Source organism: Cajanus cajan, chromosome 7 (genome assembly GCF_000230855.2).
Source record: "Cajanus cajan strain Asha chromosome 7, NIPB_CcT2T_4, whole genome shotgun sequence".
In the NCBI taxonomy this organism is placed as follows: domain Eukaryota; kingdom Viridiplantae; phylum Streptophyta; class Magnoliopsida; order Fabales; family Fabaceae; genus Cajanus; species Cajanus cajan.
Genome location: NC_138523.1, coordinates 17,936,922 through 18,009,010, shown reverse-complemented (window position 1 = coordinate 18,009,010; position 72,089 = coordinate 17,936,922). Strand labels below are relative to the sequence as shown.

General features: G+C 30.8%; 6 protein-coding genes across 11 annotated transcripts; 3 read left to right on the top strand and 3 right to left on the bottom strand.

Annotated features, from left to right (window-relative positions):
• Positions 1–5,624: 5,624 nt before the first annotated feature.
• LOC109793949 (APO protein 3, mitochondrial) lies at positions 5,625–9,313 on the top strand. Of its 3 annotated transcripts, none has more exons than XR_002239396.3 (5): positions 5,625–5,772; positions 6,497–6,899; positions 7,221–7,642; positions 7,742–8,724; positions 8,859–9,313. XR_002239396.3 is itself a non-coding variant. In XM_020353424.3 (4 exons), exons 2-4 carry the CDS (start codon positions 6,526–6,528, stop codon positions 8,149–8,151), a joined length of 1,206 nt encoding a protein of 401 aa, XP_020209013.1. In that variant the 5' UTR covers positions 5,625–5,772; positions 6,497–6,525; the 3' UTR covers positions 8,152–9,313. The 3 variants fall into 3 exon arrangements, 1 of the variants encoding a protein (XP_020209013.1); XR_014427663.1 differs by having other exon boundaries at positions 5,651–5,772; positions 6,502–6,899; XM_020353424.3 differs by having other exon boundaries at positions 7,742–9,313.
• Positions 9,314–12,964: 3,651 nt separating this feature from the next.
• LOC145949875 (uncharacterized) lies at positions 12,965–14,096 on the top strand. The gene is made up of 3 exons (XM_083060777.1): positions 12,965–13,452; positions 13,574–13,715; positions 13,806–14,096. Exons 1-3 carry the CDS (start codon positions 12,965–12,967, stop codon positions 14,094–14,096), a joined length of 921 nt encoding a protein of 306 aa, XP_082916903.1.
• An 11,167-nt stretch (positions 14,097–25,263) lies between these two features.
• Positions 25,264–27,449, bottom strand: LOC145949460 (serine/threonine-protein phosphatase 7 long form homolog). Its single transcript, XM_083059390.1, has 2 exons — positions 26,324–27,449; positions 25,264–26,238 (listed from the first exon to the last, which is right to left on the bottom strand). The coding sequence occupies exons 1-2, from the start codon at positions 27,092–27,094 to the stop codon at positions 25,447–25,449; spliced, it is 1,563 nt and encodes a 520-aa protein (XP_082915516.1). The 5' UTR covers positions 27,095–27,449; the 3' UTR covers positions 25,264–25,446.
• A 7,975-nt stretch (positions 27,450–35,424) lies between these two features.
• Positions 35,425–46,531, top strand: LOC109813363 (ABC transporter G family member 22). 3 transcript variants are annotated; one of them, XM_020377538.3, is made up of 11 exons: positions 35,425–35,557; positions 36,149–36,536; positions 40,996–41,063; positions 41,547–41,782; positions 42,254–42,409; positions 42,575–42,758; positions 43,191–43,499; positions 43,836–44,123; positions 44,687–44,971; positions 45,301–45,408; positions 45,872–46,531. In XM_020377538.3, the coding sequence occupies exons 2-11, from the start codon at positions 36,158–36,160 to the stop codon at positions 46,091–46,093; spliced, it is 2,235 nt and encodes a 744-aa protein (XP_020233127.1). In that variant the 5' UTR covers positions 35,425–35,557; positions 36,149–36,157; the 3' UTR covers positions 46,094–46,531. The 3 variants fall into 3 exon arrangements, with proteins under 3 accessions (XP_020233127.1, XP_020233129.1, XP_020233128.1); XM_020377540.3 differs by lacking the exon at positions 35,425–35,557 and adding an exon at positions 41,214–41,275 and having other exon boundaries at positions 36,488–36,536; XM_020377539.3 differs by lacking the exon at positions 35,425–35,557 and adding an exon at positions 41,214–41,311 and having other exon boundaries at positions 36,488–36,536.
• Positions 46,532–47,632: 1,101 nt separating this feature from the next.
• Positions 47,633–49,099, bottom strand: LOC145949874 (uncharacterized). The gene is made up of 4 exons (XM_083060776.1): positions 48,938–49,099; positions 48,570–48,804; positions 48,340–48,479; positions 47,633–47,740 (listed from the first exon to the last, which is right to left on the bottom strand). Exons 1-4 carry the CDS (start codon positions 49,097–49,099, stop codon positions 47,633–47,635), a joined length of 645 nt encoding a protein of 214 aa, XP_082916902.1.
• Positions 49,100–53,377: 4,278 nt separating this feature from the next.
• On the bottom strand, positions 53,378–60,163 carry CRTISO (carotenoid isomerase). 2 transcript variants are annotated; one of them, XM_020377544.3, is made up of 13 exons: positions 59,518–60,163; positions 58,606–58,812; positions 58,413–58,512; positions 57,713–57,795; positions 57,364–57,420; positions 57,084–57,236; positions 56,920–56,998; positions 56,667–56,815; positions 56,438–56,572; positions 56,251–56,364; positions 54,791–54,901; positions 54,575–54,683; positions 53,378–53,781 (listed from the first exon to the last, which is right to left on the bottom strand). In XM_020377544.3, exons 1-13 carry the CDS (start codon positions 60,013–60,015, stop codon positions 53,708–53,710), a joined length of 1,869 nt encoding a protein of 622 aa, XP_020233133.1. In that variant the 5' UTR covers positions 60,016–60,163; the 3' UTR covers positions 53,378–53,707. The 2 variants fall into 2 exon arrangements, with proteins under 2 accessions (XP_020233133.1, XP_020233134.1); XM_020377545.3 differs by having other exon boundaries at positions 59,514–59,570.
• Positions 60,164–72,089: the final 11,926 nt, after the last annotated feature.

Sequence of the window (72,089 nt, the reverse complement as noted above, 5' to 3'; positions counted from 1 at the left end):
GATTATTGATGTAATATTTTAAATATTAATATTGATTATTGATGTGACATATAAATAATGACAAGACATAATATGTCATGTTGATAATCTATATATTATATCAATAATCAATATGTCATGTTAATAATCAATTAACAATATTAAATGACTAATTAATAAGGTGACAAATATGTTAAATTTTGAATATCAAGTAAAAAAATCTGTAATTTTGAAAGTTAGACGACAAAAATCATAAAATTGTTAAACATGAATGGCAAAACGTGCAATAAATAAACACATTTTGATTTTGGTCCTTCTAAATTTTTTTATATAATTTCCATCCTTAAAGATATGAAAAAATTATTTTTAACGTTGTTGTTATGTGATTCTTATTATTTGTTTGTATGTTTTTAACGAAATATTATCATCCCAACCCAAGTGATACTCACGTCCATAATATCATAGTGACATGTAATATTTCTAAAAAGAATGTTTCGATACTTAAAAAAAATGTTATTTACACTTTTAAATGAATGTTAGAAATAAAAGAAATAGTGATTTTAGGACTTGAAAGCAATGTTTTAAAAATTGGATCGGATTGGCCAGTTAGACCGATTAAACCGGAAACCGGTGGTCCAGCCGATCCGAATCTTAAGTTGGATCGATTATGCATTCAACCCGTTTCAAATCGAATTGAATCGGTCAATTTTTCAGTTCGACCAGTGAGCCGGTGGGTCAAACCGGTTCGACCACAATTTTTTTTTAATTTTTTTAAGGGACCACAAACCACAAAAATAACAATAAGAATTGAATCTATTAATGAAAGAGTAAAAAGTTTTATTAAACATAAGAATGACTACTTGTTCTAATGTATTTGTTTGTAATATATACAACTTAAATAACTTTTATAGTATATTATTAATTTTAAATTATATATTTAATAATATAATATCTATATAGATATTACATATATTTTTTTTTTGATATCAATAGCAAGCATATTATATATGTACAAATTATTTATATTTTTTAATTTGTATTAACATACAGTTTAACATGTAATTTTTTTTATGTATTTCTTTATACAAAATAAAAATAAAGATAATTTTAAATAAGATGGAAATTGAAATTGAAAATAGAATATGAAATTATTGAAATTTATAAGTATAAAATATATTTAACATGAATATTTTTTTAAAAAAATAATAAAAATCGTATGAGTTCAATTAGTAACCCACCGATTCAACCTTTGACCCACTAACTCAGTACCTTAACCGGTTTGATAGCTGGTCCGATTTTTAAAACTATACTTGAAAGGTGAAATCAAAGAATATTTTTTTTATAAAGATTAATACCAAAACTCACTAATTTTATAAGAATTAAGAAAATGTGATTTCAAATTTTAGATAAGTAAAAAAAATAAATCAATTAATTTAAAGGAATCAAAATTAAAATTTATTTATTTTATAATTTAAAATATACTTAAGTCTTTTTTTAATAAAATATATTTAAATCTAACAATAAAAAAAATAACATAAATAATATAAGAATATTAACAATGTAAAATATTATTTTATTATCATCTAATTACATGAAAAAATTGATCAATCTTACAAAAGTTATCTAAAAAAATTGTATCAACAATATTTTTAATTAGTTTATAATATAAAGGTTTTTATCCTGACAATAAGTAAAAATTAAACTTATAATAACAATAGTTAAAAATACCAATACTTATACCATAAAGGGTTTTTATATTGTCTAACAATCAATAACTTTTAACTTAACTATTATAGAAATAAATAAAATTATCACACAATAATTTTATTTGTTGACATGGAAAAAATAAAGTGTATGTACTATTTTTTTATTGACTTAAAATTTAATATAGTATCAATATAAAAAAATTTACATTGATTTTTGTACAGCATGTTTTATACTATTAAGTAATAAAATAAACATAATTTTTGAAGTAATTATTATAAAATTAACAAATTTAATTACTATCTTCTTTAACAAAAAATAATTAAATTACACTTTAAGTTTTTATTTAATTTTTAATATGCAGATTTTATTTTTAATTACATAATTTTAATCCCTTAAAAAGCTACAAGTTTAGTCTTTGTTAAATAAAAGTTAATATTAAAAAAAATTATGAAGATCCCAAAACACTAAAGATCATCTCCATCTCGCACAACCAATGATCTGCCACATCAAGATCTGAATCCCCCTTGAATTGAGGAGGCTGATATCTCCTGAACTCTACCAAATCTCTCCCATCCCAAGAGATCACTAGTCTAGCTACCTCAGTCGCAGCTCTACCCGCCTCCATCTGAGCAAAGTGAGCACTCTACTGCTACATTGACATGGCTATCATCTCCATGGCCTAAGCAATCTGGTCATACTGAGGCCTCACCATACTACAAGAATTCAAACATTCTTTTAGTAACATTATACCACCCCAATTCAACAAAAACCAATCACATATCAAAGATATGACACAACAGAAACCTAGAAGGATCACTCCCCACAGAGTATCCAAAAGACTCGACCGGCTCTGATACCATAAAAGTGTAACGACCCGCCGTGGTCCCTACACTCAGTGGAATCGCACTAAAATACTAGTGGACTAAGAAAAGATATTAAAACTAGATAACACATACATACAGGTATATATAAAAATAATATTAACTATGTTTCTATGTACGAAATATAACACTATATATGTAATGTCATCCAAAATAATATCACCCTAGTGTCGGTCAAGCACAAACAAACAGTTACCCAAGATGGTAACTCTGATACTAGGACACAACTCCACATCTCGCATCAACGGTCACCACAACTCCAATCTAGCCCTGATCTACTCTCATACAAAGTATGATCATCATAGTCCATCCACATGGAAACAGAAGGGTAAGCTAGAGTTCAAAAATCAACCATGTAAGCATACAGATAAAGGTCTATGCTACACCATTATCAAGTTACTAATCATACTCATAGAGCCACACCATACACTCTATCTAATACTACTCATGCATAAAAATGCAACTCAACATTCATGAAGTCAAACACCATACACTTCATCATAATAGAAATCATGCAATTAAGCAACACATGAGAGATATCAATGCATATCTATCATCTAATGCGTTGTCGTGCATTCACCTAGGAGATCTCCCTAACAGTAGAGTAATATAAGTGACATCCCAATCCTACCGAAACCACCCCAACCGTTTTCACGCCCAATGCGCCCGCTCGGTCATAGCTAATCAGGATATAAATCCTCACTCGGGTTTACTCGGATGATGTCACTTACACACTTGGAAGTGCGGTTCCACCGTCAGGTATAGCACAGCTAGGTACAGGCTTACCACGATCTTAGCATGCATTACCAAGTCACTTGTGGAGTTCGCCCACCGATTATCCGCAAGGAACCATATACCTTCCCCAGTACTTGGTTAAGAGAATAACCCTTGGCCTCATTCCCCGCTCCAACACTAGCTAAGGATTTAGAGGAGAATCACCCAAACTAGTGCCCTATCCAAGCACCACTCTCACCCAAAACTAGTGGCCTATCTAAGCACCACTCTCATATAAATCAGTGGCCTATCCAAGCACCACTCTCAAGAGACTCTATGTGAGCTCTTCCAGTTCGAAAACATTTTCCCTTTCCTCAAGTCTTAGGCTAGACACATGTCATAAGGCATCACATGCAATAATGCATCATACATCATACATGGTCAATCCACCATCATGATCAATACCATCCTCATATGAACATATACACATGTCATATCATATTCAAACATTCATATATATCATTACCAGGCATACATATGAATCATACATCACTATACATCATATATCATAGATACATGATCCAACTTCAACCTCAAACATGCGAAAGCATCATTTTCAGTCAAAATCATTAAGCATATTCACGCCCGACGCAGTTAGTTTGTGCCCCGCCTAAATCCAACCTAAGAGCTCTAAGATCTTCCGCGCATGGCGCATTCAGCTCGCGCCCGGCGTCATTCAAACAGAGACTCACAGGAGTCTCCACGCATGACGCGTCAACCCTGCGCCCGGCGCCGTCTAGACAAAGACCTCCAGAGTTCTCCACGCCCGACGCACCTACCCTGCATTCGGTGCCATATCAATAACCTGCTAGACAAGGTCACTATCTGACATCGCACCTGGCGTGGTTCTCCTCACGCCCGACGTGAATTCATCTAGAGACTCCCATTTACAATCGTGTCCGGCGCGACTAACCTCGCGCCCGACGTGATTAATAAATGATTGCCCTGATGAATGCACGCTCGACTCCAAGAACATGCGCCTGGCGCAAATTCATACAGCAACCCCCAAAACCCAAAAAATTCCATCCAAAACCTAAAAAACAGGAAATCCAGCCACATGCAATCCATGAAACACAATACATATGCTTCACACAATTCAAAAATAACCTCAGATACAACAAGCATCTAACAGACGCATCAAAATCACCAAAAACCCCATTTTTCCCAAATCCCCGAAAAATGAGAAGTTCTTCAATTCAACCATTGATTCTCAAAATTCATGCACCAATTGAGTTCCTAAACTCACATGAAACCAATCAATCTACATTCTAGCTTCCCTCACCTGAAGATTGGCTCCGAACAGCCAAGGAAATAAGAAGAAGAAGAATCTCCCTCAAAGTTCGTCCCGTGAACTTCAGTCCTCCAAAAACAAGCTTCCTAGCCTGAATTCAAAGAAAAGACGATAGGGATTAGTGATCTAGAGAAGAAGAAGAATCAAATAGAAAATTTTGGTAGAAAAAGGAGCTCACAAACCTAGAGTCCTTCTCTCTAAAACTTCTCTTTAGTTTTTCTTTGATAATGAGCTTATGAGACTCCCTTATCAGAGAAAACATTAAATACTCTTCTCTCTAGCATCCACTAAACTCTAAAACTCACTTACTACTTTACAGATATAATAGCTCACAAATTGAAGAGACAAAATATAATAATTTTTATATATATTAGTATAAAAAAAATTATGCAACTATAAGAACTAAAATAAAAAAGAATGTATATGAATTAAAAGAAAATATTTTTAATTACAAAATCTAAAAGATAAAATTGAAGAAATTATAAAAATTAAAAAGACAATTAAATCTATTTTTTATATTCCTATACACCTTAACAACTATATTATATTATTATTCTGTTATTATCTATGTATATTAATGATATAGTAATCTAGGTATAAGAATATATAAGATACTTTGTAAATCTTAAAATTTCATCTAGTATAAATAAATTTATAATCTCATCAACTAAATCATAAATGGATATGACTATTCTAAAGTGAAGAATGTATTTTAAATGATAAAGTACACATACAATCAACTATTAAGATTTGTGATAGAATCAAATTTTTACAAAATTTAAATTTAAAATTAATTATAATATTAATTATTGATTTTTTTTATTCTACCATTATTATTGCATTTTGTTATTTAAATTGCAATTACCTCATTGTAGAGAAGCTAGATTCATTATAAATATATAAGAAAAAATTGAAAGAAGTAATTACAAATTTTGTAGTTAAGAATTTAATGGAAAATCACAAAGTTGATGAACAAATAATCTCTTAAACCGTATTTTAAAATAAAAATGGGTTTGCACTTGCAAAGTTGCAAACTACAGAAGCAGAGCACTGAAGAGAGTTCTCCCGCGCCGCCGTAGAGCCCTAGCCTGAGCCACCGCAGCGGTCGACCCTGGCAGCCTCACGCCGTCGCAGTCGCAGGTGCTTTTTCTCCACTCCTTCCCTATTTTCTGTTATCTGTTTCCTGAGTTTACATTCTGAGATTGTGGAGAAAGTAATGAACATTCAAAATACTATTCTATTTTGATTGTCGCTGTGGCTCAATCTGAATCTTAAGCCTATAAATTCAAGTTTATTCTATTCAATTTGCTAGTTCCAAAGTGTTATTGGATTTGGAATTGTCAGCAACTAGTTTAGTTTTTCTTTTTCTTTTTTCTTTGTATTTGGTTTCTGCTTGCTGTTTTTTTTTTTTTTTTTTTTGTAGAATTATGGCATGAAATTATAGTATGTTTGGTTTACAGTTCCACTTGACAAAAATCCCTTTCAATGCCAAAGCAACAAAATGTTGCTTCTTCATTTTCTGCTTGGGAATGTGTGAAATCCCGTTTTTAATGAGGCAAACAGGTTCCCAAACATGCACTTATTAGTATGCTTCCTTAAGTAGGTTATATGTTTCTATGATGTTTGTTTCCTGGCAGTAGTCACGATTCTGTTCTATGTATAACTTCAGCTGTACATATTAGATTTGAGAACCTTCTGTTTTCTTGGAAAGCCGACACAGAAAGTAAAACTTTAAATCCTTATGGGTTTCTTTTTTTTCAACATATAGAATGGGATATTACTTATGAGAACAGAAAATAAATAATTAACAAAGAAATTTAGTTTCGGTATACTGTACATGAATTTGTCCATGAATATCTTTCAGTGTAGGTATCCCTCTTCTAATGAGCAAAGATGCTGCGAAGACATGTTCAAACTGTTGGTAATCTCCTTGAGAGAGTTGTACAAGATCATGTTGTGCAGCTCAGAGGTAAAAATCCACATATCTGTCTTTGGTACTCTACTGTGTCTACTTGCAATGAGCTGCCGAGAAAGCTCAACAAGTCTGAGAGAAAACCACCAGTGACAAGTTTTAATGAACTTAAGCGCGAAGCTAGACTGAAGAAAAAGGAGAGACAAAAGGTGCATGAGGTTATACTACAACCTCCTGAAAATGGCTTGTTGGTTGAGCATTTAGTTCCGGTTGCTCATGAAGTTTATGCTGCCAGATGTGAACTATTATCTAGTGTTTCAAGACTTGTCAACTACACTGCTATTTATACATGCAGGTCACACCATAACTCTGCTATACTTCATTATGGTTGTTTAAGCTTTTAGCGTGTTGCCTGTAGAACTTCTATATTCAACTATGATATCTGAGTTCCAATCACAAGTCTATTTTCAGTTCTTTTTATTTGGTAATTTTTGGAATTGAATTGTACTTTTAACTTGTCAACTAAGTGATATAATGTGATTTTTCAATGCATTCTGCGTTTTAGAGGATTTCTTAATGTGAATAGGATCTATTATAAATGAATAATGTAAACATGTCTAATTGCCTGGCTTTTTTTAATATGCATTATTGTTTAAGCATTTTGACTGTTTTGCAGCTTATGTGGAGAAGTTCATGTTGGTCATCCTCCGCATAAAATTAAAACATGTGATGTTAGAGGAAGCCCATCAAGCAAGGAACATACTTGGGTCAAAGGTGGTGTCGACCATGTTCTTCCACTGGTAGAGTCATTTCATCTGTATGATAGAATAGGAAGGGCTGTTTCACATAATGAAATGCTTGAAGTGGACCGAATTCCAGCAATTGTTGAATTGTGCATCCAAGCAGGTTTTGACATACCTGAGTATCCTACCAGGAGAAGGTCCTTCCCTGTTTACTGTGTTGCTGGTAGGATTATTGATTTTGAGAAACGATTTCCAAAAGAAATTTCTCTTGGTGAAGATATAGAGGCACATGGGTTTTGGTATAAGAAGAAAAGATCAGATGATTCTGTGGCAATGCAATCTGATGATGTCCAAGGTTTATCTTCAAGACAAATACTTTTTTCTTCTCTCTAAGACACACTTACACATTATGTCCTATGTTAACTATGCTGACTATGTGCATTCTTCTGTGCAGCTATTGCTGTTCAAGGGATGAAAGCCTGGGAAAAAATGCGCACAGGAGCTTCAAAACTTATGGAGAAATATGCTGTCCAAACTTGTGGATATTGTCCAGAGGTACAAGTGGGACCCAAAGGTCATAGAGTACGAAATTGTCAAGCTTTCAAACACCAGATGAGGGATGGGCAGCATGCATGGCAAGAGGCAACAATTGATGATTTGGCACCTCCGGTATATGTCTATCACATTCGAGATCGGCAACCTTGGAAGCCTTTGGTAAATGAGTTGAAAAGGTACTATGGTATGCTTCCTGCAGTGGTTGAGCTATTTTCCCAGGCTGGGGCACCAGTTGAAAAGGGTTATGCATGTATGATGAGGGAAGATATTGTAGTCCCTGAATTGGATGAGGAAAAGTGGGTTGTTTAAAGCCATGAGTTCGTATGCATGAAGGAATCATTTGGTCACTGGAAGAGTCTGAATATGAAAACTTAAGCTTTAATTCCTTTCAAACTTGTCTAATGTGGATAATTAGGGAAGTAATAGGATGAAAATAAGAACATTGGACTAAACTATATTGTGCTCCGCTGGCAAATCAAGGTTGCAGTCTGGATCATATGGACCATATATGCTTTTGGCACCCACTGCAGGTCAAGAAACTTGGATTTCTTGATTGGATTCCTTCGCAAACAGCTCTTCATCCTGTCACCAATCTCTTTCTTCCCTTTAGTCAGTTTATAGCCCACTCTGTTTTTATGCAATATTTTGCAATATAATTTTCTGCTACTTAAATCAAAGAAAATCTTAATCCACAGGATTAGTTTAGCATTTTTGTGGTATACAAAAGACAGAGATAGTTGACAGTGTACTGGATAAGGAGGAAAAGTTGTCTTTCTTGCCAAATATATTATGAAGAGGAAGAAAACATGAGGGGAACTTCAAAGATGGGAAATAACCGTAAATTAATTCCAGAGCTCCAGAGCCATAAGATTTGCAGAAAAGGTATATCCTCTATATTTTTTTTGAAAATTTTTCTTGTTTGCTGGAAATGTCTTGGTTGTGTGGAGTGGATGATTGTTATACATTTTGTTTCTGAATTATTTCCCTGAAATTGCTATCACACCAATATCAAACAGGACATATCCATCAAGAAAGGAACTCTACTAAGAAATACTCAACCCAAACAGAACCTCACCATTGAGCCATCTTCAAATCCCCTGTTCCATTGAACCATAACAGTCACATGGCTTTCATGCCTCTGTTTCACTATCATATTGGGTTTACCTAAACAGTGAGTGTATACTGCTTTCTTCATATTATTTTTATTCAATATTTTGTGTTCAACTATAGTTTAATTTGGGGTCTTTTCACTTTAAGGTTCCTATCTTTCTATTCATTGATGTTTTGCCTTTTCTTTGAACTGTATGATGTATCTGTTTGCACAAGATCTGGGGAGGATGAGAATCCTCAAAAAGATAGCAAGTGTTGGCAATTTGTACTGGTGATTTTTACCATATATCAAACTTCCTTGTCTAGTAAAAGACATGATATCTAGCCTTGTTTATGCAACTTCTGTAAACAAACGTGTGTTTTTTATTTTGCAACATTGACCCCCACTAGCTTGCGGTGGAGCCAAAATTATGTTTTCAATTTAAATATATGAAATTTACCAAAAAGCCTGAAGGTTCCTTGTTTCCTTTCGGGTGTCTTGTTTAAGCTAATTTGTTTCAGAGAACAGTTGAGTGACTTTGAACGAGCTAGATTGCTGGTGCTTAGTTAAAACCTGTATCGTCTACATATAGCTTACAGCTTGTAATAAGATATAATCAATATATTTTGTAGTTAGTCTTGTGTAATACACTACCGACGAAAGTTAGCAATACTCTCTTTTTAACACTTTCTTTGTCAAAATTTATTAAAAATCACAAATTTTATGGGTCTCACATTATATTTAACAAGTCTTTCTCTTGATTTAATAGTAAGACCCACTAAAATTTGTGGTTTTCAATTATTAAGAGAAAATATTAACAAAAGTGCTAGAGAGTGTCATTATCATTTCTTATGCACTAATGTATGCTGTCTCAAGAAGTCAAGTTTTGTTTTCAGATTTTTTTTTTCCAATTAGGGGGTGTTAGTTACACAGAAAATTTTTATTTTCTTGGAAATTTGACATTGAAAATGTTAGTTTTCAGCGTTTGGTTTATTATTTAAAAATTAATATTTTTAAGAAATATTGTTTTTTGAGAATGATATTTGTATGTTTCTCACATAATTATTTTCATGGGAGGAGGTAGGAAACTACCTTTCCAGAAATAAAAACAAATTTTCAATGCGGTAAAAATGTTAAATTACTTTTATTTATTTATTTAATGCAATAAAAAATTTTGATTCTCAAATAATATTTATAAACATTTTCAAAAACATTTATGATCAACCAAATAAGTTTTCATGATTTTTAAAAATCATGATTGACAAATTTATGATTTTTATGAATAATTATAATTCTCAAATATGAAAAAATTTGCTATATACCAAATATGCCTTAAGATCAATTATTGCATTACAGAAGGATTATGCTTTAGCAGAAAAACATGGTCATTTTAATGGAAAATGAATATAGTGTTTTTTTTCCTCCAATGTATATTGCTCTTGTCCCAGTTTGGAAATAGATTCCCTAACTTTATGGAGGGAAAGTTAGGGTAACTTAACACATTTAAACCGTTGGATTTGTAATAATAGATCAGATTGTGACACGTGTACATTTAAGTCAAAATATATTTTGTACACGTGTCACAATCTGATTTATTTTTATAAATCTAATGGTTGAAATGAATTAAGTTACCATAACTTTTATATCTCAAAGTCAGAGGATCCGGATCCGGTTTCTGCTACTAGTAAATCTAACCTGATTGCTTGCTTGTGTTCTCTCTTAAAGTTTGCTCTACAGTTTCAAGATTATTTTTGCTTGTTTTGCTGTTCAGTACGTACAGTTTATGGTGTATATGCTAGCTTTTATGATTAGGCATCGTATGTTATGATTTCAGAAACTAAGGTGCATATATATTATAATTTTCACTAATTATTTTTTTTTAAGATATTACATATATGATATTGCCCAAGTGCATTTTTTTTTCTCTCTTTTTCCTGTGATAAGCCAATATCATATTCATCGATAGATAGGCCGTGTTGCCTATTAGGTCTTTATCTCCAACTCTTGTGTATATGTCTATATGATCTCAATCTACAAATTTTAAATATTTTAAAGAAGTATATTTTATAACAAAATAGAAAAGAAAAAACTACAGGTCGTTTTCGTATATAATAAATGAGTCAAGTATAATCAATAACATGAATTTAAACAGTATTCTTATTGAGAGGGACATGCTGCTGGTTTGAGTCAACATCTCGAAATATTATCTTTTCATTATTAAAAAAGTTATGTACGTGTGTCACAAAATTTATTAAGCGAGCACACACAAGGTGTCATAGGCCATAGCCAAACCACACAATAGAACGGGTCTTACTCATCAAACATCCAACATTCAATTGGGTTTTAATTGGACGGTATTTTTGAATTTGTGGAGTGTTATAACACACTCCTCTTAATACACTCCGTCATAATTTATTGAAAATACACGGAAAGAGAGTCATTAAAAAGATATGAAATTCACCGACTCATACTTTAATAAATGTTAATTAATCAATAAGAGTGTGTGCAAAAGAAGAGTGTTTATAGTATTTTTTTAATATTTTTTAGTAGGGGTAAATACCAATCCGAGACTTCACCTAAAATTGAAAAAATAGAAATAAAAAAGGCAAAATGGGTGGGTTCGAATGGATTACCGATTTAGGTGAGTTCAAAAGCGGCTTAAAATAATTAATTTTGGTTGGGTTTGGTTTGAGTTTTTGGACCAATCGAAACCTAAACTTAACTGTCCAAACAAAATAAAAGTTAGAGTAATTATCATTCAGACCTAAAAGTTAAGCTTATTTTGGCTCATCTTTAATCTTTATTGTTGATGCACAAAAAATTTTAGTTCATAGTGTAGTTTATAACTTCTTTTTTTGTATCATGTACCTAAAAAAATTATGATAATATTTAAATTATTTGAAATTTGAATAATTTTATTTATTTTGAGTCTAAACAAAGTAAATAATATTTGAATGGTTGAATGTGTAAAAAGAGATACAAGAATTGAAAAGAAAGATAATAAATTAAATAAAAAAATTATTTGGGCCAATTAAATTATTTAAAGCCCAATACATCTTTGCTCAGAGAAAATCGTCCATTAAAATCAAGACCCATTTAAATTGAAACCTACCTAAATCGATAAGTCACTTGATCAAATTCAGATTTAAATAATGCAACTCATAAATTATATCAATTTAAACTATATCGTTCTGAAACCATTGATTTAAACTATTTCGTTCCAAAATCAACCATACTTCACCTTTGATCACCCCTATTTCTAATTAAATGATGTGTTGACATTCCTTCTGTAAGAGTTGAGATCAGAGTTGGTGATAGGATCCTTCCCTTTTTGGTAAATATTGTTATTTTGTAGACACGTTTAAGGCTTAAGTCAAATAAGAAGTTAAAAACTCTAATAAAGTAATAATAGAATCCAAATAAAAACTACAATTATTACTCTAATAGGCCATAATGATAAATACTGTAGTGCTCAAGCCAACAAGGACTCTAAAGAGCATCAAGAATTTAGATGTCAGTCATAGTGTTGAGAACATTATGGAAGCAAGTAGGTCCAATCAACAAGTCTATGGTTTAATTAATAATAGATATCTGGTCCCCCTTCTACCATTTGGGCCTGAATGAGTACTAAACCATTCTCTTTGTGGCTCTCTAGAGGGAAGAATCTTCACCTTTATTTTTCTAATGGGAGAGGTGCACATTAAATTCTAAAGTATATTATAATAACTAATAAAAATTGACGATTATAATTATACTTAAATATATGATTTAATTTGAATATATTTTATAATGTTATTTAATCATGAATTGTAATGCATAATAAGATAATTGACTTTGTGGAATATAGGTGATACTCTCTTAAAACTATTTATTATTGACTAAAACTTAAAAATCACAAATTTTGCTGTTTCATGTGGCTCAGCAACCTGGGAGTTGACGGTTGTTTACGCTAACCCTCATCCACAATTTCGTATAGGTCTCTGGCGAGAGCTTAGTAGGATGGCAAAAAATATTCAAAAACCATGGTGCATTATGGGTGACTTCAATGTTGTGTTGAAAGATTCTGAACGCAAGGGAGTTTCATCATCAGCTTGCCTCCGGGGTGATAATGCCTTTAAAGAATTTGTCCTTGAGTGTCACCTGTTGGATATGGGTTATCAGGGAGCCCCTTTTACTTGGAAAAGAAGATCCCTTTTTGAGAGACTAGATCGTGTTCTGGTTAGTTTGGCATGGCAATTGGCCCACCCAAATGCAAATGTCCTTCATTTGAACCCTCTAAAGTCATACCACTGTCCCATTTTATTGAAATTCTCATCCGCACTAGTTAATAAAATTCGTAAACCTTTTCGCTTTGAAGCCGCATGGTTAACTCACCCTGATTTCCCTTCTTTAGTTAGGGAGAGCTGGAATGAGCAAATGGATTGGTCAAGCAAGGTAAATAACACACAACGATGTTTGCTTGATTGGAATAAAACGACCTTTGGCAATATCTTTTCTGCTAAATGTCGACTGGTTAGGAGGTTAAATGGAATTGCAGCTAGACTTCTTTAAGAGGATAACCCATTCCTTATAAATCTTCAAAGAGAATTGTGGAGCCAATATGAACTGCTTCTTATAAGGGAAGAGTTATTTTGATTTCAGAAATCCCGGTGCAAATGGTTGGAATTTGGAGATCGAAATACTAGTTACTTTCATGTACCTTCGACGAAGGAAAAACAGGGTTGTGAAACTACAAAATGAAGAGGGTGTTTGGATAGAGAACAAACGAGATGTAGAACACTTGGTGACTGACTTCTACAAAAACCTATTTCATGATTCTGGAGAGTATATGCCCTACTGTCTCACTTCCGCATTCCCTACTCTCACAGCTTAGGGATTGGAGGATATTGCTCAACCTTTCTCAGATATGGAGATTCATGGTGAGGTAAAAAGCATGGGTGGACTTAAAGCCCCTGGCCCAGATGGGTTTCAAGCTATATTCTACCAATCCCAGTGGAATATTGTGGGTATGTCTCTTTGCTGTTTTATACATGCTTGTGAACAAGAGCTAAGGAAGATATATGAAATTAATGCTACCTTGATTACTCTCATACCAAAAGTTGATAATGTAGTTTCACTAAAGAAATGTGGCCTATTAGTCTATACAACGTCTACTATAAAGTGATTACTAAAGTTCTTGCTTCTCGACTTAGGAAAGTTATGGAAGGATTAGTAAGCCCGAACCAGTGTAGCTTCGTTCCTCATCGTCAAACAACTGATAACATTATCATCACTCAAGAGGTGATTCATTCCATGAAAAATAGATCAAGAAAGAAAGGTTGGATGGCTATCAAAATAGACCTCGAGAAAGCCTATGATCGCCTCAAATGGAAATTTATCAAAGACACTTTGGAGGATATTGGTCTTCCCCAACAGTTCGTGGAGATGGTGTGGGCTTGCATCTCTACTCCTTCTATGAGCATGCTTTGGAATGGGGAGAAGCTGGAAGATTTCACCCCATCCAAAGGCATAAGACAAGAGGACCCCTTGTCACCTTACCTCTTTGTCCTATGTATGGAGCGTGTGTTTCACCTTATAGAAATTGTCGTGATTCACAAGCTTTGGAAGCCTATTAAGCTATCTAAGGGAGGGCCGCCTCTATCTTGCCTCGCCTTCCCTGATGATCTGATCCTTTTCTTTGAGGCCTCTATGGATCAGGTTGAAATAATTCAACAATGCCTAGATATCTTTTGTGGAAGTTTAGGTCAGAAGGTTAGCCTTGAAAAGACTCGCATCTTTTTCTCAAAGAATGTGGGTTGGGCGGTTAAGAATGAGATCAGCAATGCCTTTGGATTCCAGCGTACCGATAACCTCGGTAAGTATCTAGGAGTAAGTATCCATCATGATAGAGTTAATCGTCGTCTGCTAAGGTCAGTAAAGGAGAAGGTGAATCAAAGGCTTAATTCGTGGAAGGCAAGGAATTTATCCTTTACTGGTCGTTTGATACTCACAAAGTCCGTCCTGGCGGCAATCCCATGCTACACTATGCAAACTATGTTTTTCCCCCGACAGCTTTGTGATGAAATTGACAGGTCTTGTAGATCTTTCATTTGGGGTCATACTAGTGATTAGAGGAAAGTTCATGTTAAAGCTTGGCAAAAAATTTACAAGCCAAAAGATGAAAGAGGTCTTGGAATGAGAGAGATGAGACTTGTTAATAAATGTTTTATGATGAAGAATTGTTGGACAATATGCTCGCAACCTTCTAAACTCTGGGTCCAAGTCTTGAGAGATAAATATAAATGTGGGAATGCTTCTATTCCAAATATCGAGAAGAAATCAAGGGCATCAAATGCTTGGAAAGGTATTTGTGATGCTCGGTCATCTGTTCAACCTTTTATCGCATGGAATGTTGGAGATGGCACACAAGTGCAGTTTTGGAAGGATCGTTGGCTTCCTTCCCGAACTTGTCTATTAGAGGTGGCCTTAGAACCAGTCCTAGAGCATGAAAGAGGTAAATTTGTATCTGAATATATCACCGAGGAAGGTTTATGGAATCTAAACAATATTCGTTTTCTTCTTCCCATGTCAGCCTGGTTTGAGGTGATAGGATCTGCTCCACCCTCTATAGAGGTTGACCCCAATGTTATGGTTTGGGGTGGGTCCCCAACAGGAGCTTTTTCTATAAAATCAACTTATAATACAATTCGAACTACTTCCAATGGATCCTGTAGTTTGTTTAAATTAATTTGGAAGTGGCGCGGCCCAGAAGGGTGAAGTGTTTACTTTGGCGAGTGGCTCATGATAGCCTGGTTACAAATGATTGGCGTAGTAGGAAGGGCCTAACAAATGAACCTTATTGCCCTATTTGTAAAAGAGAAAGGGAAACGATTCTGCATGTGTTACGTGATTGTCTTTTTGCCAAATCTATTTGGCTATCCTTATACCGTGGGGCCCTTGGAATAGATTTCTTCTCAAATGCTACCCTTGATTGGTTGGAGAGTAATTTATCAAAAGAAGACAAAGTCTGGTCTATCATATTTGCACTATCTATAGACTCTATTTGGAAGGCTCGCAACTCCTTTTTTTTTTCAACAGCTTAATACTACTCTGGTGCTGGGAGAGATCCATGGGAGAAGTCGTGAGATAACTCATTACATTTGTCATGAAGCTACTCGTAGAGAGCTTCGCCCTCCATCAACCTCGAATATTGGGTGGAAAGCTCTTCCTTAAGGACTTCTAAAGCTGAACTGTGACGGGGTTGTTGCAACATCATCCTTTGCTTCCTGTGGTGGGGTGCTTCTTGATAATTGGGGTAACTTTATTTTAGGATTTTCTTGTCTGATTAGGCATTGTTCTATTATACATGCTGAATTATGGGCCATGTTCTATGGTTTGAAAATTCTTAGAGACAGAAACTTTTGTGATCAGATCATTATTGAGTCTGACTCAATAATTGCAATTCAGTTCTTAAATGAAGGGTGTCCTAGAACTCACTCTTGCTATGGCTAGTCAATCAAGTTGTTAAGGTGGCTGGTGATTTCAATAATATTGAATGTAATCACACCTTAAGGGAGGCAAATCAAATAACAAGATTGTTTTGCCAAAAAAGGGCTTTCTTTGTCAGCAGGTGTTCATGTTCTTTATTCTCCTCCAGATTGGTCTATTTCCTTTTTATTAGCAGATGAGTCTACTGTTCTCGTAGATTCTAATTTTCTATTTTCTTTGAGTTGTTAGCCCCTTCATGAATAAAAAAAAAAAGTTAATGAGTCTCACTTGATTTTTGGTGAGATTTATTAAAACTTGTGAATTTTAATAAATTTTAGTCATAGTGTTGGATAAAAAGCATTAAAATAACTGTTACTAGTAAAAATCATATCATAATAAATCTTAAACCCTAAACTCTTTATAGTAATCGTTTTTAAAATCATAACAGTGATAATTTTACTTGATTGATACTCTAAAATTCTTGGCACTATTAACACTTGAAAATCAAACTCAAAATACATATACAAGAAGAATGATCTATAAAGTTGGGGTTAAATATAATTTTTATTTATATAACATTTTAAATTTATAATTTTAATCAATATAATTTTTTTCCCATTTTCACTCTCGTTTATTTTTATTATCAATATTAGTCCTTGGAAGAAATAAAAATGGATGACAAAAGGAAAAAAAATCCAAATGGACAAATATTAATGAATAAAATTAAATAAGGGACTAAAAATAGAAGAAAAAAATTTATAGGATCTAAAATCTGAATTTTTCTAAGGAGAAAAACTTATTTAACCTATTAAGTCATTGTCATTTCAACAACTTTTTAGTTAGTAATCGATTATAACTAAATTATATATATTATCTTAAATGTACTGTTCCACTTTCAATCTAATCTTCATTTAATATATCGTTTTGAAGTCCTATAGCCTAATCATGTTATAACTCAAAATCAAACGATTCACACCAGAAGGTATAAAAAAAAATTTCATATAAACAAAAAAAAAAATTATAATAGAAAGTTGAAAAACATATTAGAACACAAGCTTTTATACACCCAGTCCTCCCAACATAATTCGAATATATTGCTATGTACCTTAGAGCTTTACAAATATGAATGCTCCATTACATAATAAAGTGCTACATGATCTGATGTATAGTTTAGACATTGGAATATGTTGAACATTTTTCTCATTTTTATTTTCAGGTTTAATAAATAGTTTTTGGAATGGAAGCCTAATAATAAACAAACATCCCTTTCGCGACAAAGGGTGAAGCCATCATCATGGTCCTTCATGATTCAAGAATTATAGACTGAAGAATTATGATCACTTCATTTATTTTCTTTCATGATAAGAGTGTAATAAATACAAGTCCAACCTAATGGAAAAATTTCTAGCAAAAGTCATGCATATTTAGTCAAATACATTGATTTTATGAAGGGTGTGTTGCCTTTTCCCCCAACTTTTTTCTATTGTTGTTGGGATTAGTTTAAACTTGTGCAAATCCTCTTGTCATGTTATGGACTTGTGGGGCAAGGGAAGCAAAGGGTGAACCAAAAAAAGGTGATATTATTAAAAGGGGTTACACGTGTAAGCCAAAAAATGAAAAAAAAAAACAAAATTTGTGGCCATGTGTCAAAGCATTTGAGGTGATGTTGGCTTTTGCTTTGCATGCTTTTAATGACGATATGAATTGTCCACACATTTTGGTCTTTGGTGGCACACGTGGCTAAACCATCACGCTTCATCCCTAATACTTATAATTTTTGTTTTTTTTTTTTTACCAAACTTTTATCTTTGAACCCAAAAAAGAAAAAACTAACATTTTTATCTTTTATTTTAGACAACTATGTATAGACCTTTTTTTATTTATTTATCCTTTATGTATGTTTTTATCGTGTGTGATTTATTTTTGATAAATTGTATTAATAAGATTAGTTTTTGACTCGATAAAAAAATCGTGGGAAAAAAAAATCAAACAGATATAGTTATATTTTTCTCCCTTGTTTATTTTATTTTCCTTTAGTGTTAAATATAAATTATGAGGTTGGTTGAATAGAAGTATTTTAGTTTCTTTTAACATGATGAAACAAATAAAGTTTGAATTCTCATTAAAAGAGGTCCTTGCATCTCTTACTCAAATGTCTCAAACAAGATTGTTTTTAGAAGATACATGTGAAATTTTTTTTTGATATATACAATAATAATAAAGAATAATTTGGTATATGAATGAGTGGACAAAAATGGATTTGAAGTGTAGTGAGCAGTTCTTTATGAGTGAGAGGGCACTTTTTTGGGAGTCAACATCATGTCGTTCTTTGGCGACTTTCCCTCCCACTTAGGGCACCGCCCCCTTCTGCCCACTGCATGCCAAGAGAGAGAAAACACTATCAAATTATTCCTCTATATTATTTTATTATTTTCTATATGCTACAATCTTTCTTGGCATGACAAATAAGACAATTGAGATAATGGAAACTGTTTCACTTTTTTTTAGAAAAATAAAAATAAAAGTTATAACTATGGGTGTACTTGGTAGAGAGAAAAAATGGATGAGAGATAAGTGAAGAGAAATGAAAAAGAAATAAATATACAAGTGGAAATAGATAATAAAAAAATTGAGTGAAAATTTAGTTATTTAATTAAAAAAAATATATGAGAAATAATATTATGGAATTGTTAGATTTCAGTGGAGTGATGAAAGAGAAATTATAATATAAGAAATTGAGATAAATAATTTTTTCTTATTTAATCATGGGAATTACTTCATTTTAAAAAAAAATAAAAATAAATTATAGTTATATTAATGCCTTATTTGGAGAAGGGAAAGAATTGAGGGGAATGTGAGAAAAAGGTAAGAAATAATTTGATAGAAAATAAAGTGAAATTCTTAATTATTCGCTAGAGTAAAATGAGGTAAAAAATAAAGAAAAGTTGATATTTTAAATTATATTTTATAATTAAAATTTGGTTTAAATATATAATAAAATCTATAATGTGACTTATTTTAATTTTTAGTTCTTATAATTTAAAATATTTTTTTAATTTTTATATTGATATTTTTTAAATCATTTTTAATTCATATATCGTTAATTTCTTTGTAACATGGTTTTCATGTGAATAACATGAGCTTATTAAATCTACTTAATGTATTTTGTTTTCTGGACAACAATGTGTCATTTAATGATTTACTATACAATCATCAACAATTTGACTACTCATTTAGATCACATTCAATAATAGTAAATATTAATTGTCAACAACCATCTCGGCTTTTTTATTTTTTTTCCTCTAAACCATTAAGTGACACATCATAAGTCCACGAAACCAAATATATTATTATCATGTGAATTTAACAAGCTTACATTACTCACATAAAAATTACGTTATACATAAATTTATAATAAAAACTAAAAGAGATTAAGTATAAAGATTGAAAGGTAAAATAAGTGAAATTATAGAGACTAAAAAAACATTTTAACCTTAAAATTTTATGAAAAAATGAATAATTTAAAGAATTATCATTATACCCCTTTATTTTTTTTATTTGGTGTTTAAGTTTTAATTTTTTTAATATTATTTACTTATTTAGTAGCATGGTCATCAGCTGATTATGCTACATTGTTTTGATACAAGCATTCGAATATCACAGGCATTATTCAACTATCACATATGACATATTCAACTATCACATATGACATATTTGACTATCACATATTATTAAACTATAATATTGTTGAAAAAAAGACTCACCTTGAAGTGAGAGTTTGGGGAAAAGATTCAAAAAGAGAGGGGGTGTTTTCGTCATTTAAAATTCAAGATTATAATTTTCTTACAAATTCTTATTCATTAAAGAGTATAAAATCTTGTGTCAAACTTATCTTTTAAAGCATCTAAATTCTCAACAAATTACCTTCATCAACAAATTTTTTTTCTTCTTTAAATTTTTATTAAAAATCTCACATCAGTAAGATATGAGATCATAATAATTATTTAATAATTTTTTTATTAGATTTATCAGATTATTTATTATTGGTCATTATTAGATTATTTATAAATATTCAGTTCAACAAATTTCAAATTTAAAATATCTAATTTTTTATTAAAAATCTCACATTAAGATAATAATAATATATAAATAAAAATAATTATAAATCAATTTTATAAAATTTTATAAAATTAAATTAAATTAAATCTAACCATATTCCATCCCTCCTCCCATATCTATGCTACTAACATTACACCAAAATTAGTTTTTTGTGGCAATTAATTTATTATTTAGCGGCTATATAAATGGTCATTATATTTTTTTACCAGCATTTAACTAATGACTGGTGTATCTAGTGTCGATAATACTATTACCGACATTTATATAAAATGCCGGTAAAGATCTACTAAATTGTCGGAAAAACTTATTATTTTTAGTGGCAATTCAAGTAGCCATTTTAAATGTTATTAAAAGTTATTTTTTTTCAATTGTCTCCTTTATTTTAAATAATTTATTCCTATAATTTTATTTTCTAAATTCATAACTTATATACTTTTTTATCTCTACTCGATGTGAGATTTGTAAAATGAGAGTTGTCTTTTATTTATATATTTTTAATTTATTTTTTTAATTGTCTTGTCTTTTAAGAGATGTGAGATTTATAAGGTGAAAGTTACTCTCTAATTGTTTTATAGCACTATTGAACTTGGTAACAATGAGTGATTTGATACCAATTTAGAATAATGAATTAAGAGTTAATCCTATAAAATGAACTTGTAAGGTGATAGTTATTACTCACTTATATACTATTTTATCTCTAATCGATGTAGGACTTAAGTTTTTTTTAATAAATAATTGCCGCTAATAGTAAATTTTAGTGTAATATAAATACATTTTTAGTGACTATTATATATTAGCCATTAATATTTTTATATATAGTGATAATTAAATTATTACCATTAAATAATTGTCACTAATAATAAATTTTGTTGGAGTGCAAACACCATGCAAATAATTTGTGGTTTCCTCTTCCGTATATTAGATCAGAAAGTACTTGTTGATGATAAACAGTATTATGATAAACTAACATATTTCTCTTATTGGCGTTTATTTCAACAATTATCAAAGCAACTTTTTAGAGTACTCGAAAATAGAATAAGAAACTGTAAGAAGAGAATGAAAAAAAAGGGAGGAAATATCTTCTCGTTTCTTATAATTTAATAAAATACCATTTTATTTATTTAAGTTACACATGCATACTCTCGAATTTTTTACCTAAATATTATTTTTTTAAAAAACAAATACCCAAATAACCACTGTGCAGGTTTATTTACACAGATAGAACTATTCACTGTTCAAGCTCAGAATTCGGTTCCCGGGGAACCGAATTCTGAGCACCAAAATGTATTTTTTTTTTTATTTTTCAACTCAGAATTCGGTTCCCGGGGAACCGAATTCTGAGTTGCTTTTATATTTTTTTTTTTTCGTATTTGCAGGGGAGACGTGGGCTGACGTTGGAAGCGGAACGGCCCGTTCCGAAATCAGAACGGGCCGTTCTGCTTAAAGAAACAGAGTGGCATTTGTTAACGTGAAACGGGACAAGAACGGGCCGTTCCGACGTTAAGAATTAACGTTGAAATAGATGTTGGAAGCGGCCCGTTTTAAACAAATTGTTGTGGCCATTTTTTTAACGTGGAACGGGCCGTTTTTGTTTTAGAACAGCCCGTTCCAAGATAGAAATTTACACATTTTTTTTACTCCTGGAACGGCTTAGGAACGGCCCGTTCCAGGATCTGTTTTTACAAAGGTTTTTTGATTTGGAACGGGCCGTTCTGGTTTTGGAACGGCCCGTTCTAGGTAAACAGTAAAAACTTGCGTTTTTCTATAAATAGACCCTCTCCCCTTCATTTTTTTCACACGATTTCAGATTAGCTTATCTCCTTTATTCCTTCCGTGTACCCCTTTTGAATCAGTTTCTTAGAATCACGTTAATTTCCTTTAAACCTTTCATAAAATGGCTTCTTCAATGTACGTTATTGTTCATTCTGATGGTTCCATTAACCAATGTCCGAATGAAGGAATCACCTTCTCTTCTCCATCTGCAAAATTAGTTCGTATCAACAGAGGAATTACTCTAGAAAGGCTTCAAAGAGTCATCCACAGAAAGCTACATCGACAAGATTCTGAGAGGGTGGCTAGCATACATTTTCGGTACCCTATTAGACTTGGCCCAGGGGTTAGTAACTATACCTGTGTTGAGTTGACGGATGATGAAGACGTTGAGGCAGTTTTCAATGTTCACGATTCTAATCAACTTCAATCAGGTATTGAATTATATGCTACATTTACTACAGTTGAATCACATGCACCACAAGTTTCACCTTCACGTTCACCTTACGAAGTTTATCAAAGTTACCAGTACACTAACCCATCTGGCCCTTCTTATGATATCCCCTCCAACTACAACATTGAGTCATACACACAGCTTTTAAGTGGTCCAATCATGGACCTTAATCAAATACCTTCTCAGCCATTTGAGCAAGCTAGACCTTCTGCTTCTCAACCCAATGTTGAAACCAACATTGAAGATGATGTTGTTGTTGGTCTCCCAACAGAAAATGTCTTTGATCCTTTTAGCGAGGACGAAGACGAAATTCTCTCTGCACATGAACATGATGATGAAGAAACCCTCCCAATTCCAAATAATCCACCACTACAACCACAACCAGTAGCCATATACAACCCACCTCCACACTTTTTAGAGTTTCCCAATGAAATCCAACAAGACAGTGAGTATAGCCATTTGTTGGAGCGTGATATGGTTGTGTATCCACCTGGAACACTATTTGTTGGCCAACGCTTCCAAACAAAAGAACAAATGCAGGATGCCATAAATAGATTTCACATTGTCAACCATTGCAGTTACAAGGTTAAAAATTCAAGCAGTAGTAGGCTTGTTATGGAATGCGTTCACCACAACTGTGCCTGGAGATGTCGTGGTATATTGCGAACCAGGGAACAACATTGGGAAATCATGATCCTTGAGGGCCCCCACACATGTGTTTCCCCACTTATCTCCCAAGATCATAATAAATTGGGATCACAAATGATTGCTCAAAGCATTGGTGAAATTATTGAGGTTGATCCATCGGCATCCATTTCAACCATCATAGCCCACATCAAGTCCACCATGGGTTATACAATTAGTTACAGAAAGGGATGGTTAGCCAAGCAACATGCCATTGAGAATATCTTTGGAAACTGGGAGGAGTCGTACAACAAATTACCAGGTATGTTGCAAGCAATGCAAATGTATGTTCCAGGTTTTATTTGGAAATTAAATACGCAACCGGCTTACCAAGGTGAATTATTGGACGAGGGGAGTGTTATCTTCAAAAGGTTATTTTGGACCTTTAAACCATGCATTGATGGTTTTGCCTTCTGCAAACCAATTGTACAAGTGGATGGTACATTTTTATATGGGAGATATAAAGGTACACTATTGGTCGCAGTTGCGCAAGATGGTCGCAACAACATAATTCCTATTGCATTTGCTGTTGTTGAAGGTGAAACTAGTGATGCATGGTTTTTTTTTCTGAAGAACTTGAGGCGGTATGTAACACCGCAAGATGGGTTGTGCCTTATTTCTGATCGTCATGAAGCTATTCGAAGTGCATACTCAAGAAATGGAAGTGGCTGGACGGAAAATAATTCTGTTCATGTCTATTGTATTCGACATATTGCACAAAATTTCATGCAACGGTTCAAAAATGCAGCACTAAAGAAGGATGTCGTCAATATGGGTAAGTTTATCATTACTTTTTTTAAAGCATTTGATTATTACTTTTAATTATTTAATAATTTCATTATTTTGCAGCCTACGGGATGACTGAACCTAGATTCTTTTACTATTACAACATAGTAAGAGATACTAATGTTGAAGCAGCTCAATGGTTAGACAACATTCCTAGGGAAAAATGGACACTAGCATGGGACAATGGGCGACGTTGGGGACACATGACAACAAACCTAGCTGAGTCAATTAATTCCGTATTGAAGAAAACACGAAATTTGCCAATTTGTTCCATGGTAATGGCCACATACACTCGTTGCAACAAGTTTTTCGTTCAAAGAGGTACGGAAGTGGGCGCAATGATTAATGCAGGACATGTCTACTCGGAAATTGCAAATAAAACTATTCAAGATGCACAGTCTAAGGCAAATACTCATAGAGTTATCAGCTTTGACAGATCAAGCAGTAGATTTCTAGTGGAAGAAACGCAACATTCGAGAGAAGTTCGACCAGCTGGGAGATTTGCGGGAAGGCTTGATGAATTGTGGTGTGATTGTGGCAAGTTCCAAAAAGTTCATATCCCTTGCTCACATGTGCTTGCTTCATGCTTACATGCACATCATGACTATGAAAGGTACATATCTCCCATATATACCTTACAACAAGTTGCAAAGGTATACGAAGGACAGTTTGGAGAGCTTCGACATGAAGATTATTGGCCTACTTACACTGGTCCAACTTTGTGGCCAAATCCAGAACTGAAGAGAACTTCGAAGGGTCGACCAAAGTCCACCAGGATTAGAACAGAGATGGATATTAGAGAACAACATACTCATGTCAAAAATTGTTCTTATTGTCACACTCCTGGTCACACTAGGAAGACATGTCCGAATATTAGTCATGGATGTAGTTCCCGCCACCAATGATCAATATTGTTGTAATCAGTTGTAATAAATTTATTTAGTTATGTAATATTAAAGTTAATTACTTTGTGTTAGTATCGGATAGTACGTTGTGTTTGTGTTAAAATCGTATATTGTGTTAAAATCGTATATTGTGTTGAAATCGTATATTGTGTTGAAATCGTATATTATGTTCGCAACAATACTTATAATTATAATAGTTTATAACCTTCTTAGTCTAGATCGCATGTAAAAATGCATAATATTAAAATTCATATTACATTGATAAAGACACATAGTACATTAGAATAAAAAAACAATAACATTAACATAGAGTGATTTATATACATTTTTCAATCTCCGTAATGGTGTCCAGTTCCACAACGAGGGCGACGTCTATTACGGCCTGGATTACGCCGTGGAGGTTGTTGCTCAGAAGGATTTGTTTCATCATTAACCACCGGATGTTGAAATGGTGCTAAAGAACTTCCAGGTTCATTACCGAATTGTGGACGGTAAAGAGATTGCATGTATGATTGTGCTGAAGATGGAGTTCTAAAATCTACTCCAAATAAATTTGTAAAAAAATCCTCTGAAGTTGTTGCAAATGAATGTCGTCTGTCAATTATGTTTTGTTCAGGAGTGACGTACTGAGGATTTGATACATGTTGACCAGTCTCTTCATGCGATCGCATGGAAGTTCGACCAGTCTCAAATGTTGTGGAAGTCCTTCGTTGTTGATGGGTCCTTGGATCTTGTAGTAGTCGTGGCACAGATAAAAAATAGATGGAATTGGCCATGTACCATTCCATGTATTCTCGTGTGTGAAACAGTGGGCCTTGCATTGGATGACCCATCAATGTGTGCTCACGTCTATTGTTCCATATGTCGATCCACTGAGCATGTCTTGTAACCCAATTTTCATCTTGTCTTCCCCTCATGTCAATGTTGTGCAGGTTATCCAAATTATTCGGTGGAGAAGGGACATCCTGGAAGAGACGAAATTGCAATTTCACTCTATCAGATTGGTGCCATTCAACAATTGCAAAACAAATAATGGAGGTGCATGATGTCCATAGCAGAGCATCTCTATATGCTTGCATCGGTATTGCTGTTTGCAATACTCCATATGGCGCCCATAAAAACTACAAAAAAAATTAAACTTCTTTAGTTAACATATTATGCTAAACAAAAGAAAAAATAAATAAAACTTTGATTTTAAAGAGTTACCTGATCATTCTGAATGTGATCAAACCTTGATCTATATCCAACAACATCATTATGAGGTACATTTTGAAAGTTTAAAACTCTGCCCCCGCTCCATTTACAGACTAGAGGGAATGATGCTGGTAACCTGGAAATAGGCGCAATATATGGCATGCGATGCCATGCCCAAGATTGTAACAGAGATGCACAACCACCCATTGTTTTGCTACTAACATTTGTAGCTCTACACATTTCCCTATATAACATAGCTAAACAAGCCGACCCCCAACTATATCGTCTTGTTCTTCTAAGATTTATTAATAAAGATAAATACATAAGATGTACCTTATTGCCTGTTTTGTCAGGCATCAAAACACCTCCTATTAACCCTAATATATATGATCTACAATGTGCATCAAGTTGTTCTTGAGATGGCTCCTCTGGTAATTCTAACATATTATCTCTTAACCACTTTAACTTAATCATAGAGCCAATTAGTGACTCACCTTTAACTGGCATGATTCCGAGATAGGTGGAGCACATTTCCTCCCAGTCATATAATGTTGGGCCAATGACTGGTAAACCATCAACTCTTAAGCCAAGTTGAAGTGCAACATCCTCCAGTGTTATGGTGCACTCTCCAGTTGGAAAATGGAATGTATGAGTCTCAGGTCTCCATCTTTCAACCAAAGCTGTGATTAATGCGTGATCCACTTTTAGATGTCTGAGCTTTGCAACCCCAGAAAAACCCACTTCCTCTAGTATAGGAACAATTAGAGGGTGAGGTTCTGGCATTGAATGACAGTAAGAACAAATAATATTCTCAGTCTCCTGCAATAATAATTACCAAAATTAGTACTAATTTGTTACAAGTTAATTGAAATTTAAAGTATATAACGAAAGTGCTGAACTTACAGTTCTACCAATGAAAGCAGACCTATGCTCATTTTGCTTCCACAACAACATTTTTGATATAGTTAATAAAAATTGAAGAAAAAAAAATTTCTTACTATCAAGGTGAATCAGAAGCAGTACAAATCGCATCAAAAAATGAAGGGGAGGGGGACTATTTATAGAAAAACGCAAGTTTTTACTGTTTACCTAGAACGGGCCGTTCCAAAACCAGAACGGCCCGTTCCAAATCAAAAAACCTTTGTAAAAACAGCTCCTGGAACGGGCCGTTCCTAAGCCGTTCCAGGAGTTAAAAAAATGTGTAAATATCTATCTTGGAACGGGCTGTTCTAAAACAAAAACGGCCCGTTCCACGTTAAAAAAATGGCCACAACAATTTGTTTAAAACGGGCCGCTTCCAACATCTATTTCAACGTTAATTCTTAACGTCGGAACGGCCCGTTCTTGTCCCGTTTCACGTTAACAAATGCCACTCTGTTTCTTTAAGCAGAACGGCCCGTTCTGATTTCGGAACGGGCCGTTCCGCTTCCAACGTCAGCCCACATCTCCCCTGCAAATACGAAAAAAAAAATATATATATAAAAGCAACTCAGAATTCGGTTCCCCGGGAACCGAATTCTGAGTTGAAAAATAAAAAAAAAAAAATACATTTTGGTGCTCAGAATTCGGTTCCCCGGGAACCGAATTCTGAGCTTGAACAGTGAATAGTTCTATCTGTGTAAATAAACCTGCACAGTAGTTATTTGGGTATTTTTTTTTTTAAAAAAATAATATTTAAGTAAAAAATTCGCATACTCTCATATAGGGATTAAATAATAAGAACACAATTAAATGTGAGAAAATAATATATATATATATACTCGTTATAAGCTCAAATGCTGCTTTAATTAGCATATATAAACCACTATAAGATGATGAAGGAAAAGATATTGTATGCTAGTGAGATAAAGGTCGTTATCAAACATTTTTTTTTACTTTGGTCAAAGAAGTTTATTCGACGTAAGTTATCCCCGTAAGCAAACAATTTAATAAACTTGTCAAATACAATCATGTTTTAGTGTAAAGAAACTTAATCTCTTCAAGATTTATTTATTTATTTATTATTATTTAATCCTAAGATATAAGTGATCGCATTTCGAAAATTAACTTCTTACCTAAAAAGATATTATTATTCAAAAAAAAAAAAAAAAAAAAAGAAAGAGCATGATAGTGCTCCTCACTTGATAAAGTGACTTTTTAGTTAATGTCACTTACAATTAAGTGACTTTTTAATTAGTGTCACTTGTAATTAAGAGAAGACCGCCCACGATAATTTTAACTTACTAAATACTCTAACACTTAGGTAAATATAAATTCTAATAGATCAGAGTTATAGTATAGAAATAGAGAAAATATACATAATTGTTAATTTTATAAGATTTTTTTTAAAAAAAAGGTTAAAAAAAAGCATTATTATTATTATTATGAGAGTCAATAAGTACAAGATGTATATATTGAACTCAACAACAAAGTTTATCCTATATATACATACAAAATTCAAACCATATTCTAAAGAAATAGTTATGATTTACATGAGAATCATAACAAAAGTATTTTCACAAATTAAGATATTTATAGAGAAATAGTTTATGATGATGTGTTCAAATAGACAATTGAATCATATCGTGTTAGTTTTTATTATTATTATTATTTATTGTTTACGCATTATCTTTTGTACATAAAGAGATATTGTCATCATATGTGTCAAGAAGAAATTTCATAATTTATAAAGTAAAATTCACTAAAATAAATATTAGTTTTAACTTTGAATATTAAAGTTGATGTTTGGCTTATCTATGCTAATAAAGGAGATATATTCTCCATTAACTATTTTTGGCCTGAGACCATTTTTTTCTTCAAAATTATTATAAAAAACAAACTCATATCTAAACTTTTTATTTTTACATTTTAATCTTTTAATCTTCTTAAATATCGGTTGTAGTTACATTTTTATGACAAATAATTTTTTTTACTATTCATATAATTGTCTTTTTTCTCTCTCTCTATTCTCACCTCTTATTTTTCTTCTCATTGTAAGATTTTTTTATCTTCTTTCAAATTATTGATACATAATTATTCTCGAAATTCTTATATTTTTATAAAAAAAATAAATAAAAATACATAATAACTTGACTCGAATATTTGATATATAGAAACAATTTAATTGTTGAGATATCAAGTTAAAAAGGATTTTTACATTGATTTATATGGATTGAACTAGAACTTTATATTTTTATTAAACCTAATATGGTGTTGGAAGAGATAATGTAAGCATAAATTGAGTGATTTTTTTTAATAATTAATACTTATTAGAAGAAGAAACAAACACTACTAATTGATTTTATATACAAGCAGGACACCTGAAGAAGAAGTAGAACTATTGTACTTTTGACCAGGTAGTACGGAAATACAATGTACTCATAATTTATTATGATACTTATAAATGACATGGCTGCCTTATCCTCATAATGCATTAATTATTAATTCAAGAGCAGCTTGTGATCGTTATTGGATATAACATTATTTGATTAGACATTCAACTTAGCTATATAGCTATAGCATAGTTTAACATATAATTAATTAGAGAAAGAGAGAAGGATAGATACGAATATATGCAAATTAAAATAAAATTGTGAATTAGGAATAATTGGATTGGAACAAGTGTAAGTATATAGTCCTTAATTTTTATTTTTATTTTGAAATTACGGGTGAAATAATCCTCTAGGGATGAAATGGACATTTGGAGGATTACGTGGCAAAGTGTGTCGTTGATGATGGAGTGAGATCAACCCTTTTCCGGAAATTATTAGTGATTTTAATTTATAAAAAAATTTAATAACATATTATCCAACATACTTCTTTAAATATATTTTTTTTATTTAATTGAAATTTATTGAAAATTTAAAATTTGAAGCTCTCAAATTTTATTTTATTCATATTCTTTGTTGATTTTGTAATTTTCAACAATTTTTAACTAATGATAATAAACATGTTAAGAAGAGTGTATTACTATAACACTTTTCTAAAATTATAATATACATATTTTTTTATTAAAAATAATTATATTTGAGTTATGTAGAATTATTCTAGATGATAAAACTTTCTTTTTAAACATGTAATATAATTATATATTCAAGATTTAAACTCAAGATTATTGTAAATCAAAAAGTATTCCTTTCAAATATATAACATAGTTATATATTCAAGGTTGAAATTCAAAGTTATTGATTAATTCGAAACAAATTTTATACTAGTAGATTCACTTATTTGATCTTATATATATATATATATATATATATATATATATATATATATATATATATATATATATATAATGTTATAATTTTTCATAAATTAAATATATATCATATAAAATTAATTGAAATCATAAACTTAGAGTAAATAATAAAAAAATTGTTGTTGTCATGATCCACCAAACCAAACGAGTCCTTTTTGAGCCAGCATTGTTGTTGTCGATACCCTTCTTTTCCACACCTATTTTGTATTGACCACTCTTCCTGGCCACAAACCCCTTTCACTATGGAAATTTCTATTGTACCCTTTCTCTATATTCAAATTACTTTGTATGTGATCATGTGCCACCCATCAGCATGATCATTTATTCATTTTTCTCAAAGTTCTAGTTAGTTTTGTATATGATGTTGATAGAGTGACAGCTTGCTCAGATGATGAAATATTAATTTTTGTACACTACATTTCTATTTATGTCCTCAATGTATGTTATATGTAGATGAGCTTTGTATATATTACAATATATATAAGTATTAATATTATGAATCTATATGTAGTTTGATTGTATTAAGTTATATAATTAATAATATTTTTTAGAAATATATTGATAGAGGATGTGTTTTCTCGTATTTTTTTTTCAATATTACAAATTAATAATATATGGTTCCCGTAAAAATTATATAGGGTGATCACCGATAAATTAAAACTTTCTTAATATTTCTGTGAAAGTTATATCAAATTAACTAATATTTAGTTGACCTCCAATAAAGATGTTTATATTGACTTTTCTTATTAATAATAACATAGTGCTTATAATAAGATTTTGTTGTTAGATTTTGTTTTTATTAAGTATTTTTTGAAAATATATCGATTCTTTTTTCTTCCTAAATACATTAAATTAATTATAACAAAAAAAAACTAATAAAAATCAATATGATAAAGTATAAAGATATGAGATTAGTTGTGAGACTTATTTAGTGAAAGTTTTAAAATTATTGAATTAGAAAAGAAATAGTTCCTTAAGTTACAAATATAATGTGCAATGATATAAAATCTTCATAAAATGAGTAAAAAGTAAAATCAAATATTAAAATAGAAATTCTCTTAAGGATTAAATCACGTGGTTACTTATCCTCTCCTGTATGTATATTGTATCAAAATAATATAGGCTGAAATTTAATTTTAGCCTTTTTAAGTATCATATTCGATCAATTCTAACTCTTAAATAATTTTATTAAGAAAATTGAGTTTTTCAAATATTATAATTATAATTTTAGTTTTTTCATCAATTTTTTTTATTAAAAATCCAATCACATGATGGTGATGTAATAGATGATATAAACGTTGATGTATGAGTAACATGTCATGATGATATGACATTTAGGAGAAGAAATGTTAAAATATTCGAAAATAGTATTAGATCCTCTTACTATAAGATCTAATGAGAATGTAAGAAATTATTATCAAACTTAAACATAACTTTCATTTCAACCTTTTATTTTTATTTTAAATTTTAAAATATTCCTACTTCATATGAATGTTTTAATCAAGTATATTTTTAAATATTCTTAAGAATATAATTTTCACAAATACAATATCATTATGTAAGACAAAGTTGCTCATTCCATTGTGCAGATTGAGATAATTGTAGTGTTCTAAGAGCCCAATTTGTTGAAAACCCTCTTTGGGAAGTTGTCTCTTGGAGTGGACGTTGTGTTATTCTCCTCTAAGACTTAATTGATCCTGTGTGTGGGTAAGGTCGAGGCACACGTGTATAAAGTGACCACGATATAGGGCCAAGCCGAGCTATACCGATTACAAGTGGCCAGATGTCTATTATTGTAAAGTTGGAAAGTTAGGGACATATGGTAAAGATATATGTCCTATGTTGAGATACATAGTACTAAGGTGATAAGTTGAAAGTTGTTTTAAAGTTAAATCCCTTAGTACTATGTGGCGACATGGAAATAGTCGATCCATGTCATGGTAGAATGACCAATTTGAGTAAGGTATCTAGTTAGAGATGTAGTCTTTGACTAGGTGTTGGAGGGTGAGTGGTACTTGGAGGACAGTGGGTGGGCTAATTCCATATGTGGATTGGTGATGCTAGCCAAGGCCGTGGTAGGCTCATACCCAAACCCTTATGTATAGTAGTACTGGACCTCCGAGTCTAAGTGACACACCTGAGAAATCGCCTATTGTTGTCTATACCTGGTTCTCTTTGGAGTTCCTAACGTTGTTCTATACCTGACCTGGTTGAGATAGGTCAAACGTTGGATTCGGTAGGATTTATGCCACCTAGACTCCTCAACCTCAGTTGTTGGAGATCTCCGAGTTAAAATGCGTGACGACGCATAAGTTGTTGATGAGTTGATTTGTTGTTAATATGAGTTATATATTTGTTGTTGTGTTGTTAAGCTGTGATAGTGTTGTTATGTTGTAAGTTGAAATGATGTTAAGATGTATAATATATATGTTATTTTTCTCATGTGTCAAATGCGAAAATGATTATATAGTTGTTATGTTGCATATTAAATTATTATGAGTTGTTTATTGTCTCTAGCTTACCCTTGCATGTTTTCATGTGATTTGGACTGCAATGATCATACGTTATATGAGAGCAGGGCATTGATAGACTGGAGATAGCTGCTAGAGGTCACAGGAGGTGCCTGAAGATGAATTTTTTTTGTAGGCTACCTTATAGTAGCATATTTTGTTGTATATAATTGGTTGTCGTTGGTTGCTTGATTAGCGATTTGTGTTGTAAATATTTTATTATACTATTTTAGTATATATATTTCAGTAGTGTGTAGTGTTGTTCGTAGTGTGACGACCATGACAGGTTGTTACAATAGTGAAATATAAAATATGTTGTTAAATTTCATTCAAAATCAACACTAAAATTATTTCTCACTATATATATAATATTTACTGTAGTGATTAATCTTACAATTTTTTTTTGTGTGAAATATACAAGATTAAAATTTCAATTGCTTGAAATAATTTTGTGTATTCTCTTAAAACGATCATTTACCTCCTAAGGTGCGATAAATATTCAAGAAAAAATTTTGCAATCCAAATGATTCAAACATGATTAATTTTGCCACTAAAAGATTAATATAGACAAAAATATTTTCTCTCTCTACTACTATACGCATTCCCTGCTCCTATAATGGTTAAAAGGTTATTTGTAACATTTTTGTTTTTAATGAAAAGTCGGACTTCTTTTTTCCGAGTCACATTTCATAATCACAACTTTTTTTTTTTAACTTTTTCTTTAGAAAAAGCTAAAATCGTGTTTCCAAAACATTTTTTTTAATTTTATGTGCAAAACATATTATTTTAACATAAAATTAAAAAAAAAATACACGACTTTACTTTTTCACAATCGTATTTTAAACACGACCTTCGTATAAAATAACATTGATATAAAAAAATAAAAAATTATATTTATGAAACATGACTTCCATTTAAAGTGATGTTTTTCAAACGCGATTTATTTATTTTCAAAAATTATTTTCAAAGTTATCCGTTTCGATAATTTTTTTAAAAAAATATCCCTCTTACGAAAAACAAAAAGTCCTAAAAGTCTATCCCACCAAATAGTTTTTTTTTTTTTTTTCTCTTGCTTTCTTATCGAACAAAAGAGACAAAAAAGTACAGTACTCTAAAATCATAAAAAAATACCCTCAAAGGTTTTGCGGTAACCCGTCGAGATTTGTACTGCAATTGACGAAGGTACAATAGTGTAACGACAATCACATTTTAAATTTGTAGAGAGTACGTGACAATCATATCTTCAAACGAAGCTTCCTAGAAACTTCATGAAACACACAGTACAACTTATCTCATCTTACATCCTCACAATACGGGGTGGAACAAGGACAACATTAATTAATTCTCCACAATAACTTGTCCTTAATAAAACCTAATTAACCTAATGTTTGTCCTTAATAAAACCTAACCTAGTTAGCTACGGATCCAAAATGTTTGTTTCATGTTGGTATTTCTCTTTCTTTTTACCCTCATTAAACAAGATTTATGTTCATTTGTTTCATTTCATTCTTGTTTCTATTTACGACACATTTTATAAAAAAATATAGAGAAAGTAAAACAAATTAACAAATGGGTGTGTTTATGTACATAGATGATATATGCATACATGCATGAATATATTTACTTATTAGATATAATAAGAAGAAAGAGAAGAAAAAGAAATAGCTAGGTATAGAAGAGACAAAAGTACTACACAAATATATATAATATATATGTACACATACTCTGCATTGATATGCTTGAATTGAGAAAGAAAACGTACTACAGATCATATCTTTCTAGTATAGAAAACTCCAAAACCCTAGTTCCCTCTTGTGTAGGTAATCTCGTTTGAAAGCAAGGTATCTTGAATGGTAATAATGCTATAACATGCAGGTCCACTCAGCAAACAGAACTTCTTTCATATACTTAATAGCATTAGCATCATATATTATATAATATAGTTTCTGTCTTCATGAACGTATCCATCCATTCCACTTCATTTGCACATAAGGCTAAACACCTTCATTAATACCAAAAGCACACTCTTTTTGACACCAACCCACTAGTTGATAGAAACCTTCAACGTACCTCCAAAATCTCAGGAATTGCATGAATAATATATAATCATAATAATATTACAATAATCATAACAATATAGTGATGATAATATTCGACACGTGTCCGGCACACGCGGCGTAACCTAGCGTGCATGGAAGGTCCATGATGTGTTATCATATCTACATGTCTAAGGTCCAGTTCTTATCTAATTAATTAAAGATGGAAAATTTATGGAGGTTGATATATTCATGTATGTATATAATTGCAATGAAGTAAAAGGGTAGTTTGGTAATTTCACGTAGGGCTCTTAATTGCCCTTTATAAGAGGGTGAGTGCTCCACATGATTGGATGTGCGTTTTTTTTTATCGATTGCTGTTGCTGAGTTGAGGTTTGGTTTGGCCTCCTATTCCATTTTCGGATTCATCCACAACACTAAAAACAACTCTTGAATTCTCAAGGTATTCTTTTCTGCTTCTGCCCCTATTAATTAATTGTTCATAAAAAGAAATGGCTAAATTCAATGATACAAATTCTTGTACGATTAGTCTATAAATATATATATATATACTATACCACCAATTAGACTCCCCCATTTGCAATTCAATTAACATATTTTATTTTCTTGTCATATATTATTACTTCCCGTATTCTAGGAATCGATTATGACAATATCTTACTCTTACTACTATACACTCCTTCTGCCCTCCTAATCTTTCTACCCTTTGAAAATAAAAACGAACAACACCCCCAACATTTCTTTCTGGTATATTATATGCCTCTCCACTATTATCATATAAAGTTTTCACGAACTTGAACATACTACAATATAGAGATAAAAGATTAAAAAAATTCAATACCCTTGATAGATAATAAAAAAGACATAATCAATTGATAATTGAAATTCAATTATAAGGCCATATTTGTTGAGAATAAATTTTTTTCATGACTATCAAAATTTCTATAGAGATTATCATAAAATTTTTCATTGAATATTAGTTTAATAATGTCACGAGTAATCTAACTACTTATTCACAATTTTGTGTAAAAAGTGTGAGAGTATGGACAAAGCAAATACATCTCTGATCAGGACGAAGTCCGATCAATTGGTGGAATCAATGGTGGCGGGCCTTAAGTCGCCGGCATCGAGCGACCACTCGGCAAACGGGGTGGTGGAAGGCGGCGGGAACCTGTCGAGGAAGTCGAGCCGGCGGCTGACGGCGGCGTCACCGGGACGCGGCGGCGGGAAGAACACTCACATAAGGAAGTCAAGGAGTGCTCAGATAAGTCAAATAAAATTGGATCTTGATGACTTGAGCAGTGGTGCAGCACTTAGCAGAGCCTCGAGTGCTAGCTTGGGACTATCCTTCTCCTTCACTGGATTCACTATGCCTCCTGAAGAAATCGCTGATTCCAAACCCTTCAGCGATGAAGATATCCGTAAGTCTCATCACAAGTTAATTAATTACAGTATACAAAATTTTGATAAGAGTGAAGATAGTACACAATTTTTATACAACAACATGTTATGCATTCACGTTCAGTACTTTTACATCGCAGATTGAGTCTTTGTTTTTTTTTTTTTTTAAGAATAATTTTAAAACATACTGACTTTTTTTAAGAATAATTTTACCACATTATAAGTTGATATATTATACGAAATTAATGAATATCATCTTAATAACCTGATTATAATAAATAAATCAAAGAAATATTATATACTAATTATTTTACTTCATTTCTTACTAATTTAAGTGATTTTGTATTGTTAAGACATTAAATAGATTTTTTTTATTTAATTTTTTTATATAAAAAATAGGAGATGGAGCGATAGGAGGAAAAGCGTCTTTGTATTTTTTTTTTGTCTCATATGTTTAATAGAGTTTGATGTCTTTCGTTTTTTTTTTAAACAATTTTTTTAATAATTTATTTATATAAAAATATATTATAAATCAACCAAATGAAATGAATTAAACTTTTGAATTTGTCTAGATTGAACCTGAGTAGTTAGTAGTCCTTGGACCTTCTGTTAAACATTCATTGATATTTCTGACTGTTGGGAAGTTTTGTGTGTGTTAAGGATTCTATTTTCCATGTTTTTGTTTTGCTTGGTTTTCGAAAGTTTTTGGAAAATCAAGTTCAGACATGCATGCAAAAACACAAAGCAAAAGATTTTCTCATATGTAACTTTCCATGAATGTATAGTTAAAAATATGTAAGGCACTTTTAGGAAGGGAAGGATTTTGTCATACTAAGAATAGAAGTTAATGGACATAAATTACCTTTCTTTTTCTTTTTCTTTTATTTGGTTTTGACTTTTTTACAGCATTCTTAATTAGAAGTAATGTTCCTTTTAAATAATGGAATTATTTCAGTTAATGATTGCTTTTTTATTTTTCTTTTTTCTTGGTGAAATGTCAATTTTTTTTATCAAGAAAAAGTCATTTTTGTAGTAATTAAGAAAATATAAATTACAAGTAAGTTGATTTTCAAACTTATGAGAATTGTCTTATTTATATGCTATTTTTATAAACATTTTAATTTTTTTTCTACCAAATCAACTATTTTATTTCGAACTCTACTTACCTCTGTACCCACAAGCACACAAATAATAATATAAGATGATTATAATTTTAACCTATATTATCTTAAAATTTTGTCATTCATAATAATCTTATTCAATTCAAATATAATTATCTCTTACAAAAGATGAGTTATTTATAAAAAATTACTATTAATCTTCATTATTTTTTTTTCTTCTATTTCTCTCTTTATTATAAAAATATATATAAACTAACCAGACGATTACAAATACAATTTTCCTGACCGACATGATATAAGCTTTTGCACAAGTCTGAAACAAAAAGTTTGATATATATATTTTTTATGAATAAAGTATTATTTGAATTTCAGCCATTTAATATAAGAACAAATGTTATATACCATTGGTCTAGGTTTGTGTCGTGCACCTATAGTAACCACAAAATATACGTGGTGTGAGATTTTCTCTCTGTGTTGTCTGATTTACTTTACAGATCTGGGTAGATTTCCTTTTCCGATTAACAATAATGACACAAACCTATGCATTTATAAGAGTGAGCTTTTGGGAAGGCAAGAGCAAAAACAAACTCAAGTACATGTGAAAAGTAAAAAATAGAAAGAAAAAAAAAGTCATTCATTTTTCTGTAAACTGCTATAATACAAATAAGTACAGTCCCTGTTGGTACCCGTCCGTAACCCACAAAAGATGGCTATGCCTACACAGCAGTGATAATTATAATGGGCCCTCACTGTAAGTGACCTAACTATACATAAGGACATTTTGTTTTGCAGTAAAATGAGATATATAATTTGAATATGATCTCTTTCAATTTTGAAATATCATTAAAAAAAAAATGAAAAATAGTTGTATGTAGTATTTTGTATATCACTAATTATTTAGTCTATACTAACTATCATAAAGGTGATAGATGATACATTTTTTTCCACATTTTTTTATACATATTCTGATAATCGTTTTCCTCTTAATTTTAAAACACTCTCTTCTCTCTCACTATATATATATATATATATATATATATATATATATATATATATAAAATCTTTTTTCTTTACTTAATGAATTTATTTTTTTTAACATCTCATACCCTTTAAATAATTACTCAAAATTATTTACATATTTTAATTATTAATTACTCATACATATTTAATATTAATTTTTTTTCTTCTATAAAATACTCGAATGTACAAATTGCTGTTTTTATGCTAGTATTTAGTGAAAGGGATTATTTTGATCTTTGTCTTACTAAAATAAATTAAAATCTGAAATTGTCATATTTAAAAATATATAAATTATAATAAATTGATGCATGTTTATTAATACTATATTTATGTTTTTTTTCTTCTCATAACGTGCATATATAACTTTGTTATGTTCTTATTAACTCGAGTTGATGATCTTCATCTCGTACAACTTGATTATTTCACAAACAATACTGGGATAGTTTACCATAAGAAATAAAATGAAATACAGCAACTTAATCCTATGAACTTTGCCTAAATCTCCATACACAGCAATCTGCCTACGACATTTTCCTCTCAAAAATCTACCAATTTAGAGTGAAAATAAAAAACATAACAAAAAAAAGGTTGAGTCTGTTTGAATAAAATAAACATTTATAAGAAAAGAAAATAAGAAAAAAAAAATGAAATTAGCTAGTTTCTTTATAACCTAAAATTAACATCTGTACAAGTTGAAATAAATTTTTGAAAGGTAAATATGAGAAAAATTTACAAGTTAATTTATTCATAAACTAATTTTAGTTTTTGCAAAATATAATTTCATTTCATTCTCCTCTTCTAAGTATTTTTGAAGAAAAAAAAATGTAACTAAACAAAGTCTCTAGTTATTCCACAAAAATTAAACCGATGTGAAACAAACCTTCATGACTTCCACACTATGTTTGAATAAAACTCGAGAGTCAATTTTATCAATCTTATTCTTCAAAATTATGGTAATATCATAACTTTTTTTTTTCTTCTTATTTTGTCTTTATTGTAAATTTATTTATTTATTATTATTCATGATAAAAACCAGTCAGAACACATTATTAGACTAGTTGCATAAGTTCAAGTTGCGTTAAGATTCACGTACGTACATGAGAGATGTGTCTTTGTCGGGTCCAATCGAACCAGCCATCTCTAACTACAAACCCCGTGATCAACCACCCCAACAAAACAGGTAACCCTAGTGGCACCCACTACCCATCACCAAGACACTGCTGTCCAAGATAACTGTCATTTTCATTATACCTATCAGACGTGTACGCATTAATTACCATATCATTACACTATATGCATACAGTTCTTTTATGATACACATCCTCACTTATAATTATATTAAACCATCAATTCAAAACGAAAAGTCTAGTAAGATCTATCTTAAAATAGGAAAAATTAATCTACTTTGATCAACAAAAATCATGTTAATCTCTTATTTTACTAGTTATAAGATGTTATAAAATATGAAAATTAATTTTGGTCGATGAAAATTATGTCTTTTAGTTGTTAGTTTTAAAATTTTGGTACGAAAAATAGATATTTATAGATAAATATGGTAAGTTTTAGTTAATTGTACTAATTGTCTTTCTTGGGCATGCATTGTCACATTTTTTCACTTCTGTGATGTGATTTGCATGTGGGGTGGCTTTTCATTTTCTTGGGGGCTTTGTTCTCAAATTTTTGGTCTCTTTCCCTTGTTCCCATTTTTCAATAGCAAGGTGCAAGCTTTTCTTCTTGGAGTATTATTGTAAGGAGACCATGACCCATTTTGTGGACTTAAGGTCTTTGAAAGACAATTTAGCTGTTAATTAGGTTGCACATGTGGGTCCTCACAAAGTGGATCTGTCACTTTCTGTGTTTTTTTTTTCTCCTCTTCCTTTTTTCTGGGACACCAAATTGCCTCGTTACTGGGCCCTCAATTAATTTCAGATTGACTTTTTAAGTTTTTATTTTCACCGCTAAGTGGGATGCAACTTCACTTAATGATGTCGATGCACTAGTCACACACAACTACGGTACATGATACCCCACACGAGTTTTCATGACCAGCAAATGTTGCACCCTTTTAACAGATCATGAAGTGTCAATGACATGAGAAGCATCCATGCATAGTTTCCAACAAATCATTTTAAAGATATTTGCCCTCCTAACATAACACCACCACATACTTGGTCAAGATCAAGAACATGCATTTTATTTATTTATAGTACACAACTCAGTTGTGTTAAGTGAGCATAATAATTGCATGCTTGGTACTGGCTTCTGCGTGAAGAAGCTTCTCTTTCCCACCTTGAATTGTATAAAAAGGGTTGTTAAGTGTTAACTATGAATGTTGCAGCTGAGGATATCGAAGCTGGACCTAGGACAAAGTTTCAAACAGAACCTACTCTCCCTATATATCTAAAGGTAATGTACATTTTACATGTTAATTTAATACCAAGTTCTTCATATTTCCATGCCTGCTCCTTCCTACCTCTGCCAGGGTTCAAAGCTTCAAATTAACTTTCTATTCAGTAATAGAGCATGAGTTTGATGTGGCCCTGTGTATTTGGGCAGGCATGAATTAATGAAGCTTCCTTTAGCAATCAACGCCACCAATAGAACATGATCATGATCAGGTTCTATCTTGTACAAAGTTTTCATGTGACATCAATGTACAAGACTACCCTTTTTCTTTAAGTCAACCAGTGAAATAAATTAGTAGTACTATAGTTGTACCTTGGTACTCAAACATTATGAGGCTTTATAGCATGGTTTTACACTTTTTCTGAGAAGGAAGAGTATTGAGTATGAGTAGTTAGACACTAATTTATTTCTGATTATGTGTTTTTTTGTGTGTTAGTGATGGATCGCTCTTAATGAGTTTTGTTCTTATTATGAAATGTTCAGTTCACGGATGTGACCTACAAGATAGTAATCAAAGGCATGACATCAACTGAGGAGAAGGATATCTTGAATGGGATCACTGGTTCTGTAAATCCAGGGGAAGTTTTGGCATTGATGGGGCCCTCAGGAAGTGGAAAGACAACTCTTTTAAACTTACTTGGAGGCAGGTTAAGCCAACCAATCACTAGTGGTTCTATCACTTACAATGACCAACCTTATTCCAAGTTCCTTAAGAGCAGGTAAAACATAAAAATCCAAAGGCCATGTTCACTTCTTACATAGTTATATACCACCATCTTACAAGTTCTACAACAAACATAATCAAAAGTGTAAATGAATAGGGTAACTCACCCTTAGTGTAAAAATCTTACATTCTTAACTAATCAAAATATTATGTTAGGTATAACTTTTAAGATAATTATCATAAAAGTCAACAAAGTTATTATACATAGTGATATCTGACAGTCAGGCTTCTAAATTAAAACATACCTATCGAATCTTAACATTTCAAAGGATACAAGTTTCTTAGTGATCAAAATATTCTTCTATCAATAAGCTAGAAAATGTGGTTTAAGATGTACAACCACAACTTTGTATAACAGACAATTTTGTTTTTCTTCAAATGGTGTGCTTATATTTGTTTCTAAGAGTGTGCAAAATGACCAACTATTTCCCCCCATTGTATTGTACTTACGTGAAGCATGTGGCAGGATAGGATTTGTGACACAAGATGATGTTCTGTTTCCTCACCTAACTGTGAAAGAGACATTGACATACGCAGCCAGGCTAAGACTACCAAAGACATTCACAAAGGAGCAAAAGGAAAAACGAGCTTTAGATGTAATCTATGAGCTTGGCCTGGAGAGGTAAATGGTTCCATTTCATCCTTAACAATGAATGTCCAAATTATTATGAGCACAAAAGTCACATTGATAGAAAAAGACATGGTAAGGACTAAAGAGTATAGTAGTATAACCATTTTATAAATGTTACTATTAAAGCCAATAATTTATATTTTATGTATGGAAAAGGTGCCAAGACACTATGATTGGAGGTTCCTTTGTCCGTGGAGTATCTGGTGGTGAGAGGAAAAGGGTTTGTATTGGCAATGAGATCATAATCAACCCTTCTCTTCTTTTTCTTGATGAGCCAACATCTGGTTTGGATTCTACAACAGCATTAAGGATCGTTCAGATGCTACAAGACATTGCAGAGGTATTAATTTGTTATATCATATATGATAAGATTTTAGACCAAACTTCATTACTCACATAGTTGAAAGCAAGGGAAGGAATGCTACTAATGCTAATCATCAAGCAGTGTGAGAAGTAATGAAAAATGACATTACATCCATGACAAATCAATTCAAATTCTTTTCAACTCTATATGGACTTCAATGCACTGTTTGATCCAATCTGAGTTTATTCATTCACATGCACATTTAATTCAATGATTTAATGATGTATGTTGGAAATCTTAGGCTGACTAGTGATAAAGTCGAAATAGAATATATAAATAAAAACATTATACAACTTATTAGTTTTATTGAGTTGAATTAGGTCCAAACTCACATTTCTAGCCATTTACTACAAAGATATCTTCCCCATGACTAAACCTTTATCACTAACTGGTTAATTGCAATGGTAGGCTGGGAAAACAGTGGTGACAACAATCCACCAACCATCAAGCAGGCTCTTCCACAAATTTGACAAGTTGATCCTTCTTGGTAAAGGGAGCTTGCTTTACTTCGGAAAAGCATCAGAAGCAATGAATTACTTCCAGACTATAGGATGTTCACCACTAATTTCTATGAACCCAGCAGAGTTTTTGTTAGACCTTGCTAATGGAAACATAAATGATGTTTCCCTACCTTCAGAGTTGGAAGATAGAGTTCAAATGGGATATGCAGAAGCAGAAACACAAAGTGGGAAACCATCACCAGCAGTTGTACATGAGGTAATCATCACCAGCAGTTTTTAATACTTTTGATAAAAGAGTTTAATTTCTATGCACAGATAGTATAAAAGTTATACGTTATTTACTAATCATAAATCATGATAAATATGAATTTTAAAATAATCAATGTAAAAGTCAATGAACTTATCAAATATATCAATTTCTTCTCATGGACTATTATTTTACCCTTTTTTTTTTATAAATATCTTAGTTTTGGAGAGGATTTCATGATAGAAGCAAATCTTATGCAGTTTACTCTTGAATCTTAATATCATTCTAGTATAAATGATCTTGAGAAGAGAAATTCCCCATCTTACTAGAGATGAATTTTAACAGTATCTTGTGGAGGCATATGAAACTCGAGTAGCAGAAACAGAAAAGAAAAGAATAATGGTTCCTATACCCCTTGATGATGCAGTGAAGACTAAAGTGTGTTCTCATAAGAGACAATGGGGAGCAAGTTGGGATGAACAATATTCCATACTGTTTTGGAGAGGAATCAAAGAAAGGAGGCATGACTACTTTAGCTGGTTGAGAATCACTCAAGTCTTATCTACTGCAGTCATCTTAGGATTACTCTGGTGGCAATCAGATACTAAGAACCCAAAAGATCTGCAAGATCAGGTTAGCTATTTCTGCAAGTCCTAAAATAGTGACAAAGTCATTAAAAAAAGTTAAATTACTCTTTCTATCCTCATTTTGTTTAACTAGTTCGATTTTGTTTTTTATTATTAGGAGGTTTAATTTTGTTCCTTTAATTTTAAGAAATGATAATCCAATTCAAATTACTTATGTTAAATTTTTGTACACGTGATAATATGTGTCATATTTTTTATTATGTCATGAGTATAAAGATTTAATGATGTTAGTCTCAATTAGACAGAAGAAACATTGCATCATTTTCAAAAGTTTAGGGTTCAAATTGAACCTCTTAAATAATAGACGAACTAAATTAAATCAATTAAATAAAATGAAAGACTAAAAGAATGCTTTAGAAGAAAAAAAAAAGAAGAAAGAAAAATTCTTTGTTAACAACACATTTTTTTAATGAAAACATAAGAGACTCATTTTAAATAAGAATTGGAGGCTCACATTAAACTTTTGCAAAGAATGTGAATATATATGTTGCTTGATGAAAAATGGATTTACAATCATAATTAAGCATAATTAATCTTTGGGGATTTCAGGCAGGACTGCTATTCTTTATTGCTGTTTTCTGGGGATTTTTTCCTGTTTTCACTGCAATATTCACATTTCCTCAAGAGAGAGCCATGCTGAGTAAGGAGAGAGCAGCAGATATGTACAGACTAAGTGCATACTTCTTGGCTAGAACAACAAGTGACCTTCCACTAGACCTCATTTTACCAGTGCTTTTTCTACTTGTTGTTTATTTCATGGCTGGTCTCAGACTCAGTGTTGCCCCCTTCTTCCTCACCATTCTTACTGTTTTCCTCTGCATTGTGGCTGCTCAGGTATGTATTCAACAAATTCAGAAAATGTTTTGTTTTTCAATTTTATAAATAATATAAAAATATAATTTTATTTTGACTTGAGTTTAATTTTTATATAATAGAAGTGTAAAGTTTTTTTACATATTTTAGACATGACTTTTAAAATAATTATTACAAACTTGATCATTGTACTATACATGATAATCTATATCTAGAACTAGATGATAATGTCTACTGTTGGTGCATTTCATTTTTTATTCATAGATTTGTATAAATAGTAAAATTAGACTATTTTTCTTATAAATCTTTGAGTATAGGAAAGAAAATAACCATGCGTGGTGGTGAAGCAGGGACTTGGACTTGCTATTGGGGCCACACTAATGGACTTGAAAAGAGCAACAACCTTGGCTTCAGTAACTGTCATGACCTTCATGCTTGCTGGAGGATTTTTTGTACAGGTAAACATTCAAACCAGTTTTTGTTTCAAATAAATCATTAATAATACATTTAGATAACTTAAGCAGAAACACTTATTGAAAGAAAATAAGAAAGACAATTAAAATCAATTTCTTTATAAATTAATTTATAAAAAATTTCTTCTATTAACTTTTTCAAAAGGTTATAGTCATTTTTTCTTTCTTTCTTATAAATGTTAAAAGATGTTTATCCAAACAAGTCCTAAAATTATTTAGATATTTAATTTCACTAGTATCAGAATTTGAATTAAAGAAAATTTCTATTCTTTTAATTAGTGGAAGTTACATTATATAAATTTAGCTTAATTCTTAATTGTCGGTTTTGGAACAGTTTGAATTTTTTTTTCCCCATAATATTACACAATTTCGAAAGCCAAATTCAATTTGTTTTGGCCACAAATTTGATGATCAAAAAGAATTTAACAAGTGATGGTGAATTTGGCAGAGAGTTCCTGTATTCTTTTCTTGGATCCGATACATGTCATTCAATTACCACACCTACAAACTTCTGCTGAAGGTGCAATATGAACACATATCTCATACCATAAACGGGATCAGAATCGATAGTGGTGCATCAGAAGTAGCTGCTCTAATAGCCATGGTTTTTGGCTACCGTTTCTTGGCATATCTCTCATTAAGGCGAATGAAACTTCAATCAGGAGCTTAAACATAATCATACCTCACTCTTTGCATGAAGGCTCATATATCATATTAAATGAAATTACTTGAAATACCCAGCACATTATTAGTGCTGGGTTTTTTGGCTTTGGTCTTGTGAATATTGTACTTCATTTAGCATGTTGGAACAACACCACATGTTGTTATCATAGGCCCATCGAAGGAGAATTCAGATATTTAATTGTTAATTTCAAGAGATACTTACTTAACTCTTTGTCAATGTTTGATTGACCAAGCTTGTAACTAGTGTAGTGGAAGGAATTATAGGGTTTATCCATTTGCTATAAGTATATGGCGTAGTTAAGTTATTTACGCCTTTTTTAAATGAAATCACTGTCAAGCAAAAGGATTTAACTTGACATGATAGACTATTGAAGAGAATATTTAATTTGACAAAAAAAAACAATCTTTTTATTTTTATTTTTAATTTAGATGACATTATCTTTATTGTTATATATTTCATTTAATTGAGTTAATTATCCTTAACTTAATTCATGTATTAGGTGAGTAAATTGCTTTTTTTTTGCTAGGAAAAAATTGAATAATATTAAAAAGAGAGTACAAGGGGTACTCCAACTCATACAAAACTAAAACATAGCAAAGTACATTGATAATAAAACACCAATTCACCAAACACAAACCACTAAACCAAAATATATTTCTGAATGAGATTTAAGCTAATTATAGAGAAATTCACCAAACTCCAACAGAATTCAATACTTGTGACACACCAAACTAGGTACCGTAGACTTGTATCTAATGGATGTGGAGATAATGACAATTAAAAAATCACCAGCCAAATACTTATGATGTCAAAACAAGGAACTAGAGTTTGCAAATTATAACCAAAACAACGGGCATCCTTCACGAAACATCAATCACAATAGGTATCATACTCATCTTAAAAATGAAGACATGCACATGGTTATGTAGACCAAGAAGAGAATTGATAGCAAAAGTTGTAATCTTTAGCCTTTAACCATTTCTAGGAGAGAAGCTTTATCAGTTCAAGCAGATCTGTTGTAGAGTAAACCTTATTAGAAAAAATAACTGCATTCCTTGCCAGCCATAAGCACCGAGAACAATCAGCCATATCACACACCATTTATATCTCATGTTTAAGTTACAATTGGGCAACCCCAAAAATTGTGCAAAATGTGCAGTATATGTATTTGGAAAAACTAAAGAAAAACCACACCGTTCCAAACAAAGCATCCATACATTGTAGGCAAAGGAGCACTCAAACATAATATGTGAAGCAGTCTCCACATGATGTGTACACCACACACACCCAACAACAGAATTTGGAATAACATTCCTTTTAGCAAGATTTACCTTTGAAGGAATTCTATCAAGCATCACCCTTCAAGCAAAACAAGAGACCTTAGAAGGAACTAATATGCACCAAGTAAACTTATGCAAAGGTATCTCTGCACATACAGAGTCATTTATAATGGCATGATAAGCTGAATTGACAGAATAGAAACCTGCAGGATCAGCTTTCCATCGCCAAGTATCATCTATATTATCATGAAGTTGAATCATACTCAAATCCAGCAATAGCAAGGACAATTGTGATATTTGCCATTGAAATAATGACCGTCTCCAACTCCAATTCCAACCAAATCCACCTTCTCTACGAACACACATATTTGAAACTAAAATGTCCTTAGTAATAGTGATAGTAAATAACCTACTATACCAGACACAAAAAGATGTTGAAGTACACCAAGATTCTCTCCAAAAAGAAGTGTTTCTCCCATTTCCCACAATTCTAATACACCGTGAATAGAACCAATCCCAAGATACATTAGCACACTTCTCAATGCTCCATAGATCTAACCACCATCTAGACCCAGTACCCCTGATACCCTCCTCCCTCATAGCGGACACCCCATAAATAGATGTAACAACTCCATTTCAAAAAGTCTCCCTCTCAACTAGCAGTCTCCACCTCCACCAAATTAAAAGCTCTGAAATCTCTCAAACCCAAACCCTCAAGGTGTTTATCTTTACATATCTCATCCCACGAGACCCATGCTAATTTCCTATGTTCATCATCCCCTCCCCAAAGAAAGTTTTAAATAAAGATTCAAGATGAGAAATGATACCAGAGGGAGCCTTGAAAAAGGAAAGAAAATAGATCGTAATGGATTGTAATACTGATTTCAAGAGGATGAGCCTACCACCAAAAGACAACATTTTGCACTTTTATTTAGATAATCTTTTCTGCACCTTTTGAATAACAGGTTGCCAAGTCTTAAACCGCTTTGGGTTTGCACCAATAGGTAATCCCAAATATGAGCACGGGAAAGACCCAACTTTACAATTAAGGAATTGTGCCATAAGCTCCAGCCGCTGCAACTCAACATTAACTGCCAAAAGATTACTTTTAAAGAAGTTGACTTTTAGGCCAACCACTAACTTGAATAGCTATAAAATAGCTTTTATAGCCCAAACATTACTTAAAGAAGCATCTCCCACAAAAATTGTGTCATCAGCATATTGTAAATGTGAAACTAGGACGGTGTCCCGACCAGCAAGATATCCCTTAAAAATGTGCTCTTGCACAGCTTTTGACAATAGCAAATTTAGACCTTCTGCAACAATCAAGAACAAAAAGGGTGCTAAAGGATCCCATTGCCTTAGTCCGTTACCAACCCTAAATTCATTTGAGGGGCTTCTATTAACAAGCATACTCTAGCAGTAGATAAGCACTCAGCTATCCACCTCCTCCATTGTAAAGGGAATCCCATTCTCTCCATCACTAGCTGTAGAAAACCCCAATTAACAGAATCATAAGCCTTCTCAAAATCTACTTTAAAAAACAAACAAGATTTTTCCCCCTCTTAGCCTCTTCAAGAATTTCATTTGCAACCACCACACTGTCAAATATTAGTCTACCTTTCAGAAATGCAGATTGACATTCAGAGATTACATGACCAATAACCTTCTTAAATCTGTTAGCCAACAATTTTGCCAACACCTTGTACATATAGCCTATTAAATAAATGGGCCAAAATTCCTCCACTCTTTGAGGATTGTCTGTTTTGGACACAAGGACAATAAACGAACAATTAGAACCTTTAACTAATTTACCATTAGCATGAAACTCACGAATGAAGGCCAAGAAATCAAATTAATAACATCCCAAAAATCCTTGATAAATGTAAAATTGAAACCATCAGGACCTAGGCTTTATCTGAAATTTTATTGTCATTATTGAATTTATTAAACTATATGTACATATAAACTTAATATATAAATATCTTAAACCATTGACTAATATCAACTAGAGATAAATATATAAACATTACCTAATGGGTCTACTCTAGTTTAATTGTTGAATAGAATGTGTTAATGTTGTAAAATTCATTTAATACTCGTATTTAATTTTTATTTATTAAAAAAGTGTGCAAAAATCCAAAGAAAACAAAATGTACACTATAAGTAAATTTTTTTTAATTTTTCTTTAAAATGACATGCAACTAGTTAAGAAATTAAAAATATTTTTTTTATTAAAAATTATGTTAATTAAAACTTATATTAAAAAAGTAATTAAACTCTAGCACGTACAACATTGAGAATAGAAATTCAACTTTTCAAATAATGAGTCAAATATAGCATGGATTTGTAACCTTCACTTTGTTAGATGAGCGAAAATAGAAATTCAACTTTTCAGTAAAAGATACATATATGTGTATAACTAACATGGTCATAATATTATATGAGTGAAGAGAAAAATTTAAAATTTAGAATAAAAAGAGAAATTAAAAATAAATAAATTTGGCCTTAAGCATGTTTGTCTCTCACTGAAAAAAACAAAAACTTAATTTCTGTTTTTTGTTATTATATTTAATTATTATCTTCCCAAAATGAATTACTATATATACCATGAATGGCTCAAGTAGATGCACAGACATAGTTGTCTTTGTTTGCAAGTGATCCTTCATAGTTAGAGAAATATATGATGACAAGGTACTTCATTAAAATCCCTTTATATTTACCCCACAGGTAGATAAGATTTATACGAAGAAAAATGATTGGAAGATATTTTTTAACACACTTTTTAAATATATTTTATTATTAATTAAAACTTATTAAAAAAATTTAAATAAAAAAAATTGAACGTCGTCTTTTCTTATTTAACTAGTTTTTCTTACCTATAATTTTATAGTTTGTAATAAACTTTAATAAAAAAGAATAATATATTGAATGTGTTAATAGTACTATGCCATTATATATATCAAATTAAAACCCAAAGTGGTTAAGAAAGTTACATTGTTTAACATGAATTTTAGATATATCCGACTGAATGCACTTTGTATATTAAATTTTAGTTAAGTATAGAGATATTTTTAATATACCTTTATGTTAATATTCTAAGTTTTACCAACAATAATTCAAAGAAGATTGTGGAATTGAAGGAGGTTATGATTAGGTTCTTTGATATGATAAATCTGAGCTTGATGCCCATGTTCTATTTCACAACAATTAAGTCGTTTAGCAAAAATGATGAAATTTTCATGTCTCACAAGAACTGTATATATTGGTGATATTTGGAGAAAAAGAAAAACAAAATTAATATACAATATACATAATTCAAAGCCAATTTTTACACAGAATGAATAGAAATTAAAGTTGGCATGAGAGGAAAGATAATATATTCAACCTATTAATGGAGTTTGATAGAGAATTAGATATTTAACTGCGATCAGGATGTAAGTAGGATTGTTATGCAAATTCATGAAAAAGTTTGTAATAAGGAACATAGATATTTGATCAATGATTTCTTAAAAAGAACAATTATGCAATAACAGTGTACAATTTTAGGTTATATCCGATTAATCACAAATCATCATTAATCATAAATTTATTAACTTTTATAATAATTATATTTAAATATTTTTCATACAAATAATAATGATGTGAAAATTGAGTAAATGTTTTTTTATTGGACTAGAAATACAGAAATAGGGAAAAACATGCCAAGCTACGTATATAATCCATTAGGAGTTTTTGTGTTGCGGTTTGGTTCATTATTAGTTTAAAAGTCACTTGAATGTGATAAGGAAATTAATTGCAGTTTAATTTAAATTTATTATAAAATTTGAATCAAATCAAACTAATTTTTGTGTTGCTGGATTAAATTCTTTTTTTTTTTTTTTTTTTTTTTACAGTTTTAAACAATTGTTATATAAAAAGTTAATTAAAAATATGCAATTTTTAGTTTATTTAGCCATGTGGTAGTGACAATGATAGTAGTGACATAGTTGTCACTACCATCATCGTTATCTCATTGTTGTTGTTGTCACTTGTTGTTACTATTACCATCTTTATTGGGGGTAACGACAATAATAGTAGTGATAACAATAATAACAATGATAATAACTATAATGATAACATTAGTGGGTGGTGATGATGTTAATAATTTTTTAAGAGCTAATAATAATAATTTTGTAAGGGAGTGCCTATAATTGAGATTTAATGTTTACCATTAATTATTATCTATAATTTAAAAGTTATGATTCGTTCTTCTAACCTCTCATAATAAGACGCTTTTATTGAATACACCTCTACTCTACTCAATAACTCATATTTCACACCAAATTTCAATGATCTAATTGTTAAACTAAAAGTTCGTAATTCATAGATCAAGTCTACAAAGTTTTAAAAAATTTAAAAACTATTTGATACTTTATTTTATTAATTCAAATCAACATATAAAATATTTTTTTATTATCTTTCAATTTGAATTAATGACTTACTCCGTTCAATAACTCATACTCTATATCAAATCTTAACAATCTAATTGTTGAATTTAAAGTTCTTAATACACAAATTAAATCTGCAAATTTTTAAAAAATTTGAACATCATTTCATACTTTGTTCCATTAATTCAAATTGACGGATAATCATAAAAACATGTTATCCATCAATTTGAATTAATAAAACGAAGTATCAAATGGTTTTCAAATTTTTTAAAAATTTGCAGATTTAATCTATATATTAAGAACTTTAAATTTAACGGTTGGATTGTTGAGATTTGATATAGAACATAAGTTATTGAACGGAGAAAGTCTAGGTAGACTTACTCCTAGAGTAAATGAATCCCTCCTCATATATATATATATATATATATATATATATATATATATATATATATATATTATATATATGTGTGTGTGTGTGTGTGTGTGTGTGGATCTATATATTAAGAAATTGAGTATCAAATACTTTTCAAATTTTTTTAAAAATTTGCAAACTTGATCTATGTATTAAGAAATTTTAATTAAACGGTTGGATAGTTGAAATTTGATGCAAAACATGAGTGATTGAGTAGAATAAGTGTAAGTAAACTTACTCTTAGAGTAAATGAATCCCTCCTTATATATATATGTGTGCGTATGTATGTATGTATGTATGTATGAGAAGGGATCAAATGGCTCAAAGAGTAACTTTTGATAAAGTTATTTCACTCAATAATTTATTGTGTATGTTAACTTTCAATGATCAAATTGTTAAATTAAAAGTTTTTAATATATAGTTCAAGTTTATATATTTTTGAAAGCTATTTGATACTTTATTTCATCAATTCAAATTAATAAATAATAATAAAAATATTTTATATGTTAATTTGAATCTATATAACAAATTATCATATAATTTTCAAATTTTTAAAAAATTTATAGACTTGATTTATACATTAAAGACTTTTAATTTAACAAATTGATTATTAAAATTCAACATGCACTATAAATTATTGAATAGGATAACTTCCCAAAAGTTACTCTTAAAATTATTTGAACTCTCCTCCCTTTATATGTGTGTGAAAAAAGATTAAACTACAATGAAGTAATTATTACAACCTATTATACCGTAAATAATTCTATATTAAAAATAAATTTAGTCAATTTAACCATTAAATGATAACATCATATGATCTTAAATATTTATGTCAAATTTTATTAAAATTAAAAAATAATAAATAATCAAATTATTCACTTTTTAATATATTTTGAAATATATATTTAGTCAATTTATATATTTTAATCTGTATATATGAAATATGAAATAATTTTATGTTAATATAAAATTTCCCATATATGATTTAGATGAAAGGAATTCTCAATTTAGTAGTAAATTTTAAAAAATAATCACTCAATTTTCAAGTTATTGAATAGTATAATAGTTAATAATTAATAATAGTTCTACTAGTTTTGGTTGATCCCTTCATATAAGTATGTATATATTTTGTGTGTAAACATCCGGGTAAAAAAGTAGCACATCATTGCAAGTTTGTAACATGTTAAATGTACTCATGCTGCAATTATTCATATGTTACAATTTACAGCCCAACCACCACCCCTCCACCACATAAAAAATACAACCACCATATCTCACCAGCAGAGCACCACAAAAAAAAAAAAAAAAAAAAAAAAAAAAAAAAAGTTTGACACCACTTATCTACTGTGACAAAATTGCTGACTCTTGAAAATTGTGGATGGAATCTGAAGTGAATCAAATGCTGTGATGAAAGTTGAGCTTCTGATGCAAAAGGATGATGAAACTGCATCTAACAAATGCTCCAATATATTAAACCTCATGCCAATGTTCTAAACCAACCAAGCAACCGAAGAAGCATGACATCCAACACAGGTGATTTTTTCTCCAGCCCTATTAAAAAATTAAAAAATAAATAAATTGAGGGCAAATCAAAATCGAACTACAACCCCACCATTCTCAGAAAGATCAAACATATATACCAATATCCCAATAGAAATTCAACAGTGTTATATACCATGATATGCCTATATTTAAAAATTCAAATTATGGCAATGTATATTAAAAAAATTTGAAAGACTTAAATATGTTTTTAGTTTATCAAATTTAGGATAACTTTATTTTTGATCCCTCAAATTTAAAATTAATCTTTTTAGTCTATGTAATTTCAAAATTTCTTAATTTATTCCCTCTGGACCACCACTAGGATCACAGACAACACAAATTGAACCAATTGTATAACATTAGTTGAGTTTGATGAGATATTTCATTAACAATGATACTAATAAGTGGACTTTGTGCAACAAATTCAGTAATAAAAGAGTTTTGTTTGGTAGATTCACTAACATTTAAACAAAATGACTAAAATAAGATTTTTTTTCAAATTACATAGACTAAAAAAAGTCTATTTTAAATTTGAGGGACCAAAGTTCAATGACAACATTTTTTTACTTGAGTCAATTTGAAATTAACAGTAGAAAACATAGATAACTATAATACAACTTTAACTGATAGGTAAGCACAATATAAACAACAACTCAGCACTTGAAGGAATGCATACAAATGTTTTCTACTAACATTTGAAGGAATAACACAAATGCATTCCTTCTGGATTTGCCAGAATTTGAAGGAATATTTGGTATTAATATGAAACCCTTTGTGCATTTGAAGGAATGCTCTATCTTACCAATATCTGCAGCCACTCGATGGGCACACATAACTCCAGAGAAAGCCACAGCAATGACACCTTGTCCAGGGAAGCAGCTATCACCAACACAGTAAAGACCATCTATGCCCTGAAAGTTATATTGATTTAAGGCTTACTTTAATCACTGCATTCTAAAAGCACAGCATAATGTTTCTTCAACTGAAACCGGTTATTTGCTCATGGAAGTAGACTTACAGTGGTATTGAATGGCATTCCCAATAAACCCTTCGGGACTCTACGTGGCATTGGACCATAGGTTCCCTCAACACGAGCTAGGTATCGCCGGTGCGTCTTTGGTGTCCCTACCTGTAATGAATCTTAAAATTTCAGAAACCATACTCATGATAAAAAAGACAAGAATCAAACACCAAAAGAATTCCTAAGCATTATATTTATAGTTTCATCCATCTAAAGATAATTCAAACCTGTACATAATACTCCCTCCATTTCAAAATAAGCAACTTGTTAGCACAATAAAAATTTCATGTTAAGTGACATTTTAGGTTTTCAACGAGACATTAAATTTTTTTACTCTAATTTTTTTGCCCAAATAAATAATCAATGGGATGGCATTTGAGCACTGTGTGCATCAATTTTTCAACAACCAATAAGGATGATTTAGAAAAATTGCTACACTAATTAAGTTATTTGGAAATGGAGAGAGTAGCAAACATGCTTCTACATTTAGCTACTAGCCTTCAGAATTAGTTTTCCTGAAATGCTTGCATTGTGCAGTGTACTGCACACTAGTAGTAAAAATAACAACAATGAAAGTGGTTCTCCTGTTTTGATTCAAAATCATGATTTCTTAACAGCACTTAAGTTAGGCCTATTTGTATAAACTCCTAATTTCTATATAAGTACTTATTGGAGAAGAAAATAAAAGGCAGAATGAATCAAACTTCTTCCAAAAGTTAAAATAAATTTATGCACCTCAACTTTTGGGAAATTTAGACGAATTAACTTAAATGTTGAAGTGCACAAGTTGATTTTAACTTATACTTATTGAAGAGATGTGTATTATTCAGCATTGTTGTGTTACAAATTATGTCTAGGGATAATACCAACAATAAGATTAGAACAGCTTTTCTTGTCTACTATTCTAGTCACAGAATGCTACATGCATCACAAAAAACAATATCACATTTGAGGACACACAGGAAATATAAGGCTTTGTCAGCAATTAAAAATACTAATATAGAAACAGCCATGCTATCATGAATGCTGGCTTGGGTTTGGATCTTTCAAGAATAAATATAGTTATGTCACACCAACATTTATGTTTAATCATCAAAACTATTAGTATGATGGAATTAAGGTTCACAAGCAGTGAAATATACTATAGTTAAAAGCATTACTTAAAAGCCATTACACAATAACATTCCACATACCAGAATACCATATCTACATAATTCTGTATAAACCAAAGAGTGGTCTACAAATCCAAGTAAAACTCCCAGATTAACTAAATTTTAAAAATTAAAACATTTCAACCAATGCAGACAGAAGAATTGTATTTATGCACTTGTGGTTGAGCTACTAAAGATAAGTACGATCAAACCACCTTGATTTATTTTCAAATTGCTTTTCACAATGTAAGGTCAGAGAAATAATGTTCAGTACTATGAGATCTGAGGTTATAGTCCACTCCATACCTCCATAAAATCAATGGATGATCTAAGACCTGGAAACAATTTATTCTCTAATCTACTCGTGATTTCATCTGCTACAAGCTGCTTCTTTGCCTCATATTCTTCTCTTGTGAGACCCTGGTACATAAAACAGTTACATATTTGGTACACAACATTGAAGTTTTCAAATTTGTTTATCAGTATTGCCTACCTCCCAATCTTCCATGGAAGAAGTTGTAAATATATGAAGGATATGACGGCCTTCAGGGGCCAATGACGAATCAAGAACAGTTGGTATACTTAAAAAGATACTTCCATATGGCTCCTCCAATTTGTTCCAGTTGCTCTAGGGACAAGCCAATGAAATGCATAACGTTAATTAATTATTCATTATACGGCACAAAAACTATAAAGTAATAGCTGATCAAACTTCCAACAACCTCAAGCACAAAATGGTGACAGTCCGTATCTGGTGGTAAAACCTCGGCTTTAACCCCCATGTGAATTGAAAGAAAAGATGGAGCTTTAACATAAACTTTCTGGAAGTTCTCTTCTTCTTTTGGAAGTGGAACGTCCTTCAGTAACTTTCCTACAGTGTAACATTATGCAATCAGGGGTTAACTAAGAACCCAGAGAAACATACAAGGAGATTATCATTGAAATATTAACAAAAAAGTCTCATTTGAAACCAACCAAATGTATCCCATCTGGTAGCATTTGATATTATGGTTTTGGCATAGAACTTTCTTCCATCTGAAAGCCTAACACCTATCTGCAAAAAGCATAGTACAGTTCTTGAGGAAAAATGCTTCTTCACGAAATATGTCAGCATTGTTCTACTTTGATGTCTCACTTACAGCTTTGCCTTGCTCAGTTATAATACTAGTGACATTTGCTTTGTACAATATCTCACTACCCTGATCAACGAGACCTTTTGCTAAGGACTTTGCGATCCCACCAACCCCCCCAAGAGGGTAGTTAATCCCGCCAAAATGCCTGTCACATAGAACCTGGCGGGAAAAAAGTGTCAAGTCATGCAGGAAATGGAGAGCAAGAGAGGCAGAGGAGAACTATGCAATTTAATGAACTGAAAGAATGAAAGAAGAAAAAAAAAAAGAAGATAAATGAAGAGGTTACCATGCTAGCATTGATCATTGGTGTCTGCAAACCGTTGACTGTGCTCACTATAAAACACTGCAATATCACAGATATTTTATTGATAAAAATTACCAATCATGCACCAATAAATTGATTAATTAATCAATGTGTAAATGAGTTGTGCTATCTCATTTGAAAAGGGTTTTAGAAAAAGATACAATTTATGTGGCACTGTTTGTTTTAGCCTCAATTTCTACAATAGGATCCACAACAATTGCCCTCAACCTCTGTTATGAGATCCACTAGAATTGATTTCTCTCTTCATGACACATTTTCCTTAATAAATTCATGAAACTTCTAACTGAATCAAATAAGTTGTTGCTTCTACCTCTGCATCTATGAAAGACAACAAGTTTGGATCTTGAATGTATTTCCGAGCTATGGCTCCGGCATTTTGAGGCAAATAATAGGCTGCCAAAAAATATTGTCAGAAATGCTAATGGCAAAAACATGAAAAACATTGATTAAAAAAAAGCTCAAATATGGAGGAAGGTGCAGATGGTGGTCAATGACAACCCCTATCAGTTGTGCACTGTTATTAGTCATGTCATGCTTATTGGTTAATAGAGATTGTCTACCACATTCATGTACAAAAAAAAATATACAATAACGATCATAGTTTATCACATCTTTTGTTCTGTTCTTCTAGACAAAGCAAAAGTTAATCAGATGGTCACATTGATTGAAATCTTCATTTAGAAGATTTCCATAAATCAACTAGCACAAGTTGGTATTGAAAAATTGAAATAAATTGATGCATTTCAAAATTTTCAGCAAATTAATCAGAAATATTGAGACCCCTTAGGAGATCAATGTAGTTTTTCTAAAATGTCTGTTTTATCCAATTTCTCCACCCAGCCAAAAAAAAAACTAGATTATGTACATGAAATGTAACTCGCTAGGTAAGGGTACCCTTATTCGGGAAGATAAAAAAAATTAATATGAGCAATTTTAATAAGCATCACTAACTGAGGTTTATGGTTTTAAATTTTTGGCCTCTTGTTTTAAAATAAACAAAATGAAAGTACCTAGTGTCAAGCATTCAAGTGGCTTCTGGAAAAACTGTCCGAAAAGGTAGATTGGTTCTTCTAGTGACTTCAATTCCAACGAATTCAGGGCATTGAAAATCTAGCCATAACATATACAAATTCTTAAAAAATGAATTACAAACAGAGGCAAAAATGCCTTAAGGGGGCTGCAGTCACCTCAATTTAAACAAACCTTCCAACATTCACCGTAGAATTTGAGAATACCCTCCTTTTCATGGGGAAAGTTAATGATCAGTTCTTCAATGAATTTATCATATTCTTTGTGCACTTGGACCGAAAGGTTATTTGGTAGATGGAAGTGAACGGTTGTTGGATCAGGTACCACTTGCATCCGACAACCAACTGCTTCCAACGCTTGTGTTATCAAATTGAGATTACCCTACACAAATTTAAGTCACACAGTACTCATGATCCCAGGAAGCATACCGTTCAACATAAAGAATAATTGGTGGTACCCAAAGCTACAATTGGCTAAGGCATTATTCATAAATTAACAGACCGCAATTATTTGGAGCTTAATTGATAAAAGACCAAGCTTTACATAGGACCTGTTTAAGTAAACTTCTCCATGAACATGAAATTAGCTTTTCCATAAGCTATAAAATTAGTTTATGTAAAAGCTAATTTGTAGAAGTTCTATCATATTAACTTCTCTAAAATCTTATTTTTAACTTATAAATAAGCTAGTTTGAGTTTATGGAAAAGTTTGCTTCAATTCTTGTTCCTATTTTTTTCTCCTAGAAATGTTTCCGGAGAAGTTTTTCTAAACAGACTTGGTCTTTCTTTTATTCTAAACTAATCAAAAGAGAAAACTAGATGCACCATGTTGTTCATTGCCTGCAGCTAACACAGAATAATGTGTTTACTCACTAATTAAGATGCCTCAAAACAAAACAAAAGAAATTGACTGCATAGCGACCAAGGAGAAACACCAAGTCTCTCACAAACTAAGCATCCACATTTCATCACTATAACCTTCACCCCCAATACATTGCTTGCAGCATTGACCATCCATCTCATATCACATCATCAATGAAATTAAAGTAAATGATCACACTCATCCAAAAATAAACAAAAAACTGACCTTATCACTGAAACCAAACATGACAGAAGAACCAACATCAAAAGTATACCCATCTCTCTGATAAAAACCAGAGCTTCCACCAGGGATGACATACTTCTCCAAAACCAAAACTCTTGCACCCTTCACTGCCAGCTGTGTCCCTGCAACCAACCCTCCAATTCCAGACCCTATAACAATTGCATCAAACTCTTCACCCTTACCCTTCACTCCTCCCTCTACAACCTCTTCCACTCCCAGCGTTGACTTTGACCGCACCATCAATGCCCCTTTTCTTCTACGGGCATTGGAGCATGACCCAGATGGAAATTCACTCCCTCCACGGTTCCCAAAGGCTAAAGATTGAAACTTTGGCTGAAGGGTGGGGCTTTGAGAAGCAGTCCTTGATGGGAAATGATGGGGAGTGTGGGAAAAGGCATGTTCAGAGAGGGAGAGGAAAGGGGAAGTGAGCATGGTAAGAGTTAGAGTACTGTGGAATGTGCAAGTGTGACAAATTGGCATTGGACGATTGTTGAGTAATACTAATACTAATGATGTTTATTGGAATGGAAAGTAATTGATGTCCATTAAATATTTATTGGAGCATCCACCATTGTCCATTGTAACCATTGAAGAGTATTTTATTGCAGATGAACTGTAAACATTCGATAATTCATACCAAAGACAAGTGGTTTTGGTAACCATCGCCCAAGAGAGTGACTTCATGGTGATAATATGATTTATTTCATATTAAAGTCGGAATCTAAATTTTTAATCGGCAAAAATACACTTTTTATTCTTTATATTATTTATTAGATTCAATTTAGTTTTACTTAAATTAATTGAATCAAATATTGAGATATATTTTAAAGATATGACACTAAATTGATTCAATTAATTAAAGTAAAAGACTAAATTGACACTAATAAATAATAGACTTAATTGTATTTTTGATCCCTCAAGTATTGTAATTGTGCAATTTTGATCCTTAAAGTTTTAATTGGGTAATTTTAGTCCCTTAAAGATTATAATTGTGCGATTTTGGTCTTTTAATTTTTAATTGAATAATTTTAGTCTCTCGAATATTATAATTGTGTCATTTTAGTCTCTCACATTAAAAATTTAATAATTTTAATATATATACATACAATGTTTTAAAATTATACAATTATCTATCTATTCAAGTTAACGTATATTATAATTTTCATTATTATATCAAATGATATATATTTATTATTATTAAATAAATAAAATTTATATATTATTATTTTTATAATATTACTGATAAATTAATATCAATAATATTATTAATATATTTATAGATAAACTAATAATTTGATAAATATAAATTATTATATATTAATATACTTTTACAAAAATATAAGTATATTAATTAGAGATATATATCTTATCTTATATATTTATATTTTTGTAAAAGTATATTAATATATACTAAGCTGTATTTATCAAATTATTAATTTATCTATAAATATACTAAAAATATTATTGATATTAATTTATTAGTAATATTAAAATATTAATAATATATAAATTTTATTTATTTAATAATAATAAATATATATCATTTGGTACATTAACAAAAATTATAATATATGTTAACTTAAATAAGCAGAAAATTGTATAATTTTAAAACATTATATATATATATATATATATATATATATATATATATATTTTAAAATTATTAAATTTTTAATGAGAAAGACTAAAATCGCATAATTATGATATTTGAGGGACTAAAATTGTTCAATTAAAAATTAAGAGACTAAAATCACACAATTACAATCTTTTAAGGACTAAAATTACTCAATTAAAATCTTGGAGACCAAAATTAAACAATTATTATACTTAAGAGATCAAAAATACAATTAAACCTAAATAATATAAATAACGAAAACTGCATTTTTACATTTTTAATAACTTCATTAAATATTTTTGTTTCCAATTATTATTCTAAGGTTTGTCTTATTCTAATATAATTCGGCCTATATTAGGCCGAAAGCTGAAAGTTGAGTAAATGATTGCTTCCATCAAAGTATAAACTAATGCTGGTAGTTTATTCAACTGTTTCTTGTATTTATTTATTTTTATTATTAATAATACAATACATAATATGATGGAAAGACATTAATATAATATTGTATAAAATTATTATATGTATATTGTTTTTCTTTATTATATATTAATATTTTAATTTGTACATAAGTCAAATATTTATTATATATAATTAAAATTTATAATAAATTATATAAATATATATATATATATTTAAATATATAAATTATATTTTAAATTTATATAAATAAATATTTTTAAATATATAAAATATATTTTTATATTATTTTTATTATTAATAATTTATTTGAAAATATTAATATTTAATTCATAAGTAGTATAATAAATAAAAGTCAAATTAATTAACAAGCTAAAAGAGTCTCTATAAATAAATACTCTAATCGAGAAAAAAAAATTATAAAAATATTCTCATGTAAAATAACAGTTCATGTTTAATATATAAGAGTAAATTTTAAAAATATATTATTAATTTTTACAATAAAAGTCATTTTAATTAATAATTTAACACCTCTAAAAAGAAAGATGTACCCTAGAAGATCAAATGTATAATAACTATTCCAACCATTGATATTTATGATAAAATCATGTATAATAAAATTTATTAATTAGAAAATCTACAATTGATATTTTAATTAATGATTATTATTATATTTTATTCTTTAATATGACATTTCTACACTTTAAAAAAATCAAATATGTTAATTAAATACTAATTTATTCATTAATAATGAAACATATAAGATAATTAATATGCTTCCTTTTCGTTTTATGAACTTTAATTTACAATATTTTGTTTTTATCCTAAAAATATAATGAGAATATCAAAGTTTAAATATATGATCTTGTATATGTTATCTAACCTCTTGTCCTAAAGTTTCATTACAATGTTACATTCTTGAATTTTACGAGTTTTTTTTATAGAATAATTGAATTATTAAAATCAGAAGGAAAAAAAAACTCATTTTAACTGAATGACCTCACGTATTATTTTTTTAAAATCATTTTTTACAAGTTTTGTTAATTTATCGTCCATGAGAATATTAAAAACAAAATTAAATAAGTGAATAAATGAAATTGAATAAGTGAATAAATAAATCAATATAAATTTAACAGCACATATTTAAAATATCGAATGACAGTATAATTTATATCGTATATTATATTTATTTATATTAAATTTGATTTGATGTGATTTATAAATAAATTATGTGTGAGAAATTTTTTCTATTATTTTAAAAGATACATTGTATTTAAAATAGAAAATATTAAAATTAATAATTTAACATTTCATTATAATTGAAATTATAAATAATTGAAAAGTTATTGACTTTTTATATATTAAATAATATAAATAAATTATTGGTGTCAAAAGAAAATATAAATAAATTATTATATGATTATCTACTTTATTATTTATTAGATATATAAAAGATAATCAAGAATACTAATAACTTGTTTTATTAAATGGTATTAGACTTTATTCCTTTAAATAAAGTTATGGATAAATAAATAAATAAATAAATATATATATATATATATATATATATATATATATATATATATATGTGTGTGTGTGTGTGTGTGTGAAAGATCCTTACATCACTACTAGAATTTTTCTTACTACATGCGACTTTTCCTGCGAATTTTTCATTGTTCCTGCAAATTTTTCTGCAAAATTTTATCTGTAGGTAATACCTTCGTGGATAATATATTTTTGCGAATTTTAAAATTTGCAGGAAATTTTTCTGCGAAATTTCTTGCGAAAAAAATTCGCAGGAAAGTTTCCTGCAAAAAAAATTTTTTTGCAAGAAATTTTGCAGAAATATTTTTTACGAAGAAAATTAAAGAAATTACTATAAATTTTATCAATAATTTTTCAACTTTCAAATGCTCAAATGAATTCATCTAAAACATTTGTTTCCATGCCTCCAACATGTGATACATAATCTTTTAAATTCTAAGATTGTAAATTATAAGCCTAACATTCAACCATACAAATCAACTTGTAAGATAAGTGTTGCCCCCAACTTATATACTCTTTAATTGTTTTATTTTCAATCAATGTGGGACTTGAAGTTTTTTTAAAATATTAAACTTATAAATTTAAATATATATTTTTTTATTTTTCCTGCAGATTAAAATTTACAGGAAAATTCGCATGAAAAGTTACTTGCAAATTTTTTCTACCATTTAGTAAACATTACTTGCGAATTTATTTTTGCAAGAAAATCTGCAAGAAATAAAATAAAATTCTTACAATACTTTCTACAAATTTTTACCATGGAAAAAAATCTCTATGATTATTAAAATTGTAGCAAAATTTGTAAGAAATATTTGTAAATTATTTTTCGCAAATAAATTTGTAAAAAATTTATGCGAATATTTTTTTGCAGGAAAATTTGCAAAAAATTTCTGCGAATATTTTTTTGCAAGAAAATTCGCAAAAACAATTTGTGAATATTTTTTTACAGGAAAATTCGCAAGAAAATGACACTTTTCTAGTAGTGCATAAGTAATGAATTAGTTTAAATTTTGTAATTCAATAAAGATATAGATTATTTTACAAATAGATTAATGATGATATCGTACCTATATTAAAGTGATTCTCTGTTTTGGTATATACATTATTTTTCTTTTGATCATTTTAACTCTTTATAAAAATTACATGATAATAATTAATAAGGGTTAGAAATATATAATTTTTTTTCTTTATTAAATATCTTTTTTGACAACAGTTTTAGGAGTTTTTATTTAATTAAAGGGTTTTTTAAGATTTTTATAACTTCCTACCTAATTTAGTTTTTATTTATCATAAATATTTATGAATTAAATTTTAATATTTTAAAAATAAATTATTAATAAATAAAAAATAATAATATGTTACAATTTAAATTATTTATCATAAATTTAAAACATAATTTATATATTTAAAAATATCTATTTATATAAATTTTAAAAATAATATTTATTTATATATAATTTATTATAAATTTAGTTATATATAATAAATATTTATTTTATATATTATACAAGCTAAAATATTAGTAGAAGTCTTATTCTTAAAACTAATACAAATTATACGTTACTTTTTTTAATATGTGTATATTTAAAGGATGACATTACAAAAATACAAAAATAAAAATAAAAATAATTCTGCTGGTTACTATATAATCAATGAGATTTTTTTATCATCTTACTAAAAACAAAAAGGATATGCACTTTTCTTTTTATTAAAAATAGTAGTAATGATGATATTACTATCTAATGAATGAGATTCTTAATTTTTTGTTATCTTACAAAAAAATAAAGTTTTAATAAATTAATTAGATGAAACAATAGTAAATAAATAATGTGTAATGATTTGTTTAAAATTTATTAAGATTTTAATGAAATCATTTATAACAATTAAAAATATTTTTTAGGTACATAAACAATTAAAATTATTAAATTTTAATTTAATTATTTAACATTAATTATTTTCTATAGGAAAAAAAGCATTTATAATACTTTTAAAACTTTAAATTTCAAGATAGCAATTATAGTATTTTTAAACAAATAAAATTATTAAATTTAAAATCACTAATTTAACTCCAACTATTTCTCTTTTCCAAGAAAGTAACGTTTACATTTTTTAAAACTTTAAATTTCAAGAAAAAAAATTATAAAATGGTAAAGAAAAAAGAAAAGCTTTGCATTATTATTGTTACACTAACAATCTGGTCATAAATAATGTTATATGATAAGTTTATTAACTTTTATAATGTTAGATCAAAAGACAATCTTAGATTCCTTAGAATTTCAAATTTTAATGTCAACAAACATAGAATTGTTTTTTGAGAAAAATTTTAGCAAATAAAGCACTAAGATGAATAAGATACTAAACGATTAAGCAATCTAGTCAGACAAAGTACACAGCTTGAAAGTCACATGTTTTTTTCCCATATCATTATGATGCCTAGTAATATAATCACTTGTGTTGTATGATTTCTTAACAAATTGAATGAAAAAACTTTCTCGTTACTCACATTCAACTAAAAGGAACAAATGGCATGTTTTGAGTCATAAAAAAACAAGTAGATCCCTTGAATCACGGAAAGCGCTAGTTAAACCTATTCAAAATTGTTCTAACTTGACACACGCATGGTTCCACCCATTTGGTACCTAAAAGGTTGTAAATAGTCCCCTTGATCAAATAAGAAGTGATGATTTGGTGAAATATATTTAATATATCAACAGACACATCTTTCCACAAGGAACGGAGGTGAAGACAAACGAAGCAAGTCTATGAGAGATGCTCAAGGATTTACAACGATCATCTTCATTGAAACACTTATATAAGGAAGCATGACTATTTAGAAAGAAAGAGTTGTTGTTGTTATTTTTATTTTTATTTTTAACATATTCATTCTTTCTATAAATCAATTTTATATTATATTGGTTATATCATGTGTTGAAAGTAAGACAAAATAACACCATTATCTTACCCAACTATAACTTAGTGTTATTGTTTTAAGCCTAAAGAGACTTGTTTGTAAAAGTATACTTGGTTGTTGAAGTCTAAAGAGACTTTGTATTAAATAATACTTGGTTCTTGAAATCTAGTGAGGCTTTGTGTTAAAGAATACTTGGATAGTTGCTTGAAGAGGCAAGTCAAAGAACACTTAGTTTTAAGTCAGAAGTGGCTTGGAAAAATAATACTTGTATCTTTGTATAAGATAGTAGAACTTGATCTAGTTGGATCAAGAACTTGATGTAATCTCAATGGTTAAGACGAACCAATATAAAAAAACCTTATTTTTATCACTGGAGTATCATCACAAGAGATAATGTTGTTGTGACTAAGGCTGAAATTGAGTATGCGTAGGAAGACAGTATTTTGCAAATTCTACAATTGCAAAACTGCTAATGAGATGTGGGAAGCTATCAAGATAAATCATGAGGACACTAAAGATGTTAGGCTTAGATGAGTTTCCACTCTTTAGAGTAACTATGAGTTGTTCTCTATGAAGGATAATAAAATTATTGATGAAATGTTTGGAAGATTCAAAACAATTATGAATGTGTTAAAATTCTTAGGAAGTGAGTTGTCCAAAGTTTAGAACAATCTCAAGTTTTGGATAGCCTTCCAAGGATCTAGGAATTAAAGGACACCGCCATATTTGAAGTGCGGAATCTCACGATTCTCACTCTTGATGAACTTTTAGGAGCCCTAAGAGTTCATGAAGTCCACTTGAACAACAAGGACCAGCTCAAAGTAAATGGTTGTGTTGCTCTAAATATCGGTGAAACAACTAAGAAAAGAGAAAAAAAAGCTTTGAAGGTTGAGTCTAAGCATAGTAGCTTAAATGAAAGTTTTGAAAACTCAACAAATGATGAGATACCCTCATGTCTAAGAAATTTAAGAACATGTTGAAGAAAAAAGGGAAGATTGAGGAGCTTCCACAAAAAGAAGGATAGGTTTAAGAAGCTTAATCAAGATGACAACAAATAGGTCATCTACTATAGGTGTAAGAAACTTGGAAACATAAAGGTTGAATGTTTTACACTTAGAAAGAAATGGACTAGCAAAAAGAAGGCCAAGAAAAGTTAGATGGCCGCATGGGAAGATCTAGACAACAACAACAGTTTAGACGATGAAAAGGCCAATATCTATCCCATGATTGTTGGCCTTTTAAAAATTGTTTCTTGGCCTAATTAACATTATTAATGTGAAATAAGCTTTTAAATAAGCCAAACTAGGCCTATAAAAAAAACATGATAAATAATAGATCAGACTTAGACTTTAATTTTATAGAACAGACCTAACCTACATATTCAAAGTTTAGCCTAACTTGACCTATTCTCATCCCTAACCACCACAACCACTAACACAAACCCAAGCTCCCCAACCTCAACAGTCCAAGAAGCAACACCTAGTGCATGGGCTTGCCAAGCCTAAGGCGAATCAAGAATAATAGAAGCTCTTCAAGTGCGAAGGTTCTATCTCAACTAGAGGTACAAGAGCAAAAAATGAAAGAGAAAGACCTGGCCACTTAAGAATCTAGGATGCTGAAAGTAGCACTTCATCTCTTCACCAATAATTTCACTACAACATTAGATTAATCCATCTGGGTTGGTTGGTTGAAGACTCTCTTCACCTACTAAAAACGGAGCATTTTATGTCGAAGAGAATCTTTGTTTAACACAAACGAATGAGTTTAATGTTAAGATGTTAGCTGATGAAGTAGACACTAAAGTCACTCCTATAGTCCAACTAGTAGCATTTGAAAAACTTGTTGTAAGAACTACTATAGTTACATAGTCTGTTAAAAAGACTACTAGACCAGTCGATGACAAGGCACAATTTTCGCTTAAAGTGTTTGCATTAGGGGCCATACCTTTGAATGTGGACATCTCCTTGGCTTTGAATGGTGCCATAGGAGAGGATGTTGAAATTTTGAGTGTTGGCTTTAAGGAAAAAGTTGAATTTGAACGTCTGCTGAAGGAGTCAACCATGGACGAAGAGTATGTAAAACCCCCTACCTACGACTCTACAAAGAGGTCCCCTTACTACAACATTAAGGAGTACCTTGAAATGTATTACATGGATGAGAAACCCATCACCATCCATCCCAAGACATGCATTATCACTAAAGTCCGCTCCCTTGATTTTTATGGTCAACATCGTTTGGATGCTCAAACCTTGCGACTCATCACTTAGTAGCATGATGAAATTGAAGAGGAATGTCATTTCTAGACTGCTTTAGAGCTAAGTTATAAGGGAACCCCTCATAATCTTCCTCTAATGATTGGTGGACCTAGACGACAATGCATAATCCAACCTTGTACTGAGTTCTTCATTTTTCATTACAAGACCAAGGTTGTGCAACATTTTTTCTCCAAAAGGAAGGATAAAAAGGTCGGCTAACTCAAGGATGTGAGGTACTTGAGGTTTTCTTGACATCATCAATCTGGGATCTCCAAAATGGACAAGGTCTATTCCTTGTATTCCATGGGAAGTTCTATTCAACAAACTCCACTTTCTCAAGCCACTCTACCCTCTGCCAGCAACTCTCTCTACCAACCACACCATATATTTTATTATCCCACTCCTCTTAATATTTAAACTTTTATTCGCTTACCTATAGATATTAGTTTTTAATGATTTCTCTAAAATTTCCTCTCCCATCTATACTCTTGATCCTAAACCAAGACTATCCTAGCAAGAACGAGAAAATACTTTAACTATGATTATTGCTTTCCTAGTTTGAGCTCCCCTTACTTCATATCCTAGGCAAGCATGTTATGAAGCCAATTTAAGAAAGCTACTTACCAAATTCAACATGGGGATCAACTTAGACAAGGATGAGTAGTTTTGGACTAGATTTTATTGGTGTTAAAAGGGGGAGTTATATACCTATTATTGTTAAATTTTTGTTGCTCTGAACAATTTTTTTTCTTGTTCTAAACAATTGTTTTTGTTGCTAAAGTTTTTATGTCTTATCTTGCTTTAATTAAGTATATTTCTCTCTTTTACCTAACTCTTGCTATGATATTAATTATTGCTTGGATATATATGTTAAGACAGACGAAGAAACTCCCAACAAGGTTTTGAGTGAGACAAATATAATGTATGTTGTTATCTCTAACGAGTGTGTTAGTGTTTTAGAAAAACATAAGAACAGGTAAGATGAAGAACAAGCATATGCATTAGACGATGCAAGATGACAATCAAGAAACTTCATATAGACAAATCTAAGCAAAGCTTCAAGCATTTAACAAATACGAGTCAAAGCAAAAGAACTCAGACGGAAGGTGGTCAACGACCAAAAAGAAATTCTAGAAGGAATTAAAAGTCTAACCATATACAAGTTGATCAGACAAAATTTGGTCAATACTCAGGAAGAAAGTCAAGACTTGAGATGCACAAAGACTACCAGATGTAGACGAAGACTGCCATGAAAGCATATGAAGAATCAAGTCTCAAAAAACAAATCAAGGCATCGTCTACAACCACACATACATAAGGACTCTAAATTGAATGCGCGAAAATAGAAGAAGAAAGAAACGAGAAAATCAAGCGTAGAAGTAAAAGCATGCATGTGTAAAAAAAAGTACATTACTTTTTCAGCCAAGGACAAAATCCCACAGCTATGAGACTAGAAAAAGGACAAAAAAAGTTCCTAGGTCTCTACTAAACTTAGACACTGCTGCTACCAAGACAAAGAATACTTCACGCAAGGTCTATCACAAAAGCAACATTTAATGCAAGAATCTGAGCATTAAATGAGAAGATCAAACTGGTCGTGAACGACTACATCTGCTTCAACGGGCACTTGCAACGGGAAAATTTCACAAGACTATATATAAGTCTCAACATCAAACCTTAAAAGGTTGGCTATTTGGCCCGAAATGGTGCAAGCGTGAAGAAGAGTGATATCCAGCCCATGATGTAACGAAACCAAAGACAGTGCGTATAGAGTCAAATGTACCTTAGTGTAATCCTCTCTGTAAACTAAGGAGTTCCAAATGTGTACATCTTAGGAACAAAACCTTAGTGGGTGTAGAAATCTATGTATCCTCTCCTTGAGAGTAACCCATACACTCAAACCAAACACGTCTATCATATGTAAAGCCTGAATAGGCTAGGAAAAGAATACTTGTAAAGCCCGGAGGGGCTTGTCAAAGAATACTCACTACTAGCCAGAAGTGGCTAATAAAAGAATACTAGCGCTGGTGAGTGAAGTTGGCGGGCCAGGAGTGGTCAAGAATACTTAGGGAACCAGAAGTAGTTTAAAAATACTAGAGCTGGGGAGTGAAGCTAGCCAACCATGAGTGGTTGAGAATACTCGTGACTAGGAGTGGTCGATAATACTTGGACCACGAGTGGTTCTGACCTGGACGGTTCATAATACTCATTGCTAGCCTGAAGAGACTGATAAGAAAATACTAGCGTTGGTAAGGGAAACCAATAGGCCAGGAGTGGTCGACAATACTTCTGTATTAAATTGCATATCTGGTGGAACCCTTCAGTTGAAAGAGACTGGATATAACTCAATTTGAGTGAACTAGTATAAAAACATATGCACTATTTATCTGCATTTTGGACGTGAATTAACTGAAGAATCACTTATAAAATTTCGTCCAACATCTTTGTTAAAGACCAAGTTTTAGACACAGATGCAAATTTTGTTTAGCTTATTTTATCAAAATGGATGTTTCTTCTATTGCTTATTTTCAAAACGCAATTATCTTTAAATGGAAGATACACATTGTTAATTTATCACTTTAAGAAATATCTTCCCAAAGCAGACGACAAAACTTGCAGACACAAACATCTTGAGCTAAGCAAACCTTGTATAGTCGTCCAACGTTTTTAAAACCTTGGTTAGACGAATCAAGTTATCTTTGCGAAAAGTTTATAAAACTTCTCCTTGTTCACACACACGTATTCAACCCCACCTCTATGTGTTTTTCATAACTTCAATATATATTTTTCTATGATATATATTATACTCTGATATAAAATTGCTCTTATATATGCTTTAAAATGTATCATTTGTTATGTGTGATTTTGAAACTGTTGATCTAATAATGGGTGATTGTAGACACCTAATTTCGTCCGGGGCATACAAACAAGGAAATGGACCTCTGTTATGAAAAGAATTGGAGCTCCCAAGCATGCAAACAACAGGACAAGACATCAGAAGGCCTAAAGCCCAAATACATTGGTTTTAGTGGCCCGGAACTGGCTGTTCCAAAATCAGAATGGGCCGTTCCAAGCCACAAAAAAGGCCTAACCAGGCAAAAGGCCTAAAAATAATAGGCTGGAACGGGTCGTTCCTAAGCCAGAACGAGTCGTTCCAAAATTGGAACGGGCCGTTCCAATATTGGAACGGGCCGTTCCAAGCTCCTAAAAAAGGTTAAAAAACCTTAACCGGAACGGGCCGTTCCTAAACTGGAACGGGCTGTTCCGAGATATTAAAATGGCCTAAAATCTCTTGTTTGGAACGCCCGTTCCAGTCTACCAAATTGTGTGTTAATCTTATCTCTGGAACGGGCCATTCCAATTTCAGAACGGGCCGTTCCAGTTACAAAATTAACACATAACGGCCAGATCCAGAATGGGCTGTTCTGATTTTGGAACGGGCCGTTCTGGACCCTTTTCTGATGCCTATAAATAGACAGCTTGGGCACAATTCTCAGGACCCCAAAAATTTCGTCCAAGACTCCTTAGAGCATGAAATTTCTCTCTCTTTCTCTCCTATTGAATTTCTTGAGATTTGTGAGGCATATTGTAGTGTGAAAGGTTGCCATAAAGCACCTTCTCCATATTTGAAGATTCAATAGAGCTCGTTCAAGAGGTATTTCAATCAATCTTTTTCTATATATTTTATTTCTTATCTTTATCTCTATTTTTATTTACAGCAAACGCAATCATGTAAATATTTTAGAGTTAGTCATAAAATTTAAATTTTCAATATGTAAATAAATATTAATAAAGGAGATTCAATATTTAA

Excerpts from the sequence above, each read along its gene's own strand:
- LOC109793949 (XM_020353424.3), top strand. The coding sequence starts at position 6,526 with ATGCTGCGAAGACATGTTCAAACTGTTGGTAATCTCCTTGAGAGAGTT. Across the intron at positions 6,900-7,220 it reads ACTGCTATTTATACATGCAG|CTTATGTGGAGAAGTTCATG; the intron begins GTCACACCATAA and ends ACTGTTTTGCAG. Across the intron at positions 7,643-7,741 it reads GCAATCTGATGATGTCCAAG|CTATTGCTGTTCAAGGGATG; the intron begins GTTTATCTTCAA and ends TCTTCTGTGCAG.
- LOC145949875 (XM_083060777.1), top strand. The coding sequence starts at position 12,965 with ATGGGTGACTTCAATGTTGTGTTGAAAGATTCTGAACGCAAGGGAGTT. Across the intron at positions 13,453-13,573 it reads AAATGTCGACTGGTTAGGAG|AAATCCCGGTGCAAATGGTT; the intron begins GTTAAATGGAAT and ends TTTTGATTTCAG. Across the intron at positions 13,716-13,805 it reads AACGAGATGTAGAACACTTG|GGATTGGAGGATATTGCTCA; the intron begins GTGACTGACTTC and ends CTCACAGCTTAG.
- LOC145949460 (XM_083059390.1), bottom strand. The coding sequence starts at position 27,094 with ATGCCAGAACCTCACCCTCTAATTGTTCCTATACTAGAGGAAGTGGGT. Across the intron at positions 26,239-26,323 it reads ATCACATTCAGAATGATCAG|TTTTTATGGGCGCCATATGG; the intron begins GTAACTCTTTAA and ends TTTTTTTTGTAG.
- LOC109813363 (XM_020377538.3), top strand. The coding sequence starts at position 36,158 with ATGGACAAAGCAAATACATCTCTGATCAGGACGAAGTCCGATCAATTG. Across the intron at positions 41,064-41,546 it reads CTCTCCCTATATATCTAAAG|TTCACGGATGTGACCTACAA; the intron begins GTAATGTACATT and ends TGAAATGTTCAG. Across the intron at positions 44,124-44,686 it reads CAAAAGATCTGCAAGATCAG|GCAGGACTGCTATTCTTTAT; the intron begins GTTAGCTATTTC and ends TGGGGATTTCAG.
- LOC145949874 (XM_083060776.1), bottom strand. The coding sequence starts at position 49,099 with ATGTACAAGGTGTTGGCAAAATTGTTGGCTAACAGATTTAAGAAGGTT. Across the intron at positions 48,805-48,937 it reads CTAAGAGGGGGAAAAATCTT|AGTATGCTTGTTAATAGAAG; the intron begins GTTTGTTTTTTA and ends ATCTACTGCTAG. Across the intron at positions 48,480-48,569 it reads TGTGGGAGATGCTTCTTTAA|TTAATGTTGAGTTGCAGCGG; the intron begins GTAATGTTTGGG and ends ATCTTTTGGCAG.
- CRTISO (XM_020377544.3), bottom strand. The coding sequence starts at position 60,015 with ATGCCAATTTGTCACACTTGCACATTCCACAGTACTCTAACTCTTACC. Across the intron at positions 58,513-58,605 it reads TCTACGGTGAATGTTGGAAG|ATTTTCAATGCCCTGAATTC; the intron begins GTTTGTTTAAAT and ends TGTTATGGCTAG. Across the intron at positions 57,796-58,412 it reads ACTTGAATGCTTGACACTAG|CCTATTATTTGCCTCAAAAT; the intron begins GTACTTTCATTT and ends ATTTTTTGGCAG.